The sequence below is a fragment of the Aedes albopictus genome, chromosome 2, assembly GCF_035046485.1.
Source record: "Aedes albopictus strain Foshan chromosome 2, AalbF5, whole genome shotgun sequence".
In the NCBI taxonomy this organism is placed as follows: Eukaryota; Metazoa; Arthropoda; class Insecta; order Diptera; family Culicidae; genus Aedes; species Aedes albopictus.
In genome coordinates this window covers 242,322,707-242,394,795 of record NC_085137.1, presented here as the reverse complement: position 1 = coordinate 242,394,795, position 72,089 = coordinate 242,322,707, and the positions used below count along the sequence as shown (strand labels likewise).

At 42.2% G+C, this 72,089-nt stretch overlaps 1 protein-coding gene across 1 annotated transcript; it reads right to left on the bottom strand.

Moving 5' to 3' along the window:
- Nucleotides 1–13,883: 13,883 nt before the first annotated feature.
- On the bottom strand, nt 13,884–54,830 carry LOC134286420 (uncharacterized). The gene is made up of 3 exons (XM_062848029.1): nt 54,147–54,830; nt 53,054–54,062; nt 13,884–13,908 (listed from the first exon to the last, which is right to left on the bottom strand). The coding sequence occupies exons 2-3, from the start codon at nt 54,031–54,033 to the stop codon at nt 13,884–13,886; spliced, it is 1,005 nt and encodes a 334-aa protein (XP_062704013.1). The 5' UTR covers nt 54,034–54,062; nt 54,147–54,830.
- Nucleotides 54,831–72,089: the final 17,259 nt, after the last annotated feature.

Genomic DNA, 72,089 nt, shown 5'->3' with positions numbered 1-72,089 from the left:
AATGGTCAATTTTTTTTTTATTTTCGATAAATTTTGATGAAATTTTTACAATTTTTCCGAAAAACTCTTCTAGTTTATGATGCCGGGGACATGTGTGCTTGGCCCACATGGTTCCGGAGTTATTCCGGATTGTTTTGGGGTACCAAAATTGGCCACATAGTTTGCGCAACGTATATCTCAAGATCCCGATGAGGTCGTAGAAGTACAGTATCCTCGGCGAATTTGTTCAGCAGGTTAAGAACTAACTGGCAATGGCAACTTTGGTTCGCGATTCGGCCGCTAGGCGGCGCCAATGGCAAAAATGTTCAAACCCTCATATCTCAGAAACCTGATAAGATATAATGATGCTGTCTTCGGCAAAATTCTTCAGCAAGCTCAGAAATATCTGATAGTAAGGTGTTTGGTTTGGGATTTATCCGCTAGGTGGCGCATTTAGTCTAAATAATTCAAACACGTATATCTCGATACCCTAATGAGGTACAAGCATGCCGTTTTAAGCAAAATTGTTGAGATCTATCCGGTAAAGGCGACGCTAGGTTACACCACGTCCAGCAAATTGTTCCGAAAATTCAGAGGAAATATGACGTATCTGGTGTCCTTGGTTCTGATATAATTCGATAGGTTCCATCTAGTATTAAGAAAATATTTATATGAACACCCTAATGAACAAGAAGTATTCTATTTTCAGCATAGTTGTTCAGCAAGCTAAGAGCCATTTGGAGGATAGTAGACGGTCGAGTACGGAGGTACAAGAGGCAATATTTTAACACCATCTTTGACCCCCTGCCAACAAGTTTTGCCACCATATAATTTTGCTTCTTTTGCTCCGTTTTTTCTTCCGGGAATGTCTCCAGGAATTTCTACAGGAACTCTTCTGAGATTTTCCGGGAATTCCACCGGGAATTTATCCAAGAATTACACTGGGACTTCCTCAAGAACTTCCTCCAGGAATCAGGAAATCTTCCGGGAATTCTTCTAGGACATCCTCCAGAAGTTCCTCCGGGAAATCCTCTAGGAAATCCTCCAGAAACTCCTCCGGGGATTCCTCGGAAAATTCCCCAGGATTTCATCTTGGACTCCCATCAGAAACTCCTTCAGGAATTCCTTCGGCAATTTCTGCAGGAATTCTTTTGGGAATTTTTTCAAGAATTCCTCCGGACGTTTTTTCTAAGATTTTCTCCGGAAATTTAACTGTGAATTTCCCCAGAAATTCGTCCATGAGTGCCTCCGGGAATTCCTCCATGAACTCTTCCGGGAATTTCTTCAAGAATTCCTCCGGGATGTTCTATAGGAATTCCTTCAAGAATTTCTCTAGAAATTTCTCCAGGAATGTTTCCCGGAGTTTCTTCAGGAATATATCCGAGAATTTTCTAAAGAAAACTGTCGTTTTTTTTTTCAAGAAAATCCTCTGGGAATTTCTCCAGGAATCCCTTCTATGTTTTTTTACAAAACCTTCGAGAATTTCGCCCGGAAATCCTCTGGGACTTCCTTTACGAATACCTCCGGGAATTTATCCTGTAATTCCTCCGGGGTTTTTTCCAGAAATTCCTCCGATAATATTTCCGGGAATTTCTCCAGAAAATCCTTTAGGAATTGGTTTGGGAATTTCTTTTGGAAATCCTCCAGAAAATCCTTCAGAAATTCTTTCAGGAATTCTTCCGGGGACTCTTCTGAATTTCCTCCGGGAATTTTTAGAGGAAATCTTCGGGATTTTTTCAGGAAATCCTCTGGGAATTTCACCAAGTGAGAATCCCTCTAGAATTTCCTCCGATAATTTCACCTGCAATTCATCTGGAGAATTCTTCAGGGAATCCTTCTTCCTGGGGATTCCCCAAAGGAAATTCGTGGAAGAATCGCTGGATGAACCCCTGAGGGAATTGCTGGAGGAATCCCCGGGAGAATTTTTGGAGAAATATCCGAAAGAATTCCTGGAAATAATCCCGGAAAAAGCCCTGGAGAAATTACTGAAGGAATCACTGGAGCAATCGCTGATGGGAGTCTTAGAAGAATTCCCGGAGAAACTCCTGGAGAAATTCCCAGATGAACTCTCAAATAAAGATAAATCAATCAATCAAATCACCAGATGAATTCCTGGAGAAATTCCCAGAGGCATTTCTGGAGAAATTCTCAGAGGGTTTTCTGAAAAAAAAAAGTCACGGAAGACTTCCTGAAGGAAGACTTCTTGGAGAAATTCCCAGTGGATTTTTTATGAAAAAAACCGGGAGTTTTCCTGAAGAAATTCCCGGTGGAATTGCTAGAAGAATTTCTGGAGGATTTCCCGGACAATTTCTGGAACAAATTTCCGAAGCAACTCCTGGCGGATTTCCTGAAGAAATTCTCGAAGGAATTCCCGGAGACATTCCCGGAGATTTTCCTGGAGAAACTCCTAGAAAAATTCTCGGGGAAATCAAGCCTGGAGAAATTCTTGAAAAAATCCTGTGGAAAATCCCGGAGCAATTCATGGAATAATTCCCGGAGGAACTCATGGAGGTATTCCTGGGAAAATTCTCTGAGGAAACCCGGAAGAATTCCTGAAAAACTCCTGGAGAAAATTTTCAGAAAAAATCCTCGGGAAGTTACCGAAGGAATTCCTGAAGGAATCTCCGCAGGAGTTCGTGATGTGGGTCCTAGAGGAAATCCTGAAAAAAAAATCCGTAAGAATTCCCGGAGACATTTCCAGAAGAATTCCTAGAGAAATTCGCGGAGAAAATCCTGGATAATTCCCGGAAGAGCTCCTGTACAAATTCCCGGAGACATTCTCGGAAGAAAAAACGAAGCAATATTGTGGGGTGGCAGAATTTATCTGCAGGGGGTCAAAGACGGTGTAGTGAATAACCTAGCGAATAAATCACGAATCAAAGACTCAACTATCAAACAGTTTTTAGCTTTGTTGAAGACGGCATCGTTCTATCTTATCAGGATTTTGAGATATAGAGGTTTAAAGATTTTTGGCCCTGGTGCGCTAGGTGGACAACTCTCGAACCAAAGACGCCATTGCCAGATAGTTCTTAGCCTGCTGAACAACTTTGCTGGAAACGGCATGCTTGTACTTCATTAGGGTATTAAGATATACGTGTTTGAATTTTTCAGACACAATGCGCCACCTAGCGGATAAATCCCAAACCAAAGACTTTACTATCAGATAGTTCAGAGCTTGCTGAAGAATTTTGCCGAAGACAGCATCATTCTATCTTATCAGGTTTCTGAGATATGAGGGTTTGAACATTTTTGACACTGGTGCCACCTAGCGTCCGAATCGCGAACCAAAGTCGCTGTTGCCAGTTAGTTCTTACCCTGCTGAACAAATTGACCGAAGACACTATGCTTCTACCTCATCGGGATCTTGAGATATATGTTGCGCAAAGTATGTGACCAATTTTGGTACCCCAAGACAATCCGGAATAACTCCGGAACCATGTGGATCAGGCACCCTTGTCCCCGGTATCATAAACTAGAAGAGTTTTTCGGGAAGATGTGAAAATTTTATCAAAATCCATCGAAAAACAAAAAAGTTATGACCGTTTTTGTGCTTTTTCGAAGGTGGAAAATGTACGTTGGCTTGATAAAGGTTAAAAGAGGGAATTTTGTGCATAAATTAAATCTTGGGTTTGATGAGAAAATCTATTTTGCGAAAACAGGTCGTGCTCATGGGTATTTGAAATGGGACCAAGAGGGTTTCCAGAAAGTTCCCTGTGAGCCCAAAAAGGGGGTTCCAAGTGGCTTCAGAGGATTTCATGAGCCTTTTAAGTGCGTTACAAGGGGTTTCACGAGCGTTTCAAGGTACTTCTGAGGCATTTCTGCGAGTTTCAGGGGATTATAAGAAAGTTTTAAGGGCGTTCATAGAGGTTCTGTTTAATAGCATTTCAGATGTGTTTCAATGAGATTTTGGAACCCTCTAAGGGCGTTCCAAGTAGTTCCAGGGGCATTTCAAATTGATTATTATGATTACAAGGGAACAACGAATTTCATAGCGCCACCTTCATGCTTCAAAAGCACTGTACTGTATACGTAGCTGAGCTAGCCGATGTATACTACACCTTAGAGTACATTCCCACTCTTCCACCTGAGCACTACTTCATTTTTACCGACAGTCTAAGTTCTCTGGAGGCTTTTCGGTCAATGATTGCTTTGACCAAACGCTCATACACCATCACCATAGCTTGGATTCCTTCACATTGCTCGATTCCGGGTAATGAGAAAGCGGACTCACTGGCTAAGGTGGGCGCTAGCGAATGCGATATTTATGAGCGTCAAATCTCCTTCAACGAAATTTTTGCATTGGCCCGTCAGGAGACCTTGATCAGCTGGCAACACGCATGGAGAGATGGGTAGATGGTTACACTCCATCATTCCACAGGTGTCAAAGAAGCCATGGTTCAAAGGGTTGGATTTATGCCGCAATTTCATTCGTGTAATGCGTCGGCTGATGTCCAACCACTATTTGTTGAACGCACATACCTTCCGTATTGGGCTCTCAGAAAGCAATCTCTGTGTGGCGTGGCTTACCAGGATATCGAACATGTTGTGTGGGGATGCAATGAGTATCGTGAGGTCAGATCTGAGCTGCATGATATTTTCCGGGTCCGAGGAAAACAACAGAAACCCGTTAGAGAAGTGTTGGCAGGACTTGATTTGGAATACATAAACCTGATTTACCAGTTTTTGAAACGTGTTGATGTCAGAGTTTGATGTAGTACGTTCCTTGTTTTCGTTGTCCGCCTTTTGGTTTTGTTGTTCGCCCCTGTCTGTCGTCGCCCCCCTTTCGGTTGTCCTCTTCTTCTCGTTGTCTACCGATAAAGTCCTTTCTTTTTGATTCCATTATAGATGTGGACAATTTGTCCCATCAATGTTTTTAGAATAAGTTAGCAAATAATTTGTTTTTCAACCCATAAAAAGGGCATTTCAACGGGATTATGAGAGCTTCAAACCGTTTCAAGGGTTTTTGCAAAGGAGTTGCTGAAAATCTTTTGAAACTTTCTGAAATTGCCTCCGAAATCCCCTAAAGCCCACATAGACGCCATGTAACTCTAAAACTTCCAGATATGCCTTCCAAGTCCCCCTTAAACCCCATTGGACTCCATTAAACGCTTCGGAGTTCTTCCGAATTCGCCAAAAACGCATTCATAACGCCTCTGAATTCAATCGAAAATGTTCAGAAAATTCCTGAAATGCTTCACGAATCCCTCTGCATGGATCCCAGGTAACGTACCTGAGACCCTTTGAAACCCCCGAAACACTTGCGCAACGCCTCTGAAATTCGCTGAAAAAGCTCCGAAACATCTTGAAATGCCTCTAAAATCCCCCTCGAAACCCCCGGACCCCCTGTAACACTCCTAGGAACCATCGAAATGCTCTAAAAGTTCATGAAATGCCTCCGAAATCCCCCTGAAACCCCCTCTGACCAAATATAACGCTCCTGAGAACCTCCGAAATCCCTTCCCTTTTAGATGAAAGATCTCGAGTTATTGGAAGAATTTGAGAAATCCTTGAAAAAATAAATTTTAATCCACCGTTAGTCTTACTGTTGGCCACTACCACCAGCACCACGCTTACACTGAGTACTACATGCGAGATTTTTTCAGCGTGTTGTACAAAATACAAAAGCACATTCACTAGAGGGTTAAATGAATCGTTAACGAAATCCCTGAAGAAACCCTTGGAGGAAGTCCTTAGTGGAATTTTTGAAGGAATGTTTGGAAAAGTACTTGATTGAAATTGTTGAAAGAATGTCGTGAAGAAAATTTCACGAAAATTTCAGGATCACTTTATGAAATCACTAAATAAATTTAGTGAGTATCTTAAGATTCCTTGATGAATATTTGAAAAAAAAGAGCAGAAGACATCTTTCTAGAAAATCTAAAAGGAATTCTTCACCTTCAGGTATCTATAATGTAATTCTTAAAGAATTGGAAAACAATCCTGAAAAAAGAATCTCAAAGAGGCACTGATGCAATGCAATTCTTAACCACTTTTTTGAAAGAATTTCTAATGGGGGCATTCATAAACCACGTTGACCAAAATGTATCTTTCTCAGATCCATTTCCCTCGCCTTTCATAGACTTTTGGTCATACAAAATTTTGAAAATTTGTATGCATAGACTTTGGACAAACCCCGTCCTCCCTCTAAAAGCCTCTACGTGGCCTCAAATGAATTCTCGTAAAAATTCCTCAACAAATCATTGAGGGAGTTCCAATGATATGTACTCCTCAAAATAATTGTTCACGCAGATAAAAGCATGGTAAAATCAAAAATATTTCAGGTAAACTCAAATAAATTGTCAATTTGTTCTGGCAACAATAATAAAACTGTTTGGAGCAAATCGAACGTCACATTTGAAGCAAATTAAATCCATTTTTGAAACAAACATGCATCTTCTGACAGGTTATGTTAGAAACAAATGTAAAAATTTTGTTTTTTTTTTGTGTCAGGTCGGCCCTACGGAAATATTTGTTTTCCAATTAATTTTACAAAATCATTTTCTTCTCTAGGAAAACCCACTTCCCGCGTGGCACTTTCAATGCCAGCATCATGTAGATAACATGCACTCTCAATGGGATTTCGTGGAAACTTTTGGTGAAACTTGACTTTTTTTGCAAGAGGAAATCTTGTTTGGTGCTGCAGCTGGAACTTGAGAGTTTTGTTTATGATCTCGACGGCGAAACGGGGGGCTCTTCAATGGGTATTGTAGAAATCAATATGTAATTGAGTTAGTTTTAAAAATAAATATTTTATTTTTAAAAAATTTATCAGTTTACCGAATAAACATGAATATTTTTGTTTCAAACAAACGAAATTTGTCTCCGTGTTAAAAATTCATAGGGGGAACTTCTGTTTTTTTGTTTTCTTTTAGTTCCTACAGAATTTTAAAAGTATTTTCAGGGGACCCGCATGCGGCAAGGTAGGCCTACTGCTCATCTTTTGTGAGTGTGTGAGTGTGACTGGCAACGCGACCAGAAGCCTGGTCGAATCCTGCTTGGAAATCGGTTTATTTTGCCGATGGGGATGGCCCGCGAAATCGCATTGTGTTGTTTGGGAAGGCCCGCTCGATGCATGGTAGGTAGGCGTAGTTTGTTCGAGTTTGACGTGCCTGCACCCTCCCTGAGTATTTTAGTACGTATCCTTGGGGAAATTTTAAAAATCCTGAAGGAATTATTGGAAGAAAAACTAAAAAAAAATATGAGAGAACGCCTTGAAGAATTCTTGGAGTTTTTTTTTATTTCAGAAGTTTCTGAAGAAACCCTTGAAGAAATTCCTGAAAAAAATCTTTGGAGAATTCTACAGCAATCCTTGATTGATAAATGAATTCTTGAATGATAATGCCTAAAAACGGTGGAGTAATTCCTAAAATTCCCAAAGGAATATTGTTGGAAGTATTTATGGCAATCGAAGATGCAAAAATAGTCATATGAAATGCTTATGCGTCTAATGATGCAACCCACGAGATAAAAATGCATTTTTCTGCTGCAAATTCGGGCTCCGTAAACAGCATAAGTCCCGTAGTGTAGTTTTCAACGAGAAAACTACTACAAAATGTTTAATGATGACTATGACATCAATGGCCAATTCTTCTAGCTTGAGGAGGGCATGCCATAAAGAGGCGCTGTAGCACTATAAAGTAATCCAAAATTGTACACACCAGATGCATATTTATCAAATTAGCTTTGAAAATCCATGATCGCATATAGTTTACGTCCTGGAATCCTTCTCCACTCGGGCGTATCTCGCCATAACAAAATATAAGGCGTTTCCCGAGATGTGAGACTATAAAACCGGACAATAGCAGAAGGCACCCCCAAGGCATAGTAGGTACGTGGTACTCGTATCACGTATGCAAAATAATATGTTCACACTCAGTAGCTCACATCAAACGCACTCTGCCCCTGTTCTGTATTACGATTTTCGACCCTAATAAATATGAATGCAAATAAGATTCTGCGGAAGTTTTTATTACTTTCCCAGAAGGGAGTTGTGGGATCAGTTGAACGTGAAGCAAGAACAAGGGTGACTCTTGGACTCAGTCAATCGGAATGCACATACATAAGTGGTAACGATTATGGCCCATGGCACGGGTTAATACTTGTGGCCGACCCACAAGTTGATCTCATTTCCATGAAATTAATTTTAATGCTCCTAAATCTTCGACGAGTGGTTCTCGCCTGGAGTGCGTGGTAAACTTTAAACAATGATCATTCAAAACATGGAGCGAGTGTTTGGGCCCAACACTTGTTCAGAGTTTTAGGTTGATTTGAATCGACGACACTTGTCACATATGTTATTGCTGCCCGTTCTAGAATTGATTTAGTTCGGTCGTAAACGAGTGTTTGTATTTCGACTTCCGTTCGATCGCCTATGGGAAAGTGAAAACTGTGAAGTGCGAACTGACGAGAGCAATTAATTCAACTGCCTCACGCTGGAGATTCGAGGAAGTGCTACGTAATATTAAATGTGGATGAAAAATACGCTATTCAATTTACAAATCCTCTCGTGGATTTGTGGGTATATCAATGGAAACTACAACAACGCTGAATCGAAAATTACGTGAGCAGACTAACAACAGAGGTGAACCGCATTAAGATAAGCAAAGATTTGACGGTAAATTTTTGAGGTGACGACACATACAATAACTTGATTAATAATTCGAACGACGAACATAAGGACTACGACACAGAGATTAGGTAATTATAATTAAAAGTACTGTAAACCTGGGGGGAAGTTGATCACTTTTCCTCTGTTTTAATAAAATCAGTTGGTACAATGCATATGATTCTAAACAAACATTTTTAAACCATGTACTGAGTGGACAAGTTTCAATTTCCGTAAACGAAATTTATACCAGAAACTGCTACATTTTGCAAAAAATGTTCAAATGGCCAAATTTGAAAACTTTCAATCCGGGGTGCAGTTGATCATCCAAAGCATCAAAGCATTCCAAGATCGGAAATTTATTACGACTTAAATATTAACGCGCACTGAAATGGTAAAATTTAGCAATAGCCAGAGCGTTAATGATTAATCATAAATTTAATCATGATTAATGATTAATGATTAAGATTAATCAAAATCATTAATCCTAATCACAATAAAATCTTATTTAATCATTAATCTTAATCACACTGTTTTTGCAATCTAATCATTAATCAGTAATCATAATCATAAGAAAAAATATTAATCAATCATTAATCATTCATTACCAAAAATAATTCATCATATAAAATTTATGATCCAATTTAAATTGGTTCAAATGCTGTTCTAAATAATATAATTTATGATTCTTTTTTCAAAAATCTCCCGGACATAGTTACCTTTTACTTTCGAAACTTCAAAAACATGTTAAACAATAAAAATATTTTAATCATTTCCAGTTTTTTGTGATTGATTAATCATGATTAATCATGATTTTTAATCAATGAGCCATTTGAATCATTAATCATAATCACAGATAAAACCAATTTTAATCATTAATCATAATCTTTAATCATCCTAAAAATCAAATTAATCATTAATCATAATCAATAATCACCAAAATTGGAATTTTGATCACCAATGATTAATCATGATTAAAATTATTGTTAATCATGAACGCTCTGGCAATAGCCAATATCTCACAGAAATAATATTAGAAACTATCAAAGTCTTTGATAACAGAGAGATGTTCCTTCTTTTTTCATCTGCATAAAAAACTATTGAAAAATATCCATAGGATTGCAAGTTATTCAACTAAAACCGAAATTTTTATTGCTTCACTCATACAAAGTGTTTGGCAATTTTGATGAAGTTTATTGCTAATTTCTAATTTTTAATTGAGCGATAATATAGCTGCCAATTTATTACTACTTACTTACTTTCAATCCTGGGCATCCACGGTGGTGAAGAGGGCCGAATTGAAAGATTCCCATATACTGGGCGATTGCCAGCCATCGCCTTGACCTGTGGCCAGGTCAAATTTCTGTCGACTTGCTTGATTTCGTTGTTGAGGCTGCGCCGCCATGAGCCTCTGGGTCTGCCTTTGCTGCGATTTCCTGATGCTGAGTTCCAGTCTAACGCTTGTTTGCAGATTTCGATTCCGCCCCTGCGTAGAGTGTTTTCGCTTTCGCTCCCGAATTTCTGTCGCTATCGGCTTTTGATGACATCGACGATGGAGGTCAACGTTGGAGATCCAATAGTGAGGCCACTAGCGTTGGGCAATTTTAAATCGATGTTCGATTAATCGATTTTTCGAATCGAGTTTGACGCCCAACAAAATCGACAGAAGCGATTTTTTACATTCGATTTTCTTTCGATTCATAAATATTAAATTTTAATTTATCTTCAGAATGAATTGTCTCAACGTCCGACACAGGGTCGTAAAATCATTGGCGTAGCTAGGATTTTTTCTGGAGGGAGCCCAGGGAGGGGGATGGGGTGTTCAGACTTGAGATTTTAAGCGACATGGGTGTCCGATATGTGGATATGCAAATAGGCATTGCAGTTTTGAGGAATCAAAATTATTGTTTTAGATTTGTTTCTAGTTTCGTAATCTATACATGCGTATAAACAATTCCTTCAGGAATTTTTACATAGCTTGCTGCAGTGATTTCATCTTTAATTATCCCAGAGATTTGTCCTGGAATATCTTTAAAGGTTCCTCCAGTGATTGTTTAAGAGGTTTCTTTCGGGAATTTCTCCAGAGATTCTTCAAGGTATTTCTGCAGATATTCCATCAGAGATTTCATCAAGGATTTCTACATCCAGTTCTATCGCAGCTGCCGTCGGATACAGTCGACAGCAAATGTGCGCTTTGCCGCTCGTTTTTTATTTGCCATCACATTGTGCTGTATAGGCAATCGGTACCGTGCTTTGTTTCCCGGTCGTTCACCGTTGGTACGTTCTGTGCTATCGAGATGTGCGAGCTAATTAACACTGCACAATTTCGTTTCCCGCCGGGTAGCCCTCGACCGTCATGGGCGGAGATAGCGATTTTTCTAAAATCGTTGGAGACGGATTTGCTGCTAATCGAAACAGCTTACAAGACAGGGAAGGATCGTTCGCTGTTTTTGAAGTTCTCGACTATGGATGCGATGATGGAATGTTTGAGAAACAACCCGCAACCTAGGAAGTTTGTTTACTCAAATGGAGTGACAGTGGAGGTGCGTATGTGCATCGCTGGGGCAAACATACAGTTCGTTCGAGTTTTTGATTTGCCGCCGGAGCTGAGCGATAAGTGTCTGTCGTCGGTACTAGGAAAATACGGGAAAGTGGAACAAGTGGTCCGCGAAAAATTTCCCGCGGACTCGGGGCTTGGACACATCTTCAACGGCGTACGTGGCGTACACATCGATGTGGAGGGCGAAATACCACCAGAAATTGATGTTGGAAAGTGGAAAGGGCGCATTTTTTACGATGGCCTAAAAGATGTTTGCTTTTTCTGTCGAGCGGTAGGCCACCGCAGGGATACCTGTCCCCAACGCAAGACTCGGAAACAGCAGGCGAAGAAACCAGATCAGGAACCCCTTTCATATGCTGCTGTGGTTTCAACGGAAGACGCGATTTCATCAGTTCACAAAACATCGGACGTAGAAATAATTGAAGTTCTGGAAGACAACGATCAGCCGCCGAATGAGCTAGATGAAGAAGTGGGAGAAATGGTCGTTCGTGAATGTGAAGCTGGGTCGGAAGATGAATGGCGCCCGATGACACAGAAGGAAAAGTTGGAGGAGGTGGCGAAGGCTATCAAAGAAGTGATGGGAAACCCGACGGCCGATCAACGTAGAGCTCAGTTTGCTGCATCCGGCTCGAGCTCAGGTTCCGGCCCACGTGTCAAGAAGAAATGTGCTCAAAGAACCTTTTATTAGATTTTTTCAATTGTATTTTAGAATAAAAAATATTCTTTAAGACTATCGGCTCCGTAAAGTTTTTGTAAAACATATGAGCCTTAAATAAACGAGCTAGAAAAAAAGGATTTCTACATATATTCCATCCAGAATTCCATCCAAGTATTCTTTCAATAATTCGTCCAGAAATTACTGCAGACAAGGATTTCTTCAAATTTTTATCCTGAGATTCCTATAGAAATTCGTTAAGAAAGTTCTCGTGAGATTCCCTAAGGAATTCCTCATAGGATTGCTTCCGGGATTCATCATGGGGTTTCTTTTTCAAATTTCTCAAAGATTCCTCCAGGGATTGCCCCGGGAATTCCTTCCGTGATTTTTTCAGGAACAAATTCTAGTATTATTTTGAAAATGCCTCCGAGAACTTTCAGGAATTGCCTCCGAGAACCTTTTGGAATTCCTCCTGGAACTCTTCCTGACACTCCTCCAGGAATTAATTAATCTAAGACTTCCTCCAGGAACTGTTTAGAGATTCCTCTTGGGATTGCTTTCAAGCTTCCTCCTGGGGTTTCGTCAGGAACTGCTACAGAGATTGCTCCCAAAGTGGCTCTGCGTACTTATTTTGGAATTCCTTCAGAATTTCCTTTGGAATTTCAGCGATTTCTTCAGAAATTCCTCTTAGAATTCCCTCAGAATTTGATCCTTCAATATCTTCAGGAATTCTTCCTGGGGTTCCTCCAAGAATTCCTCCAGAAATTTCTCCAGGATTCCTCTGGAAATTCCTACATGGATTCCTCTAAAAATTTTTACAGGGGTTCATCAGGGAAATCCTACAGGTATTCCTCTTGAGATACCTCAAGAAATTCCTCTAGAGATTTCTCAAGGAATTTCTCTAGAGATTCCTCCATGAATTCCTACACGCATGTATCCAGGAATTTCTCCAGGGGTTCCTCTAGGAAATCTTCTTGGGATTGCATTCCTCCAGGAACTTCTTTAGGTCTTCGAGGGGGGAAGGGGAGGGGGGTCTGAGAATAAAAGTCTACATAGTTTATGGACAGCGCCCTACGCCAATTTCTCCAAAAAATCCGACAGGGATTCCTTCAGAAATGCCCCCAAGAATTCCTCCCGAAATTTATCCAGGAATTATTATAGGTATTCTTCCAGGCATTCCTCCAGGATTTCATCCAGGCATTTCTCCAGGGACTCTTCCGGAAATTCCACCAAGAACTACTTCAGGGATTCCTCCAGGAATTCTCCCAGGAATTGATCCAGGAATTCCTTCGGAAATTCCCACAGCAATTCCTCCAGGATTTTTTTCAGGCAATCATTCATGGATTCCTTCAGAAACTCTTTCAGGAATTTATTCAGGAATTCCTCTAGAATTTTTTCCAGGGATTCCTCCAGGAATTTCTCTGGGAACTCCTCTAGGAATTTCTCTAGGAATAACTTCAGAAATTTCTCCAGGGATTCCTCTTAAGATTCTTCCAGAGATTCCTTCAGCAATTTTTCCGACGATTCCTCCTGAAATTCTCCCAAGAATTCCTCCAGAAATAGTTCTCGAAGAATTCCCTAATTTTTTTTTCATAAATTTCTCCGGGGACTCCTCCCAGAATTCCTCTAGAGATTTCTCCCTAGATTCATTCAGGGGTTTTTCCAAGAATTTCGCTACGAATTAGTCCAGAAGATCTCCAGGCATTGCCAAGAAGTCCTCCAGGAGTTCTTCCAAGATTTTTCCAGAAATTTCTAAAGATTCTTCCAGGAATTTCTCAAGATGTTTTTGCTCCAAGGAATCCTCCCAGATTTCCTCTAGGAAGTCCTCTAGGAGTTCATTCAGGGATTCCTTCAAGATTTCTTCCACAAAATGCATTCATCCAAGAATTTCTCCAGGGATTCCTCCAGCAAATTCTCCTGGAATTCCTCTAGGGGTTTCTTCAGGGTTTCCTTCGGGTATTCCTGCAAGAATTCCTCCATGAATTTCTTTAGGAATTCCTCCACGGATTCATCCAGGAATTCCTCCAGGGACGGTTCGATGTACAATCTAAATTTATGATATTAAATTTATTTAGGCAAATAAATCATCCCATGAACTTGAACTCCAAGCTGTAAACAGATCATTTTATGGTTTTGCAACATTTTATAAAATCGGATCGATGTGAAAACATCGATTCAAAGCATTCGATTAAATCGATGAATCGATTCTGCTGGTCGGATTCGAATCGATTCACAAAAATCAATGTCTCAGTCAAACTTGCCCAATGCGCCACCATGCACGTATTATATACCGCAGGCATCTATTGATGAAGACCTGCAGCCGTTGCGTGTTCTCCACTGATACACACCAGGTTTCACTGGTGTATAGCAGCACAGATTTCACGTTCGAGTTAAAAAAATCGGATTTTGGAGCGTCGACTAGGGTAAATGTACCAATAGTGGTGCTATTAGTAGCTCCTTGTAGAAAAATAATTGAATAAAATTGATAATACCACGAAATAAAAAGTCTGAAAACGTTAATCGGTAGTTTTTCACTTAAATTTGCTAGGAAAAATGTGAAAACCATTGTTTATTTACGTTTTTGCTAATAAATCACTTGCACCAACTATAGGTACACGGTTCCTATTATGGAGGTAAAATTTAACATTGGTTCCTATAGTGGCGCATCCCATTGAATTCTTATGGAACCCACCACTATAGGAACACTACCACCACTATAGGTGCAAAGGAGCAATACATTTAAGGAAAATAATTGTTTAAAATAGGTTTTTCGGCAAATCCTGAACACAAAACTGAATTAATGTTATTAATTAGTTATGATGCATCTATTAAAAATGTCATTTGCAAGCTTTTTGTTCGAAATAGTGCTAAATTGGCACTACCACCACTATTGGTACTACCTCCACTAAGGGAGCTTTTACCCTAATCTGGTTGATTTTCCATACATTTCTTAAACTCACAAAAGCAGCCCTCGGCCTCGCCTTCTTCATCCGCGCACCTTTGTCAATCTTGGTGCCGCCATCGGCCGCCATTTGGCATCTTGGTAGCTTTCAACATTCTTCACTGATTGCCCAGTTACCGTAAAGCTGGAAGGGTTGACCGTGTTTACATCGAACGATTTGGTCTTGTTGACGTTGATGGTAAGACCTGCCGCTGAGGAGCTATTAGCAAGATCATCGAGCTTGCTCTGCATATCAGAGCGCCGTTGAGCTAGGAGAGCAACGTCATCAATCAGTTCGAAGTCATTTAGGTGCTCCATGGTCATGGGTTGCCACAGAAATCCACGATTTGGTTTACGATCAATTGCACCAACCAGGATCTCGTCGAATATGATGAGGAACAGTAGCGGTGATAGGATACATGCTTGCCTCACTCTAGTAACGACCCGGATAGGATCGGACAAAACACCGTTGTACAGTACTCTGCACGAAAATGCCCTATACTGTGCTTCAATGAGGCCGATGATTTTCTCAGGAAGACCCTTGCGCCTGAGGGCTTCCCACATGTTTCCGTGATTGAGACGGTCGAAAGCTTTTTCGTAATCAATGAACACCAGGTAGAGAGACTCTTGGAATTCATCGATTTGCTCCAGAATGATACGGAGCGTGACAATATGGTCCACACAGGATAGTCCGGCACGGAATCCTGCTTGCTGTCGTCGGAGAGTTGCGCCTATCTTCTCCTGTAACCGGCTGAGGATCACTTTGCAGAGGACGATCCACAGTAACATGGTGCCCCGCCAACTATCGCAAACAGTCAGGTCATCCTTTTTGGGTACCTTTAAGACGCCTTGCATCCAGTCGGCCGGAAATGTCGCGGTTTCCCATATGTTGGGGAATAATTGATGCAGTAGTTGTGCGGATACTACGGGGTCAGCTTTGAGCATCTCAGCTGATATGCGATCGACCCCTGTTCGATTTCATGCTACGGATGACTGTTTCTATCTCCTGCACTGATAGAGCTTCAGTGTTGACACGGGTAATGCGTCGAACCCTTGGTGGATCATGCTGAGGTGTTGATGGCGTGACCGACACTTGTGCTCGAACCAGCGTTTCAACTGTCCAGACGTGTCTTTCACGGGCATCGTAGCATTCATCTTGGTCCCACTAAGGTGACGTGAGACATCGTAGAGGAGACGAATGTCACCTGTGTTAGCGGCTTTCTCGCCTTCGTCGGCAAGGGAGTCCGCTTACGCTCTTTTGTGCCGGCTACATGAGCCTTTCACTTCCTTCTCGAGAGCCAAATTGCGCTGACGGGCTACGGCTTTGGCTCCTCGTGTTTTTGCTCGCTCTATCGTAGCTTTGGTGTTCCTTCGCTCCTCTATCTTCCTCTAGGTATCATCTGTGATCTACTGCTTTCTTCAGGTGCGTAAGTCACCCAAATTTTTCTCACCGGTGGCGATGAAGGCGTTCTTGATTACGCTCCATTGATCTTCTACGCTTCCACCTTCTGGGATATTCGCAACACGGTTCTCTAGCTGCTCGACGAAGGACCTTTTCACCGCAGCGTCTTCCAGTCAGCGTGTATTGAACCGGCGCCCGATTTTGTCCTCCTGTCGATGGATTCTACAATGCGCAGTCGGATCTCGCCGATTAGGAGATGATGGTCGGAAGCAATGTCGGCTCCGAAATTTATTGAACAAACTAAATTTGATGACTCTGAAAATTTGAATAAGTTTTCAAAATTCCTACAGCTGGTGTAATTTTTTGTTAAAACTAAAATAAAATTTAAAGTTACAGAATGACCCACACTAAACGCCTAAAGGTAGGCAATTTCTTAAAAAATCATCTTACCTTCGTAAATATATGCTAAACAAAACTTATAGGTTAAAACTTGTTAAAATCAATTTTAACTCAAAGCTATGTGCAATAAGCTTAGCATAAATGAATAAAAGTGTATTGTGGGTCATCTGATAAACAATGCGTTGATTAGACGCGATTTTTTGAAATAAGTACAGTATTTTTACCGAGTTTCAATACACATCCAACAAAGTTGATATTGTCATGCAAAAAAAAAATCCTTGCAAATCGAGAATTGGGTGCAACCGTAACCACTGCACAAACTTGGCAGGATTAGACTCATTTCAATCACAGCATAAAAAGAGCACCAACGATTAATAATAATCAAATATTAACGTAGAAAGCACCAAATGCCACACAATTTATTATTTTCCGATCAAAACATTATTGGCTCAACACTAGCGTTAATGGTAATTGCTGAATGTTTTATCGTAGAAATAAGCAATTCCATACAAGTAACAGCAGACCATACGCACATCCTTCATTGTTTTCCCAGTACTGTAAGTTACCATCCTGTTGGGCCAAATAAAGATGTCATTCACTGACAGGATCTGGTGAGATAAAAAAAACTTCATTTGATGTCCGATAGCTACTTGGCCAAAAAACGAAACCCATTATCAAAGTCTATTGGGCCGAATGAGCGTAAACATTTTATCGTCCCAGACCGGCAGTAAAAGTGTGTGTCCTTCCAGCGACGCACATGTCACTTGCTATACCTAACTATAGTGCCAGTGGAAAAATCCCTCTCGCACAGTAGTGAGTCAAGATGATACCCATAATGAGCTCAGCAGGAGAGACCGTTTATCCCACACCCCATTCAGCATGAGCCGGTCAACCCTCAATCCACCCCTCGTTTTGCACCAGGAAAAAAAAGCCAGCATACTAGTGGGATTGGCCAGGACACTCAGAAGTCAAGCAGACATTCCAGACAAGAATAGATGCAACTGCGAGGAGATTTTTTTACCAACAGACTCACGCTTCTGGAGTAAAACAATAAAATGTGATTTTGCCAAATTGGATATCAGGTTTACGTTCTATTCATGCGGACGATCGATTGGAATTTGGAGACCGTCGACCCTAATTTCGAGACGAATTGAATCGATTTTTTAAGCAAAAAAAACTAGTTTTTATTTGATTTGGTTATGCTGACATAATACTAGACATACGTTTGTTACATTTGTCGTGAAAATAGAATGAGACATACTAAATTCGACAGCATTTAAAAAGATTAAACCCTCTCAAACCCACACCCTCGTAGATTTTGCTCCACATTAATTATTATAATTTTGAACATGTAAAGCATTCGGGAGAACCCGAATAACTGAAACGGTGAAGATATGTACTGTCGGAGGCAACCATGACCCGAAAGGACCTGAATCAGTTGGAATATTACTTCCCCACGGCGCCTATTAACCCACTTATCTACCCTCGGAATCAGCTTGTGGATCCACCTTTCTTTGGTGGAACTGTCTCGCGCGTGTTGCTATTTGACCATGGAGGCCAATATGGCATTCCTGTGTATGCCTCTTCTACCGCACATTTCGAAGCATTCTATGCCACACCCAATAAGGATACTGATAAGCAACATACCAGTGAGGACGCAGAGCGCATCGTTTGACACGGTACCTTCAAGTACTTTCCAGCTTACCATGATAGCTTTCGGTACTTAGCGCCGTGCCACAAGCCGGGCCGCTATACCTTAGTATGGAAGAAACGACACTAGTCAGAAGCTTGCGCTTACTCTTGCAGGCATAAACAACGTGGCTACCGATGGCAAGCTTTTTTTTCCTTCTAAACCATAGGGGGAAAATCTGCTCAACAAACACCCTAACAGGAAGGTTAGGGTAGTGTGGGGTTAAGGTTGCCTTCTACAACAGTAGTAAAAGCCAGGACTACTCTCTTCTCGGCCCACTAAAACACATTCCTATGGTCGCCAAATCCTTCTTCTCTCCGGAACCACCAAGAAGGCAGTGCTTCAGAGAGGGGCTAGTGTACATCGCACCCTCAAGGTTAGCTGCGTACCCTGCAGCACCGAACATCGATGACTCGCTTTGGAGAGTCCATCACGGTAGCATGCTGGCGCTTAACCAGTTTCCCGAGTGGTCCTCACCACTCCCTTTGTCCTCGGAAGGCGGGCAGGGTCAACCCCGCCCGCGCCCAACTGCTTGGCAGACATCAAGAACTGATGCCCACGTGCAACCCGATCTGACCTGCTGAAGGCAAGGGTATCACTACCCCCCAGGCCCTATCAGCTGCACCAGAAGGTTGCTGACAGCAGGGTCTCCACCAGCCCCGACCCTTGCCGGGGACCCCTTTCCAACCGCGGGCTCGGATCCAACCTAGTGGACCGACGCCACGACAGCACCACTACCGGGACTTCCTCTCCGCGGCCACTTAATCGCTGTAAGGGTCGGTCTCGACCGCAGGGCACCGGTATGACCTACGAAGCCGACTCCGAACCCCTGGACCACCTCTTGTAGTGCATCTGAACTAGCTATTCTGCGAGTCCACGCGCCATCTCCTCTGTAGCTCCCAGATGATATGGGTGATAGCCGTTGAAACGGCGTTCCAGCCAAACTCATCCCTACACATCCTCTGGACCAAAATGTCCGGAGTTGTGTCCTCCCCGCATGTGGCAAGCATGCGGTCATGCGTTGTGCGAAAACGCGAGCACACGAACAAAACGTGTTCCGCCGTTTTCTCTAAACCATTGGAGAATCCGCATGCCCGAAACGTATCTACACCGTGTCGGAAGCAACCATGACCTGAAAGGACCTGTGTCAGGTGGAATATAACTTCCTTATGGCGCCTGTTAATCCAACTGTCTACCCTCGGTATCAACCTATGGGTCCACCTTCCTTTGGTGGAACTGTCCCACGCGCGCTGCCATTTGACCATAGAGGCCATCCTGGCAGTCCTGCGTATGCCTCTTGTGCCGCGCATTTCGAAACACTCCATGTCCTCACTGATAAGGATGCCGATAGGCACCATACCAGTAATGACGCAGAGAGCGTCGTGTGACACGGTACGGTACGCGCTAGCAACCCTCTAGCACATTAGCCTGTAAGTACTCTCCAGCTTCCGCCAGTAGCATTTAGTACTTAGCGCAGTGACCCACGCCGGGCCGCCATACCTAAGTATGGACGTAGCAACACTAGCCAGAAGCTTACGCTTACTGGTGTACACCGCAGAGCTATTGGACATCATCCAGGACAGTGCCGCAATAGCTGTGGAGACTCTTTTACAGGCATAATCGACGTGGCTACCGAAGGTAAGCTTATCGTCGATCATCACGCCCAAGTGCTTGACAGAGCGCTTTGACAAGATAGTGCACTCTCCTACACTGATCTCCGTCTGCTGCGCCGACTGCATGTTGTTAACAACCGTCACCTCTGTCTTGTGGTGAGCCAGCTCCAATTTCCTGGACCGCATCCACGCCTCCACAACCTTGATCGAGTGGTTGGTAGTCAACTTCATCTCCTCGATCGTTTCACCGTAGACTTCGAGCGTAATATCGTCGGCAAATACGACAATCACCACTCCCACTGGGTACTCTAACCTCAACACCTCGTCGTACATGACATTCCATAACACCGGACCCAGGATGAAAGTACTTCCGACCCACCTCCGTGTCGTAAACTAGTACACGATTCTGAAAGTAGCTTTTGGCTCAAGTGCTTTCTCGGCAGTTTTTTGTAACCGACAAGATAGCGTCTACGGTGGACCTCCCCTTCCGGAAACCGTACTGGTTGCTCGAAAGACCATTTTCGCCCTCGGTGAACCTCAACATTCTATTGAGAATGATCTTTTCGAGCACCTTCCCCGCCGTGTCAATCAAGCATATTGCGGCACCAACATTTCAAAAGGGCGTAACTGCATTTGGAAGTAATACCTTCTTTCAAAGCTGTAGGTCGTACTGCCTCCCTTACACTCAAACCACCGTGGTTGTCGGAAAGAGGAGAGTTTTTCCCATCTGGTACTTGTTGTGAAAAACATGGAAATCATAACACATGATCCACAGCTTTAAAAGAAGGTGATGATTCCAAAAGCAGTTACGCCCTTTTGAAATGTTGGTGTCGATTGGTCTATATGCCGACGGGTCTCCGGGTGGTTTCCCCGCCTTTGGCAATAGTACCAGGCTCTGCCTCTTCTAAGCTTCTGGGAAAACTCTCGTCCAGGCATTTCTGCATAGCAGACCTGAACATCTCGGGAGCCTCTGCAATAGCTACTTTTAAGGCCAGGTTTGGAACTCCGTCCGGACCTGGGGCCTTACCTACGCTAAGGGACTTTGCTATCCCCGCAAGTTCCACATCGGTGACCCTCTCCTCATCGCCAGCCCCAGTCCCCGGCTGTCCTACGAAAGGAGGCCAAGGACTAGGATCATGATGCGGAAAAAGCCCCTCGATGATCTCCTCCAACATCTCTGTAGATTGCTCTGTAGGAGCCATTACATCTCTCGTCTTGGCCATAACGATCCTGTAGGCGTCACCCCACGGGTTCGTATTGGCACGCTGACAGAGACCCTCAAAGCAGGCCTTTTTGCTTGCTCTTAAGCGTGGCTTTTGCAGCGGCGAACACCACCCGCCGTTCGTTTCGCTCTTCCTCTGATCGTGCTCGCTGCATCCACCGCCAGTGAATCAAAATTCAACCATCGCGCAACAATAACGACAATGTCGCAACCTGAATTTGTTGCGACATTCTACCCAATGCGACATAGGTTTGTCCCAACTTGAACAGAATAGGACAAAGATCGTGCACCACGAGTTTAGAGATTTTTAAGCCTTGCATTGTGATTTTCGAGCGGTAACTTGGAGTAGGTAAACACTGCAATGCTGCTGAAGATGTATCATCAAAAAGTTTCGATTTTGGGTTAGTAATAATTGATTATTCACGAGTTGAAAAGTACGCAACAAATTCAGCTTCCGTTTTGTCTGCAACAAAAAAATTTCGATATCATGTCATTATCTGTCACCGGTTGGGATAAAGAGTAATCGCCGCGTCTTCTTTGTTGCTTGTTTTGTGCCTCTTTTGTCTGACAATTCTCTTCACTGTCCACGCCTAGCCCGTAGGCAGGCGCGGCGCAAGTCCGCAATTGCGTCGGTCCACCAGTAAGCTGGTGGCCTCCCATTTCTAGGGTGGACTCGCCTAGGCATGGTCGCATCACACGCACGTGAGAGCACCGCTGCCAGCTCGTCGCCGTCTATACCGATTAAGTTTCGCTCACGGCGGAGCGCCTCCCTAAATACCCCTTCGTCGAAGTATGATGTCTTCCACCTGCGAGGGCTTGGCCTTGGCCTAGCCGCCTCTTCTTCTATCCGCTGTCTGCTGTTATTGTAGTCGATACTGTAGCGAACCGCCAGGTGGTCGCTGTGAGTGTAGCCATCATCTACTCTCCAGTTCGAACTACTTGTTAAGCCAGGACTACAAAAGGTCACGTCAATAATTGACTCCGCTCCGTTTCGACTAAAGGTACTCTTGGTACCGACATTGGCCAAGTCGACATCTAAGATGGCCAGTGTTTCTAGCAGGATCTGACCCCGCTGGTTCATGAAACGGCTTCCCCATTCCACGGCCCAGGTATTAAAGTCACCCGCTATTACCACCGGCCTTCGCCCTGTTAACACGGTCGTTAAGCGGTCCAGCATTTGCGTGAACTGCTCGATCGGCCACCGCGGAGGCGCATAACAACTACAGAAGAAGACCCCGTTTACTTTGGCGACCACGAAGCCCTCATAGGTAGTAGACACCAGCTCCTGGACGGGGTATTTACCCGTCGTCCATATCGCCACAATTTTTCTGGTCCCATCCGCGACCTAGTTGCCGTTGCTGGCGGGTACTCGGTATGGGTCCGATATAATGGCGATATCCGTCTCCCACTCAGAAACCGCCTGACAAAGCAGTTGCTGAACCGCATCACAGTGGTTCAGGTTCAGCTGCGTTACCTGCACTGTGATTTATTGTTCACTGCGGCTTTCTTGAAGGCCGGGCACCTTGGACCACCCATCGGATGTCTGTTGTTCGAGGATTTCCCGGTACAGATCATGCAGATGGGCGGACTCGTGCAGCTTTGGGCCTTATGACCTTCAGCGCCGCATCGCCTGCACAGTTTGCGCCTGTCGGGGCCTTTGCAGTCCCACGACTTGTGTCCTGGTTCCAGACACCTGAAGCAAACCTCTGGTGGCTCGTGGAATGTCAGGTGACATACACACTAGTATGGGACACGCTTGTATGGAAAAAATAAATCCTCGCTCCAGTCGACTTTTTGGATCCCATTTAGGTCCCATATGAACTGTACAAAATTTCAGCGCAATCGGTGAAACTATAATTTAGCGCAAGCGGTTCAAAGTTTACATAGGATTTACTATGGGAAAAGTTACACTTTCTAACAAAAAATCCCAGAGGTCACCCCTTGTCTCGTTAATTCAAATCGATCAACGCTTCTTGTAGAAAAATCATTTATGAAACTTTCCTTCGAAGACCGCAAAACAATTGGATGCTTGTGGAAAATGTTATTGATTTATTACCGTTTAGTGATCCGACGAACGGCTTTTTGTTTTGTTTTATCAGCAGCACTGTAGCTGCTGCCTTGGCTGCTGCTGTTTCTGGGTGTGGTGATGCCACCCGCAACCCCATGCAGCAACGGCAGCAGCAGTGCTGCTGATAAAATAAAACAAAAAGCCGTTCGTTGGATCACTAATCGGTAATAAATCAATAACTTTTTCTACAAGCCACCAATTGTTTTGCGGTCTTCGAAGGAAAGTTTCATAAATGAATTTTCTACAAGAAGCGTTGATCGATTTGAATTAACGAGACAAGGGACGACCTCTGAGAATTTTTGTCTGAAAGTGTAACTTTTCCCATAGTAAATCCTATGAAAACTTTGAACCGCTTGCGCTAAATTATAGTTTCACCGATTGCGCTCAAATTTTGCACAGTTCATATGAGACCTAAATGGAATCGAAAAAGTCAACTGGAGCGAGAATTTGATGTTTGTCCCATACTAATACCCACCAACCCACCTTTATGCTCCCTACTTTAACGGACTTTTTGACGTCCGCCACAGGTAGCTGAACCAAAGCTATCTGTGTCCCTGCTGGCCCTTTCCATAGCTTAACGGCTGCGACGGCCACCTGCACATCGCACTGTTGCCGCAGTGCCGTGACGAGCTCTTCCACTTCGGTGATCTCATCAATGTCCTTGACCTTCAGAGTCGCCTCATGTGTCAGAGCCCTCACCTGCACACCCTCACCAAGGACCTCTTCTGCCAGCCTCTTATAGGCGGCGCCCTTGTGCTCCTTTTGGCGCTTCAGCTCGTACGCCGGCTCCAAGACCCTCAAGCTTGGCGTCGCTTCGCATCATCTTCAAGACGTCCGAGTACTTGGACTGTTCCGTCTTGATGACGATCGCGTCGCCTTTCTCGCGCTTGGCACCTGCCCTCCTACGCCTTGGCTTGGCGTCCAGCGCTACTACCTGCGGATTCGCCTTCTTCTTCCTCTTCCGCTCTACCTTCGTCCAAGGGGGGTCCTCCCCTTGGATTGCCTGCTCTGTGGCTGTTGAGGGCCCACCAGCGGTCGCAACCTCTTGTTCCCATCGTTCCGGGACGGGCCAGCCTTTTCAGGCCCACCCTTCCCAGCTTTCTGGGAACCCTGGCTGGGGTCCGACCTTCCGGCATTATTACCGACTTTCGGGGTAATGATTCGCCTGGCCTTGCGGGCACCGCCAGACAGCTCCTCGCTTGACGGTTGCCTTGCCCGCTTCTGCCTTTGCTTGCCCCGTTTGTCGCGAGCAGTCGCTTCCGCCTTATTCGGACTTCTTGCGAAGGAGAAGGCCTCCGTTTGGGTAAACTTCGGCACTTTCTCAATTGCAGGCTCCGCTGCTGCAGCAGTCAGCAACGCGAGTGCTGCGTGCTTCTGCTTGGCATCGTCGATCAACGCCCTAAGTCGAAGCAAGGCCGTTTTCAGGTCCTTGCTTATGTTCGACTAAAATAGTGGACGCAAAGTCGATTATTTTGCCAAGCTGCTGCTCAGCCACCTCTATTGCGGACCGTCCTTTGGAATCTCGGTTGACGGCCCTCAACAACCACGCTCCGTCCATAACCTCCACCGGCTGGCTTGCCGGGAAGGGGACTGGAGCACCCACGCTTGAGCTGCGTACGCAACTCCCAGCGCCTATCTCCTCACTTCTCCTTATCGGAGATCTCATCAACCCGCTTCTTGCGAAGGGATTGATCCCACCACTATTTCCACCTAGATATTGATTTTGTTTATTTGACTTCATGATTAAATCCCACGAGTAGCACGGGAAAGAATGTCCACCACGCCCTGCATTAACGCGGTAAGGGACAGCTTACTGTGGGGGGGTGCCCAGGTACCCCACAGGCTCCGTTAAAGATCGAGCATCTTTTTCACCCCATCGATCACTCATTCCTCAGCACGGGTCGCTTGACACCTTGAATTGGGGTTAGTAGTCCTATTCTTAGCCGGCGACTACCATCGTCGCCTTGATCAAACGTATCAGTTTATCCGGGAATCCGTATTCGTGCATAATCTGCCATAGCTGGTCTCGAGCGATTGTATCATACGCCGATTTATTGCTAACTTAGAGAAAACTTTCCGTTTTCGGTAGAACGAAAACCTACCGCAGCTGTCAGACTACTGATTTTCGCTGAAAAATCATCGATCTACTCAAGCGATGCCTTAGTCTTGGATACGACGCCGATGATGATTGTTTGTTGTGGGTTTTCAGACCAGTTCATTTTACAAGCATAAATTAGTAAAATTTCACGGTGATCATTCCCGATCAATGCTTTGATTTGGTCTTAAGAGTCAATGATAAGATGATTTTAATGGCTGCGGTGACTACCGCACAGTGGATATTTTTCTAAATATTCGCAGTAAAATCGAAAAACAAGTGATGTGTTATCAATGGTTAAGTTTAGACAAACTTCTTGATGTTCAGGATGTTCTATGATATTTAATAGTGCTTCAAACCCCATTTCTACCTTCATAATAGGGAAGTAGGTTCGCAAAAAAAAATGCCGGAGACAGAGTTCCCTTCTATCAAGCGGATGATTTTATACAACTATTTTTCATTTGGGGTCATATCAGACCCTATGCGTTAACGCGTAGCGGAGCTCGGAGACAATTGGCTGCATTGTTTACATGTCAGTAGATTTTGACTCGTGAAATTTCTAGAAGTTGTATTCCGAAAGGTGTTTTTACACAAACAGTTACTTGACTTACAATGGGAATGGGAAGTACGTGGGCAAACCGATCCGAAATTAATCAACCACACTGTATAGCCACTCCAGCACCCCTGCTATGGAAAAAATATTCATATTTACAAACTGCTCAATTATAAAACACAAATAAAATCAGCTCGCTGTATCAATCAGCAAACAAAAACAATTCCCCACCGATGAGTGAGTGAGTGAGTGAATGGCAATAACCCCTAATTAGCAAACATATTGAAACTTTGTTGCAGCCGAGCGTGGAAAAAGGTGCTAAACTGCTGATGGAGAAATATTTTCAGCTCTAATTTCTGCGTTTGACTATGGATGTAACTCCGGGAACAGGTGCTTACCGGTTAGCGAGACTTTCAGATTATGCTGAAGAGAAGAAAAATGATGATAACTTGTATGATGGAATACTGCATAACGAGACAATTGTATTTGATGAGAAAACTTTCACTTTGAATAAGTCAATCATTGCTACAAGAGCGATCGATTCCGGCTTATCAGCAAGATCATATTGATAGCTCATCACATGCACGAATGGTGATTTGATTGCCACATACATTTATTTGTGTGATTAACCGGAGTTAACCTATGGTCTAGATTTTTATATATGACATGTGTTGTAGATAGTATTAATTATACCAAACGATGTTGTGTCCTTGGATACGATGAACTGTCCTTCAAGACTTGATGTAAGGACATTAGTATGTATGTAGACCGCAGCGTTGTTCTGCGCAGCGTTGCTAGGATTTTCGAAGCTCAACTGGTCAAAAATCGGAAATCCTCAATTATCAGTTGTAAAAGAGCTCTACCTAACAATTACATCACGATAGACCTCTCATGTCCCCGGCTTGCAGTTTGCGCAGTAAAATATGTACTCGAATTGCTGGATTGGCAAAAATCGCTTGCGAACAGGTGGATCAATGAACTGTATAAGTAAGCAAATTGTATGCGCAAGGGCGTAGCCAGCTTTTCGTTCAGGGGGGGGGGGGCAAGCCCCCTTAGCAAATTTGTACCTAGTACGTTCATAACTAAACGCAATATGATGAAATTGGATATAATAATATTATATTCTAAAGACATTATTTAACCCTTCAGCAGTCACTCTGTAGTACTTTGCGCAATACGTTATAAAGAGATCTACAAAAATCAACGTGTTTCTGGTAGCGGTGACCAATTCCTGGAAGATTAGGGATTCTTATTTACTCGTACATTATTTTGCTCTGATTTTTTTGTTAATATCTACAAAACATTCAGGAGAAATTATAGCTGAACTCTTTTGAGGACTAGCTAAGAATTTCTTAGTTCCTGTATAAATCCTTTTCAAATTGTCTTCCAATACTATTCACTGAAAAAAATCTTCCAGAAAATCTCGAAAAATTAAAAAAAAAATCATCAGGTAATCCTGGAGAAGTTCTTGGGTACTTCACTGAAAAGATGATAGAAGGATTTCGGAAATTTTCGACGGAACTCCTAAATGAATTCTCAAAGCGAACCTGAGAGAAAAGCCTGAAGAAATCATCCATGATGAATTTATGGAGCAATCCCTGGAAAACTTTCTGGATAAATCCCTGAAGAAACACATGGATTAATTCCTGGAGCAATTCCTACAGAAGCCTTGTAGAATCCCTGTAAAAAATCCCAGAGGAATTCCCGGAGGAATCCCTGGAAGAATTCTAGATGTATACCTGAAGGAATTCCTGTATTAATTATAAGAGGAATACCTAGAAAAATATCTGAAGAGATCTCATGAGGAAATCCTAGAAGAAATCCTAGATTAATTCCTGGAGGATTCCTTGTACGAAATTCTGGAGAAATTCATGGAGGAATTCTGGGATGTATCCATAGAAAAATTTCAAAAGAAATCTCTTGAGGAATTCCTAGTGGAAATATTTGAGAAATTTCAGATGGAATCTTTGGAGAAATTCTTCAAGAAATGCCTGAAGGAATTCCTGGAAGAATCACTAAAGCAATTCCTGGGAAAATTTCTAGAGAGAATCTTGGAGGAATGCCTGGAGAAACTTCTGAACAAATTCTTGGCGTAATTCCTGAAAGAATTCTTGGATGAGATCCAGAAAGAATTCCTGGAGAAATTTTCTGGATGAATTCTTGGAGTAATCTCTAGAAAAAATCCAGGAGAAATCTCCAAAGCATTTCTGGGAGGAATTGCTGGAGAATTTCTGAAAAAATCCCTTGAGAAATTCCACTAGGATTTCCTGGAAGAACCCTTGGAGGAATTTCTGGAGGATTCCCTGGAGTAATCTGTGGGAATATCTCTGGAGAAATCCTTGGAGAAATCTCTGAAGCAAACCCTGGACGAATCTCTGGCAGAACTCCTGGAGGAATGTCTGGAGGAAAACCTGAAAAATTCCTGAAAGTAGTCCTGGTGAAATTTCTGGAAGAATCTCTGAATAAATCCTTAGAGGATTTCCTGAGGAATTCTTGACATAATTTCTGTAGGATGTCCAGGAGCAATTGCTGGAGGAATTCTTGATGAAATTTCTGGTGTTTTTCCTGGAGAAATTCCTGGATAAAATCCTGGATGAATGGCTGGAGGAATTCCTAGAAACAATTTTCGAAAGAATTACTGGATGAGTTTCTAGAGGAATCTCCAGAGGAATTCTGGAAGATTTATATTTATTTTTCTGTAATTTTTCTATTTCTGAACAATATCCATTGAGAAATTTCTGGAGTAATTTCTAACGGAATTTCTGATAAAATCCTCGAAGGAAAATCTGAGGGAATCCTTGAAGGAATTTGTGGAGAAATCGCTGAAGGAATACCTAAGGGAACCCATGATAAATTCACGAAGAGGAATACCTTCTTGGAAGAACTTCTTGGAAAGAGACGAACCAGCCAGGGGCTTCTATATTCTTCTGATATAGCTTAATCAATCAACTACCTGGAATAATTTCTGAAGAAATCCATAGAGAATTTCCAGGAAGAATCCTTGGAAGAACTTTTGGAGGATTTCCCAATGGTATCTTCGAGGGATTTCCTGGAGGAATCCATAAGAAAATCCCTGAAAAAACCGTGGAAAAATTTATGGAAAAATCTCAGGAGTAATTCCTGAAGCAATCCCTGATGGAATATCCAGAGAAATTTTTGGAGAAATGCCTGGAAGAATCCCTAGAGGAATTGCTGACACAGTTTCTAAAGGATGCAATTCCTGTGGTATTTCCTGGAGAAGTTCCTGGATAAAATCCTGGATGAATGCCCGTGGGAGTTCCTAGAGGAATTTCTAGAGGAATTCATGAAAGAATCACTGGATAAGTTTTTAGAGGAATCTCCAGAGGAATTCTGGGAGTTGTCTCTCTCTCTTCTTGGCGTAACGTCCTCATTGGGACAAAGCCTGCTTCTCAGCTTAGTGTTCTATGAGCACTTCCACAGTTATTAACTGAGAGCTTCCTCTGCCAATGACCATTTTGCATGCGTATATCGTGTGGCAGGCACGAAAATACTCTATATATGCCCAAGGAAGTCAAGGAAATTTCCTTTACGAAAAGATCCTGGACCGACCGGGAATCGAACCCGTCACCCTCAGCATGGTCATGCTAAATACCCGTGCGTTTACCGCCTCGGCTATATGGGCCCCCTCTGGGAGTTGTATATTATTTTTATATTTCTGAGAAAATCCTGGAGGAATTTCTAGCGAAATTTTTGGAAGAATTCCTATTGAAATTTTCGAAAGAATTCCTGAAGAAATCCCTGGAGAAATCCTTGAAGGGATTTGTGAAGAAATCCCTGGGGAAATCTCTAGAGGAATTCCTGGAGGAGTATCTGGAGGAATCCATGAAAAATTCCTGAAGGTATTCCTGGCGAATTTCCCGGAAAAGGTTCTTATGAAAACCCTAGCGGATTTGCTGGAAAAAAGGAATTTCTGGAGGATTTTCTGGAAGAATGTTCAAAGGAATCCTGGAGGAATCCCTGAGAAAATCTCTGGAGGAATTCGTGGAGAAATCCCTGAAGCAATTCATGAAGGAATCTCAGGAGAAATTCTTAGATAAATGCCTGGAGAAGTCCGTGCAAAATTCTTGAGGGCAATCTTGGAAAATTTCCTAGAGAAATTGCTGACATAATTTCTGAAGGATGTCCAGAAACAATTCCCGGATCAATCCCTAGAGAAATTGTTGGAGGAATTCCTGAAGAAATTCTAGGGGTATTTTCTGGAGAATCACCTAGAGGAGTTCCTGGATAAAGTCCTGGAGGAATGCCTGAAGGAATCCCTGGAGGAATTCCTTTGGGAATTCGTGGAGGAATCTTTGGAGGAATTCTTGCATTAATTACTGGATGGATTGCTAGGGGAATCTGTAGATGAACTCTGAGAGAAACTTCTGAAAAAATGCCCTGCAAAATTCCTGGAGGAATTCCTCGAGGAGACCCTGGAGAAATTCCTGGATGGAATTCTGGAGGAATACTGCAAGGATTTCTGAAGGAATCTTCTGGAAGAATTAGGAGGAATTTCTGGAGGAGTCCCTGAAACAATTCCTGGGGGAATAACTGGTGGAATTCCTGGAGGGATCGCTTAAGGACAAATGTCTTGAAATCCCGCTTCAACAATGCATCAGAACTTCAGACGCAAAAATCTCAAGAAGCAAGCTTCAAACAACAGTGCATTTTATTATTCTGCTCTTGCTCTTGTAATAAGCTTCAAATAAAAAGAACAGGTATGCTGGTTTTGTTTACGAAGAGTTTTGTGCTCTCGAAATCGTGAGTAGGTACCAAAGTCGGCCATTGTGGCGGCATTTTGGGATTCTAACAAGTCTGTCCTTAAATCAATCTTGGCGAAATCTCTGCAAAAATCCAAGGAAGAATCCCTGAAAAAATGCCAGGAAACCTTGCTGGAAGATGGAAGTAAAATTACTGGTGGAATTCCTGGGAGGATTCTCTGAAGTAATTTTTAGAAAATCTTTGGAGGAATTCCTGTAGGAGTATCTGAAAAAAATCCTTGGAGGTATTCCTTAAGGATTTCCTGAATAAATTACTGTAGGGATTCCTGGTTATATTTTTGGAAGAATCTCGGAAGCAATAACTGGAGGAACCACTGGAGGAATGCATGGAGGAAGTCCTGAGGGATTTTTGGTGAAATCTCTGAAAAAAATCTTGTAGGGATTCTTCAAGGGATCCTTGGAGGATATCCTAGAGAAATTTCTGTAGGAATCTCCACAGGAACTCCTAGAGAAATATCTAGAGGAATTTCTGGCGGAATTTATGGGGGAATCTCTAGATATATTCCTGGACGAGTTTTTAGAGAAATCCCTGCAGGAATTCCCAGAGGAATCCTTGAAAAAACAACCTAAAGGAATTCATAAAAAAATACGTGGATTAATCTAGTGAGGATGATGATGATGATGATGATGATTGTGTACCCACCATCAGCGCAAGGATTACCTATGGCTGCAGAGTCATACCAGAAGGGAATGATCTACCTGATGGTTTGTTGTAGCAGGGTAAGCTAAATTCACTGGAAACCTTCGGAAGACAACACGATGGTTGTTATCTCGTGACAAAGTCTGGCCACCCCACGAACATTTGTCCAGAAACCAGTTCATTTAACTTCCTTAGGCTACCCCTCCCAAAATCCCATGTATCATGTAATTTAAATATAATTAATTATATAGTTGACCAATTACCTGATTTTACCTGAAATAATAAATATTATTATGATATATAATTACAACTTTATTTACCTGAACAGCGCTGAAACAAATAGTTATTATATTAAAGTTATAGTTTAAATCAAGCGATAATATTAAAACAAATGGAGTATTAGTAGTGAAAATACAAGAATAAAACAAAACATTAAAAAAAACAAATTTTGGTCTTGTAATTTTCCTGCATTTAAATTATTCGAGCTGGAGAATTACGAAATCAAAATTTGTTATGGTAGATCTTACGCCGTAACGCACCATTAGAAGGTGATCTACCCACGTTATGGGTACACGTGGATTAATCTAGTGAGGAATACAAAAAATAATTCCTGAAGAAATCGCAGATGGAATTCTTGGAGAAATTTTGAAGGAATCCTTAGAAGAGTTCCTGAAGAAACTCCAGAAGGTATCTCGGAAGCAATTTCAAGAGGAATTCCTAAGGGAATCCCTAAACAGTTCCTGGAGCAAGTACTGATTAATTCCTGGAGGCGTTACTGAAGGAATCCTAAGAAGAGTTCCTGGGAGAATCTTTGGAGGAATTTTTAAAATAAGTTGTTCCAGAAATAATCACAGAAGTAATTCCCGAGTTAAGAACTGCAGAATTTCTTGGAGGAATCCATGGAGGATTTTTTCCTCCCCTGTTGGGGAAATTAAGCCACTGTGTCCAATAAGCTGAACTTTTGTGGCATGGAGGATTCCTAGAGGAATGTCTGTAGGGATTAACGGAGGAATCTCTAGAAATACTCCTGAAGGAATCTCTAGAAGAATTCCTGGAGGTATTTCTGGAGGATTCTCTGGAGGCATTTCTGAAGGAACCCCTGGATGAGTTTTAAGGGGAATCTCTGCAGCAATTCACAGAGGAATCCCTGGAATAATTCCTGGAGGAATCCCTTGAGAAATTCCTGGAAGAATCCTAGGAAGAATTCTTGAAGAAGTTGCAGAAGCGATTCTTAGAGGTATTCCTAAGAGAATCCATAAACAGTCCCTGTAGGATGTACTGGATTAATTCTTAATTCCTGGAGGAGTCCCTGACAGAATTCCAAGAGGAATTCCTGAAGGAATTCTAAAAAGTGTGGAGTTGTTCCTGAAAGAAACACAGAAGAAATTCCCGGATGAATCCCTGGAGGAATTCTTGAAGGAAAACCTAGAGGAATTTCTGAAAAAATCCCATGAGGAATCCTGGAAGCAATCCCATGAGAAAATCCTTAGGGAATTCCAGGAAGCTTTCTTAACTAATTCTGCAGAATTTCTGTAGGTAAAAAATTGAAATCCATGTCACAAAAATTTTTGGACAAAAGGAACTCCTGGATTAATTTTTAGCTAATCTCTGGTAAAATTCTGGTATTCCTGTTGATATACTTCGAATTATTCCAGTTTCTGCTGACGGGTATCCCTGGAGAAATTCCAGGAGGAATTATCGAAAAAAGCACTGGAGCAATTACTGAAGGAACTGCTATAGATAGCCAAAGAGAAATTTTCGGAAGAATGTCTGGTGAAACCCATAGAGGAATTCTTGAAAAACTCTCTGGAGCAATCAATGATGGAATCATTGAAGGAAGCTATGGAATGATTCCTGGAGGCGTTCGTCGATGCATCCTTGCACATGTAAAATTGTTTGAAGGAATCGTGGACTGAATTCTTGAAGCATTTCTTGGAACAAACCCTGAAACCATCACTTTCGGAACCCTGCACGAAGAAGAAACTCCTGGAGAAGCCTCTTTTGGAATTTCTGAAAAAATCCCTGAAAAGTTCCTGAATACATGCTTAAAGGAATTTCTTGAGGTTCCTTGAAAGAACTCCTAAAGAAATCCCAGGTATTTTGCTCTTAGCATGACGTTTGTTTAAATTTAGAAGTGAAAATGCGTATAGCAGTAGCACATAACTGCACTCTATAGTAGCATATGGTTCTACAAGGTCGTACCGGAATCGGTTCCGGTATATCTTGAATATTTGGCATGCTGTTTTTGTATTCCATGAATGAACATCACAAAATTTAGCCATTCAACCAAGCTTGTTTTTTGGTAAAATTTAATGATAAGATTGTAGTGGTTCTCTTGGAGAAATACTTGGCGAAATGTCCCGTGGTTCTCGACTAAAAAAGTATAATTGTGGATAAAAACCTTAATTATTTGAATAGATTATTTTTCGTGATATTTTTTCTGGAACTCTGAAATATAGATAATCTTTGAGTTGGCTCGATATTAAAAAATAAATCTAGTGGCCAGGGGGGGGGGGCACGGCCCCCCCCCTGCCCCCCTCTGGCTACGCCTATGATACACCAGTCGCGACTTGAACAACCGGTCGTCGTCGTCGCCAGTCCATTGGTAATGAAACACGATACGCGTTCAATCACCATGCAAAAATGACGAAGAAATTGCCATCATATTGTCTCAAATTGGAACAAATCGTCCTGTCTGTGCTGGCTGTTGTTGACTTGGATCGGTTGGCAAGCGGAGAAGAAGCCAACAACAAAGAAAGGAACTCCTCTCCTAATCCTTGGGCAGATTTTTATCAATCGAGATAGGAAGCTCATAAATTTCACCCAATAAATATAGTTTTTCCCTTGTCGGGTGACTCCGTAGTGTTTCCCTCCCACATATGGCCCGTATGCGTATGTCTGATGGTCGACGAACGGCCTGTGCCTTATTGTACGAGGGAAGGCCAATCGAAGGATGGCCGGAAAACATCACCCTCAATCGCAGTCTTTTAATCAGAATGTGGTGTTTTTTATTATGCTACTTTATGTTCGGACTAGGTGGATTTAAGTTGTTTGATTTTATTGTTTTGTTCGGCCACTTCGATCAGTTTGTTGAATTCTATCTGTTGAAAAACTGGGATTTGTATAAAATTTATTTCAAAATATGTGAGTACCTTTTTATAGCTTTCAACAACAGCCTACTGATATGATTTAATGCAAAATTTGTTGCCTACATCATTTAATTCTAGAAGACATTGATGACAATTCTTTTGAGAAAGTCTTGGGGTTATACCAGAAAATTCTCCAGTGAAGGCATTCCTAGCGGCACCTGGTCCGTCCATCGTGCTCTCTGCACTTCAGGCCTCCTTGTGACAACCGGATCATTGGCGAACGCTAACTTTGCAGAGTTGTTATCCGTCATTCTTCCAACATGTCCTGCTCATCCTATCCTTACGGCCTTGGCAATTTTCTTGATGCTGGGTTCGCCGTAGAATGAAGCAAGCTCGTTGTTCATCCTTCTCCGCTACACACCGATTTCCTGCACACCACCGATCTACTTGAGATCGCATCACATCCGTTGAAATCGCTGACTGCCTGCAGCAGTTCGATCATAATTCATGTCTCATGTCCGTAGAGACGTAGAGATCACCTATCCGGTCTTAAAAGCGTTTTGTACAGGGCATTATGGGAAATTTTGTATGAAGCGTAACACTGCGCTAGACCTCCATTTCCTTCTTACTTACTTGATATTTGATGAGCTACAACTCGTAGCGGTGAGTCTACGCCGAATGAAACAATCGTATCAACTGGTCTCGGTACTGGGCTAATCGCTTCCAGTTACTCGGAACGTTTAGAGTACGCAATCCTTAAGGTCTTCTCAAATGCGACGGCCCCTTCTCGATTTTTTACTGAATTTGGTTTAGTTTGTCATTTTCCGGCATGTGAACTACGTGCCCAGCCCACCGCAGTCTGCCGTGTTTTATTCGCTTCACTATATACTTGATACAATTCGTAGTCCATGCGACGCAACCAGATGCAGTCCTTTAGTCTACCGAAGAATATTGCTTGCAGCACTTTACGTTCGAAGACTCCAAAGGCTCTTCAATCAATTTTTCTTAACGTCCGATTCAGGGTCGCATAAAGCAGCCGAAAGAATGAGAGTACTGTACAACATGAGTTTAAGCTACGTAACGTTCCAGAAATACCTCTATCTATTCGTACAGTGATTTCTCTAGGCTTCCTTTATGGATTCCTCCCGATATTTCTTCAATAATCTTCCCTTAGAATACTCCAGGCAGTCCTGATGGAGTTGTACATACAAGAAATTTCTACAGAGATTGATCCAGCAACTTCTGCTTGAATTTTCTTGGAATTCTTCTAAGGATTCCTCTAAAACTGTTTATTAGGATTTCTTCAGGAATTTCTGGTGGATTTATTTTTTTTCCTGTAGGGGTACACAACCACTGCGACCATTAATTGATCTATTGTGGTAAGACCCAGTTGCTTTATGCAGTACATTAGTACACTCACTAGTATTAAGAACTAGCTATTGTTTTTTTAGGCCTGCATTTTACCCCAGTCTGGAATAGCTTCCAAAATGAAAGCCACTACCTTCTTGGGATTTATATTCCACCAGATATCTCGGGGATGCATCCACCGAAATAACGTTCTCTCCTCTTAAAAAGAAAACTACACTCACAAAGTAGATGTTCCGAGGTTTCAGAGTTGAAATCACAGAACCGACATTTTTCTGATTGAATCTTCTTGAGCTTCAATAGAAAGTGTCGAGTTGGGCAGTGCCCGGTTAACAATCCTGTGTACACACTTAATTCGCGTTTACTACGTTTCAGTAGTGTGTTCGTGTTTTTCACGCTTGGCACGATGAATCTCTTTGACTGGGATATTCCAGGTGCAGTATGCCAGTTTGCTCCTACGCTCTGTTTCTCCCAATTTTTTAGCTCCATCGATAGAGCACTTGATGATACTCCACAGAAGGGTTCCGGTCCATACAAGGCACCCAGAGATCCCTCCCTAGCTAGCTGGTCCGCAATTTCGTTGCCTGCAATTCCACAATGACCTGGTACCCAGAATAACTTTACATTATTCTTTCCAGCCAGTTCCTTTAGTAGTGTAATGCACTCCTATACCAGCTTAGAATAAAATTCAAATGTGCATACTGCCTTTAACCCTAAAAGGGATACCTGGGGTCCATTGGACCCCAAGCGCCTTTCAGAGCTCGTCTTTGATGAATCACACTCAGCGAGGTGACGAAACTGAGGCCATGAAGGTATCCCTTTTAGGGTTAAAGCTGCCGAACTGTCTGGAAAGATATAGATATTCGCATGTCTATATTTTCTTTTAAGACAGATGGCAGCGCATTCCAAAATAGCTTGAATTTCAGCTTGGAACACCGTTTGCCATTTGCCCATTGGTATGGAGAGTTTAGTCCTGGGTCCATATACTCCAGCCCCAGCTCTATCACTCATTTTCGATCCATCCGTATAGAATTCAATAGATCCTGGTCGAACCGTTGGTCCTCCTGATTCCCATTGATGATCGGAGCTTTGTATGGTATATCTAAGATGAATTTTGGCTCCATCCAGTCTTCATTTTGTATTACTAGTAGATTTACAGTAACATTGGTTAAGATTTCCATATGTTCTGTTAGATCGCCTTCTAAGATGTTCTTGTATCTTTTTAACTTCAAGGCACTTTTCTTCGCCTCTAGTTGCACAAATTGGTGCAAGGGTAGCAGATGCATTAAGGCATCTAGTGTTGACCCAGGAGTATTTCGAATAGCTCCTGTTATTGACAATGTTACTAAACGTTGAAGTTTAGCCAGCGCACGTTGGGCTGTTTTGGTTTTAGGCCACAAGACTAGAGAGGCATAAGAGACTTTGGGTCTAACAATTGCCAGGTAGATCCAATGAACTATTCTGGGTTTTAGCCCCTACTTTCCCCCAATCACTCTACGACAGGCCCAAAGAGCAACTGTTGCCTTGTTTACTACATGCTCTTGATGTTCACTCCAGTCTCATGGAATTCCTCCAGGCGCTTATATTGGTCTTCATACAGGAATTTTGGCTAGGATTTCTCAAGCAACTCCTGCTGCGATTTTTCCAGCAATTTCTTTTCTACTCTAAAAATTCTCATTATGGTACCTTCTGGAATTCTACTAGGAAAGTTCTTCCGGAAGATCTCCCTGAGATTTTTCTATAAAACCCCTTCGTTGATTCTTCCATACATTTCTTCAAGGATATATCCAGGACTTTCTACAGAGGTTCTTCCAGAAATTCCACAGGGGATTTCCCAAAGAACTTCTATTGACCTTCTTCCTTAAATCAAAGCTGGAATTCTTCAAGCAATTCCCATTAGGATTCCTCCAGAAATACTTTTATGGATTTCTCCTGGCATACTTTTTTGCTGCAATACTTTCGGGAAATCTTCCTGAGATTTCTCCAGAAATTCCTCCTGCGGTTCCATCAGGGTTTCCTCCAGCATACTTCTACCGATTCTTTCAAGGAGAATTGTAGGTATTCCTCCAGGAATTTGTTAGAGGAATTTCTCTTAAGATACTCCTGGCATTGCTGATTCTAGGGTTTCTTTTAAAATACTTCTATGATAGCTCCCGGGGTTCTAGGAAATCCTCCAGATATTCCAGTTGTGACTGCTCAAGCAATTCCAGCTATTCTTCCTCCATAAATTCTAACTGTGGTACTTCAGAAATTATGCACGGATTCTTCTAGAGCTTTCTCCTGGCTTTTTTGCTGAGACTTTTCCAGGCAATCTTCCTGGAGTTTTTGCAGAAATTCCTTTAGTTGTTCCATCAGGGATTTCTCCAAGGACTCATCCAGGAATTCTTCCAGATTTTATCCAAAGAAAATCCTCATACAATTCCTACATAAGCTCTTTTTGGCCTTTCTCAAAGAATACCTCAAACAACTCCTCCTGTGATTCTTCCAGCAATTCCTCCAGAAATTCTTACTATGATGAGTCCAGAAATTTTTCCTAGTGATTTCTATACGAATTTATCCTAGCATTATGGCTGGAAATCTTCCTGTGATTCTTTAAGAAAATCCTTCTGTATTCTTCCATAATACCTCTACTGGTTCTTGCAGGGACTTCTCTAGGTATTCCAAGCATTTTTTCTTTGGATTCCCGTTGGCATTCCTGATGGCGTTTCCCTAGAAATTCCTGTACAGTTTTCTCCATCAATTCCTTCTAGGATTTCAGCTGAGGTTTCTACAATTATACATCCCATAATCTTTCTAAGAATACCTCCTGAGATTTTTCCTGTGATTTCTTCAGAAATTCTTCGGTGATTCCTCCAGGAATTTTTATCCAAGATATTTTGCCACGGATTCTCTCATAAATTTCCCATGGGATTCCTACAGGAACTCCTCTTGATTTTCATCCAGGAATTTCAGCTGGATTTCTCAAACTATTCCTGCTGTGGTTCTTCCAGCATTTCCTCCTAAGACTCCTCCAGTTACTTTTACTGTAATACCTCCCAGAATTCTTCTAGGGATTCTTCTAAGAATTTCTCCAGAGATTCCTTCAAAAACTTGCTGGGATCTCATAGGAGCCTTTCAGAACTACCTTCGGTGTGTCCTCGTAAATCCTAAAAAAATGTGGGATTTCTTCAAATATTTCTTGTTGGACTTCTCCAGGAACTCCTCACAACTTTCATCCAGGAACTCCTCCTAGGATTCCATAAGCGATTCCTGCTGCTTCTAATGTTTCAGGAATGCCTCCTAGGTTTCCTCCTGAAATTTTTAATGTGATACCTGCTGGAATTCCTCTAGAGATTTCTCTAGGAATTCTTGCCGGGATTATTCTAAAGCCTGTATCCGCAATAATCGGGACACAGAAATACAGCTATAACTCTGCAACATATACATTAAAATTGCTCAAATTTGGCCTAATAACATCTTAAGATGTGTTCATTTCACCTACAAAATTTCATGTGAATCGGAGTAGTACTTTTTGTTGTAGCAATGAGAGAGTAGAATGTGCGCCAATGAATTTTGTACAGACCCTAGTTTTGCTTGTTAGCGCTGTAACTTTTGAAATTTGCAATGGAAATGGCTGAAATTTTGAACACAAACCTCTCAATCTACATTTCTTGCATAGGCAAAATTTCAAAAAAATCGATGCACTATCAACAATTTTATAGTCGAAACATTTATTGGGACTGAATGTGATTTTAGTCCCTCCGAAATCAGTTAGTTAGCACCCTTCATTGTTTTGATTGTACTATTAAAAGTACTATACCAATAATTTTAAAATTTTGCGAGCAAAATATACACATAATGAACTACCTTCTGTCAAAATTTCATGAATATTAGCAGAGAAATTCAAAAGTTATGAATTGGTAAACATCGCACATGAAAAACACGAAAAAATTTCCCTTTATTTTTATTCCTGTTCGGGTTTGTCACTGCGACCAGTTTTTAGATCTATTGTGACATTACCCGTATCCTTAGTGTAGTGCATGTCGCATTACTCAATTGCCATTGAGGGGCAATAAAGTATCGATTTTGATACAGTTTTTGTTTTGTTTTCTTAGAAAACAAAACAAGAGAACTGATTTTGGTCATGCATCGGAAACCTAGCATCACCCTTGTTTTACTGCTAAATTCTCCCCAGTAGGACCCGGGTTTTAACATTAGCAGCAATATCATTCCAATAATGGAACAAGTGTTCAGCAATAAGGATTCTAGTATGTTCCTTGCGTACTAGCAATTTCCAGTCTTCGAAGAGTTAGTACATACATGGATCCCTAACCCAATTTGATTTCCTTTGCATTGAGTTTAGCCTCAGATGGTGAGGTTTTTAACTATATGCAAAGTAAAGTTGGTAAACTCAGTTTTATTCAAAAACTGGAAGTCTCCAAAACACCAGTAGTAAGGACTAAATACTATAATTCCTTGAATTACCAGAACACATATTCCAAAATTGAAAAATAGGACGACACTAGATTTCGGTTTGGTAGATCTAACACCGCAACGCAACCCAAAAAGGCGATCTACCCACGCTACGGAGCCCGTAGATCGAGCATCTTTTAAACCCCCTCAACCATTCATCCCTCAGCACGGGTCGCCTGACACCTTGGATTGGGGTTACCTGTTTGGTGGACTTTTACCCCCGGAACAGGTGGTCCGTAGTGCTATTCTAAGCCGGCAGCTACACGGGCAATTTCCCTAACACTAACACCTATCAACAGCAGTAGCTTTCAAACCAATTGATCAAAGTTGATGACATTTTTCAAGAAAGTGTATCTATAAGTATCATAACTGCTGACGAAATTTCATAATTATCATCATAGAACTTTAAACGGTAGCTTAAAAGAACCATCTATTATGCGGATGAATATTGGTCATGATAGTACAAAATGCTTAAAACCACGTCTGTTTGTTTTTCATCTACAGTTAAAAGTAATGCATCGATTTTGATGAAATTTGGCACAAATAATAAACATACACCAAAGAGTTCTCAGTCAATTATTTGGCCAATTTCACTAATTCATTGCAGAGCTACAGCCATACTTTTGTGTCCCGATTATTGCGGATACAGGCTTTAGGCAGTACTCTAGGATACTTCCATAAATGCCTTTGATTCTTCTAGTGATTTTTCTAAAGACTAATCCAAGAATTCATGGATTACTCTAGAAATTAATCATGGTTTTACACCTGGAACTCCTCTTGGCCTTCTTCAAGGAGTTCTACCTGAAGGAATCCCAATAGAAATATCAAGAGGAATCCTTAACGAATTTCGGGAATATTCGGGAATTTTCAGAGAAATCCTAGGAGGTATTACTAGAGAAATCTCTAGTGAAATGCTATAGGAATGTACGGGAAAAACTTGTAATTAATTAAAAGGCACAGAATTTTGCTTATTGACAAAATGAGAGATGAAATTGTGGAAAAAATCGCGTTCTGTTGGGATTCGAGAGCACTCGGCTCCGTATTTATTGCTAAACCGCAGTATGGCCATTTCTTTGAGGGTTCTTCAGGCATGGTTGTTTGTTTTTGGAAAATTTTACGGTAGTTTCATTGGAACCCAACACACATTTTAGCTTTATAGGAGAGGAACAAACCACTCTTAAGCAAAATTTAGTTGAGGACTGATATTCAACTAGTTCCGTTTCTTGGGAAGCAAATATTAATAGAATTGCTGACATTAACAAAACATACTCCTAAAAAATCGGCGGGAATATTCCCTGAGGAATGACCAAAACAATGTTTTGCCGAAAACACAAAGTTCTTGAATTATATTATAGCATAGCATCAGAATCCCGAAGAGAAAAATCGAAGTTCTGAATCCCGAAGAAAAAAAAAAAAACGAATGCTGTGGTCAAACCAAAAATGCAAATATGTATTCTGATTTTGCAATTCAGTAAGTATTTATAACTCTTGGGGGTGGAAGCTCAGGTAAAATATTATCTCCTGGGCGCCCATTTAAAACACCACCCCCGGCGAAGACTGGCGCTCGAGCCTAGCTATTTAGCACTGTAGTTGGAGGAAATGCCAATGCAGAACCCGTAGCTTCCGGGAAGGTAAGCCCAGCTTCCTGGGTTAGTGGGTTGGTGTCAGGCCCTGCGAGCCAGCCGTAAAAAAGACTAGCACCGGAAAATCAACAAGAGAAGAATGCGAACCGATACCAATGGCGACGACCACAGCGACGAAAAGGGACTTGCGATTGGAAGCTCGGTACGTGGAACTGCAGATCTCTCAACTTCATCGGGAGCACCCGTATACTCACCGATATACTGAAGGACCGCGGGTTCGGAATCGTAGCGCTGCAGGAGGTGTGTTGGACAGGATCTATGGTGTGAACGTTTAGAGGTAATCATACCATCTACCAGAGTTGCGGCAACACACGTGAGCTGGGAACAGCTTTTATAGTGATGGGCGACATGCAGAGGCGCGTGATCGGTTGGTGGCCGATCGACGAAAGAATGTGCAGGTTGAGGATCAAGGGCCGATTCTTCAACATTAGCATAATAAACGTGCACAGCCCTCACTCCGGAAGCACTGATGATGACAAAGACGCATTTTACGCGCAGCTCGAACGCGAGTACGACCGCTGCCCAAACCACGACGTCAAGATCATCATAGGGGATCTAAACGCTCAGGTAGGCCAGGAGGAGGAATTCAGACCGACGATTGGAAAGTTCAGCGCCCACCAGCTGACGAACGAAAATGGCCTACGCCTCATCGATTTCGCCGCCTCCAAGAACATGGCCATTCGTAGCACCTTCTTCCAGCACAGCCTCCCGTATCGTTACACCTGGAGATCACCACAACAAACGGAATCGCAAATCGACCACGTTCTGATTGATGGACGGCACTTCTCCGACATTATCGACGTCAGGACCTATCGTGGCGCTAATATCGACTCCGATCACTACCTGGTGATGGTTAAACTGCGCCCAAAACTCTCCGTTATTAACAACGTACATTACCGGCGGCCGCCCCGGTACGATCTAGAGCGACTGAAGCAACCGGATGTCGCCACCGCATACGCGCAGAATCTCGAGGCAGCGTTGCCGGACGAGGGTGTGCTCGATGTGGCCCCTCTAGAGGACTGCTGGAGTACAATGAAAGCAGCCATCAACAACGCAGCCGAGAGCACTATCGGGTACGTAGAACGGAGTCGACGAAACGATTGGTTCGACGAAGAGTGCAGAGCGGTTCTGGAGGAGAAGGATGCAGCGCGGGCGGTAATGCTGCAGCATGGAACCCGACAGAATGTGGAGCGATACAGACAGAAGCGGAAGCAGCAGACCCGTCTCTTCCGGGAGAAAAAGCGCCGCCTGGAAGAAGCGGAGTGCGAGGAAATGGAACTGCTGTGCCGTTCACAGGAAACGCGCAAGTTCTACCAGAAGCTCAACGCATCCCGCAAAGGCTACGTGCCGCAAGCCGAAATATGCAGGGATAAGGAAGGGAGCCTCCTGACGGACAAACGTGAGGTGATCGAAAGGTGGAAGCAGCACTTCGACGAGCACCTGAATGGCGAAGAGAATGTAGGCACGGAGGACTAAGGCAGCGGAGGAAATGACTATGTTGGTGCAGCAGAGGACGGGAACGAACCAACTCCCACGCTGAGGGAAGTTAAGGATGCCATCCACCAGCTCAAAAACAACAAAGTGCCTGGTAAGGACGGTATCGCAGCAGAACTCATCAAGATGGGCCCGGAAAAGTTGGCCACCTGTCTGCACCAGTTAGTAGTCAAGATCAGGGAAACCGAACAGCTACCGGAGGAGTGGAAGGAAGGGATAATCTGTCCCATCCACAAGAAAGGCGACAAGTTAATGTGTGAGAACTTTCGAGCGATCACCGTTTTGAATGCCGCCTACAAAGTGCTATCCCAGATCATCTTCCGTCGTCTTTCACCTAAAGTAAATGAGTTCGTGGGAAGTTACCAAGCCGGTTTCATCGACGGCCGGTCGACAACGGACCAGATCTTCACCGTACGGCAAATCCTCCAGAAATGCCGTGAATACCAGGTCCCAACGCATCACCTGTTCATCGACTTCAAAGCGGCATACGACAGTATCGACCGCACAGAGCTATGGAAAATTATGGACGAGAACAGCTTTCCCGGGAAGCTGACTAGACTGATAAGAGCAACGATGGACGGTGTGCAGAACAGCGTAAGGATTTCGGGTGAACTATCCAGTTCATTTGAATCTCGACGGGGACTACGACAAGGTGATCGACTTTACTGCCTACTATTCAACATCGCCCTGGAAGGTGTTATGCGACGAGCCGGGCTCAACAGCCGGGGTACGATCTTCACGAAATCCAGCCAATTTGTCTGTTTTGCGGATGACATGGATATTATTGCCAGAACATTTGGAACGGTGGCAGAACAGTACACCCGCCTGAAACGTGAAGCAGCAAAGGTCGGACTGGTGGTGAATGCGGCTAAGACAAAGTACATGCTGGTAGGTGGGACTGAGCGAGACAGGACAAGCCTTGGCAGCAATGTTACGATAGACGGGGATACTTTCGAGGTGGTAGAAGAATTCGTCTACCTCGGTTCCTTGCTAACGGCTGACAATAACGTGAGCCGTGAAATACAAAGGCGCATCATCAGTGGAAGTCGTGCCTACTATGGGCTCCAGAAGAAACTGCGGTCAAAAAAGATTCACCCCCGCACCAAATGTACCATGTACAAGACGTTAATAAGACCGGTGGTTCTCTACGGACACGAGACATGGACGATGCTCGAGGAGGACCTGCAAGCACTCGGAGTTTTCGAGCGACGGGTGCTAAGGACGATCTTCGGCGGTGTGCAGGAGAATGGTGTGTGGCGGAGAAGGATGAACCACGAGCTCGCTGCACTTTACGGCGAACACAGTATCCAGAAAGTGGCCAAAGCTGGAAGGATACGGTGGGCAGGGCATGTTGCAAGAATGCCGGACAACAACCCTGCAAAGTTGGTGTTTGCTAACCATCCGGTTGGTACAAGAAGGCGTGGAGCGCAGAGAGCACGATGGGCGGACCAGGTGGAGCGTGATCTGGCGAGTGTTGGGCGTGACCGAGGGTGGAGAGCTGCAGCCAGGGGCGTACAATTTCGTTTCAATGATACACTTTCATGCAACATTTGAAAGAGTCACTTCAAGTGTTTCATACATTTTTCTAATGACTCGGTCGTTAAAAAAAACTTTTCCACTCATCGTAGCACTCGGTAGTCTCCCACCCGGTCGCATTGCTTGTGCTTCACCCGTCAGAGCATTAGTGTCTCACTGGTGCGCGCTAGTCTCTCAATGGTTACGGGCGCCGGTTAAATGGATTTAAGTGGTCGAATTTGTTATCCTCTTTCATAAAACATAATTATCATTCTATTGGCGTGCACCACTATTTAAAAATGTGGTTTAAATAGTGTTTTTAGCATGTTGAAGTATTTCAATGACTCATAAATGAAACGAAAATCCAAGTGTATTATCCCATGTTTCATACACACTTGTTTCTGTAGCAGCAACGAACGAGTGTGTTGCTGGGTGAGAGATGAAGCATCACAGCAGTCCGTTCGCATGGGAAACGATTTGCTACAGTCGTCGTACGTCATGTTTTCCTTTCGAAATTGCACGACCCTGGCTGCAGCTGCAAATCGAGTATTATGGCGGCAAATTGTTGATTCAGTATTATCATGAATTTGATGTGAACTAAATAAATGAATGAATTGTAACTCTTACAATGCCACAAAAGTTCAGCTTATTGCACGTAGTGACTTAAATTCCACAGCAGGAAAGGAAAAAACTCTTACAATTGATCTTCAAAACTATTTTATAAAAGTTATTATCATGTAATAAACAAAGAGGATGTCACGATGAATACAAGTTACTCTCAAATTTGTGGATATTTTATAGTTTCAGAAAAGGGCTGAAAGTCTCTTTAATAAAGACAAATCAATCATTTAATAGTTTAAGAAATTTACATTTCTAATAATTGCTCGGAAAATGTATTCTTAATCGATGTATTCAATCCACAAAATAAAGGGGTTATGATGATTGTAAAGTTCAAACTGAAAATACAAATTCCATGTATTATACGTAATCAAGTTATCATGTTCTCAAACCTCACATGGCGGGGAGAGTGTTAAGTCAGTACAATGGTTCGGATTAAAAAAAACTGTTCTTTAAAATATAGTGCGTTTAAATTTTTGGGCTAATGTGTCCCGCGACGCAGTTTTTTTGTCTGTATTAACGAAATTTTTAGCCTAGGCTAGTTCATCTCGGGTGTGGGTCCCGAGATACCCACGCTTTACTTCCCTTCCGAAGGAAGAACTCACATTTTGCGAGTTTGTCGGGAGTGGGATTCGATCCCAGGTCCTCGGCGTGATAGTCAAGTGTTCTAACCATCACACCAGGTCCGCTCCACAGGGACGCAGTTTATCATTGTACTAAGAAATTGAGGATGGATCGGTATTGCTTCTTACGAAAAAAAAACGCAGATTAAGGCGAAACTGGAAGCATTTCCTCACTTTTTGGTTTTTGATTTTTTATTAAATATCGAAGCAATATTTTCAAAATCGGTTTTCGTATACATGTAGAGTATGGTTCAAGGTATCTTCTGATTTTTTTTGTGGTGGAAAATGCTTTTCATTTTTGCTGAAACCATTTTTGAACAAAATTTCACAAAAAATGGTTTCCGCAAAAATGGAAAACATTTTCCACCACAAAAAAAATCACAAGATACCTACCTTGATCCATACTCTACATGTGTACGAGAACCGATTTTGAAAATATTGCTTCGTTATTTAATAAAAAATCAAAAACCAAAAAAATGAGGAAATGCTTCCAGTTTCGCCTTAATCTGCGTTTTTTTCGTAAAAAGCAATACCGATCCATCCTCAATTTCTTAGTACAATGATAAACTGCGTCGCTGTGGAGCGGACCTGGTGTGATGGTTAGAACACTTGACTATCACGCCGAGGACCTGGGATCGAATCCCACTCCCGACAAACTCGCAAAATGTGAGTTCTTCCTTCGGAAGGGAAGTAAAGCGTGGGTCCCGAGATGAACTAGCCTAGGGCTAAAAATCTCGTTAATACAGACAAAAAAAAACTTCGTCGCGGGACACATTAGCCCAAAAATTTAAACGTAGTGCCTTTCTCGCCGAATATGTACACATGATCTTTTCATCGACTGAAGTCAAAATGTTCCTGAAAGCAAGATTTGTTTTCTCAAAACCATCATCGATTTGGTAAACTTGGGCCGTTACAAATAATTATTTCACTTTTTGTCCCACCCTTCTTTGGCTGGTCGAGAGGGTCGAGAGGGGGATAAAAATAATAAAGCATTTAATCTAAAAAATAATAAAAACTCATTCGATTTGTTGAAGAATTTTTTTATAAATATTTTTTCATTTAGGTGGGGGGGGGGGGGGGGGGGTGGCAAAAAATCAAACTTAAATTTGTATCAGCCTTGTTGAAGGCACATATTCTTGGCAAATTCCGAGTTCAACGCATAGGAAGAGTTGAAAAATATCAGACCTCTTAGTTGACTGCATGCCCACTTCCACTATCACTGAAGGCAGATTCACTTTGCGGTCTTGGACAATGTTTTTTATGCTCAGCAAGTGAAATTCCCCATACTCAATCTCATTCAAATTTCAACTACATTACAACCGCATCAAAATTTTACGCAGTTATTTTAGACGCAAAAGAGGATTGAAAAAACTTTTTTTTTTAGTTTTTAATTCGTTGAACCATACAACTGTACAGTTTAACCTCAGAAATCTGAAAAGGTGTGATTTGATGATTAGTTTTGTCAAGATTTTGTTCTCTTATATTGCACCGGTTTTGTTCACTTTCGTATTTCCGGCGAACCACCCAACGCTGGTCCTACAAAGCTAGCGGTACCCGACTAGAAAAATCTATCAAGTTTATAACACATTGTGTTATGATGTTATAAAAAAAATCTATAACTTATTATGTTATAAACTAGGTGCAAGATGATGTTAAAATAAGTCAAATTGTAACAAAAAGTACACCGGTCTAATCAAAATAATAACCTATTTTGTTATGATCTGATCAATATTATAACAAAATATGATATAAGTTTTAGCTTCAAGAAAATTAGTTCCTATCATATTTTGGTTCAACTGTAAAAAATGATTTTCTGAATGTCAAGTAATTGAAACTAAAATATTTCACAATGAATTATTAAACAACATTTATAACATAATATGATATACCGATATAATATTTTTAAACCCCAAAGATATAAAAACTTGATTATATTACAATGAGATATAAATATCAGGGTTTGTTATAATAATGTTATATTTTTGTTAGAATCTTCTAGTCGGGATAGTCACTATTGTGGTCTGAGCCTATTTTCTTGCAAACCGTTCATCAGGTTATCAAAAAAGCATTGGTTTGATGTGTCGCATGGGTTTGGTTTACTTTTACACGGTTTGATCTATTTTGAAACGGGCTTTGGTCTATTTTTCAATTTGGCCACTTTCTGCAGGACTCCCGGAATCAATTCTGGAACACTGCCGTTTGTTTTAAATGTTTACAATTGGCCAATTCAGGTGGGACACCCGGATCTGGTTTCCAAACACTACAAGTTGACCAAAATGTGGCCTGAGACTATTTTCTTACTAACCGTTCATTAGCTTTTCCAAAAAGCTGCTATTTGACGTGTCGCATGCATGAGTTTGATTCATTTTTATATTTGACCAATTCCCCCGGAACCGGTTCCGGAACACTGCCGATGAAAATATGGTCTGAGACTGTTTTCCTTCTTACCGTGGTTTTATAGGGCGCATGCATAGGTTTGGTTTACTTTTATATTTGGCCACTTCCAGAGGAATACCCGGAACCGGTTCCGAACACTACCGGTTCGGATATGGTCTGCGAATGTTTTTCTGCTTACTGTTCAGCAGGTTATCGAAAATGGCCTGGTTTGGTGTGTCGCATGCATGGGTTTGTTGCATTTCCATATCTGACCCCTTCCTGAGGTACCTGTCCGGAACACCTAAATGGTCATAGCTCCGGAATGGCTGGACCGATCCCAACCATTTTCAACAGGAAACAATGGGACCAGATTCCCCGTCAAATGAACCATCGGTCATTAAAATCGGTTGAGATTTACTGCCATAAAGTGACGAGAGTTTGTTTGTACACATACACATACATACACACACACACACATACACACACAGACATCACCTCAACTCGACGAGCTGAGTTGATTGGTATATGTTGCTCGACTCTCCGGGCCTTCTATCAGAAAGTCATTATTGGAGTGAACATATAGCCTTTCCGGTACACTTAGTGTACGAGAAAGGCAAAACGTATGTAGGGTATGTGTTCCATCAGTAATCTCACGCTCCCATTTTCATCTCATTCCAAAACAAGCGATTACGGCACCAATTGATTCCGTTCTTTTTGTTTTTATGGGTGCTCACTTCCAACAAAAAATACAAAAATAAGAAACAAAACAAACAGCGCTTCAATCCTTTGTTTTTCGTAGGATGAAAATGGGAGCCACATGCTTAATAAGGGAACCAATACCCTATTCTGCATTTTATGAGTATTTCTAGAGCTCATTCTTCGACACGCATAATCCGATAACGGTTTCGCCTTATTGTAGATAGCAGTCCCAAAACATTTCTAAGAAAAAAAAACCTCGGGCTGTGGTCAGTCTGTATCTAGAGCTCTATCAGCGGCTCGGTGGTCACATCATGTGTTTTGCATATTAAAAGCATAAAAATAATATGTGACACACTTTTTATGCCAATAAATTCCATACGTTTGCTGATTTTCCTGGAAACCTGGTGCAACCACCCACCCATCACGCTATAGGAATCCGCACAGGAAAAGAAGCGTGAACAGGATTATTTTTCCGGTCCCTTTCTTTCCACCGGCGTTCTGTCGAATCCTTATTTTTCCTGTTCATACCGAAACGAAACGTCTTCCCTCCCGCACGAGTAAGAACCTTATCGTACGTTTTTTGCGTCCTTCGGTCAGTCGTCAGGATATTAAAATTGACATAAATAATAAAAATTTGATTCGGACACATAAGAACAACCGCAGAACGACTTTTGTCTTTGGCGTCTGCTGTAGTATAGCATGGAGATGACAAGCAGTTCGATTAGATTAAAATTTATCGATTCATGCCGTAATTTTATGGTTGACCATCCGGTCCATCATGCGTGCAAGGAACAGCGGACGGAGCACACTTGCCGTTTGTCTACGAAAAACGAGATACGTCGCCACCCCCATGCATCGCTTGGATGGATGGTGATGATAGCACGAAAGTAACGGCCAAAGGACAAAACTTAACTCAAACATTATGATAATGGAATAAAATAAAGATAACGAGGACTAATAGAATGCTCAAATAAAATGCGACGTATCCCCAGTTCATTTATATACTTTAAGCCAGCTCTTGGGGACAGTCTTTTGTACGAACTTATACTTATTACTTATATTAGGCAACAGTTTGTTTCGTTGAATTTACGTCGAAAAAGAATCCCTTTCCACTTAACGCTAAGTGTTCTAAGACTCCCCAACAGCAAACAGTCGTCATTGTGCGCAAACTGTCTCGAAGTCTACGGCATCTTTCTTGTTCTCTATTGAATGGCGAGGCTAACCCCTTCGCAGGAAGCGGGTTTGCTAGGTCTCCGTTAAGGAGAGCGGAAGGAGTTGGAAGCTGCGCACGTAGTGCCCAGCTAGTTAGTCGGGTGAGGTAGTGGACGGAGCGTGGTTGACGAGGACCATTAACAAGAACCGAGATAGGTTATCTGCGGAGGAGGTGGCTGCGCATCAGCATGTCCCTTTTTTTTTTTTTTTTTTTTTAATCCGTGTCGGGTATTTCCATCACTGCGACCAGTTTTTTGATCTATTGTGACATATGCCCCTGATAAGTTTTATTATAGCTATGTATATCAAGATGACGTACCACTATTGTGAGTGATCGCCATCGTTTGATTAATAGCATTAACCCAGCACGGTTCGACATTTCGAATGAACTGCACTACCGTACTGGGTGTTGTTCTCCAAATGTCAGAGGGTTCTAACAGCCCTTTGACGAAGAACTTACGTCTTGTTGTAAAGAGTGCCGGACAGTGGCACAGTAGATGTTCCGAGTCTTCTTTATCTGTGCCGCAAAAGCGACACATATCATCTTGAAGTTTTCCCATAAGCTTCAAGTGATATCGGCTCGGACAATGACCTGTTATAAGCCCAGTATATACGCTTAGATCTTTTTTGGAAAGATCCAGTATTTTACAAGTCTTAGAAACATTTGGAATAATAAATCGCCTTGCTTGTCTTGCTATACAAGTGTTTTTTCCAATTGTTCGTCACTTTCGAATGTTCTCTTATTTTGAGCTCCATTCGCAAAGCACAGGCAGATAGCCCACAAAAAGGTTCGGGCCCTATGAACTGAAGAGATGATCCAAGCCTTGCTAATTCATCGGCTCTTTCATTTCCATCAATTCCACAATGGCCAGGAACCCAATATAAGTTGACCTGATTACGACAGGACAGATCTTGAAGTGATTTAATGCACTCCCAAACATGTTTTGATGTACATACCGCTGACTTCAAAGCATTTAGTGCTGCTTGACTGTCAGACAATATGCATATATTTGAATGCCTATAGTTTCTTTGCAAACATATATTAGAGCATTCTAAAATTGCTTGAATTTCTGCCTGGAATACAGTTGGATACTTTCCCATGGGTATCGACAGGTTTATCCCTGGGCCAGTTACTCCTGCTCCCACTTTGTTGTTCAATTTTGAACCGTCTGTATAAAAAATAATCGATCCTGGTCGAAATTCTGGACCACCGACTCGCCACGAACTTCGATCAGGGTCATAAACTTTAAACATACGGTCAAAATTGTACTTTTTCTCCATCCAGTCTTCGTTGTTCATAACTATGGATTTTATGCCAAAAGTTTTTAGAATACTAAGATGCCCATTAAGGTCACCTTCCAAGAGGTTCGTAGATCTTTTGATTCTTAGAGCGCTCTTTTCAGCTTCAAATTGTATAAATTGATGTAATGGAAGCATGTGTAATAAAGCATCCAATGCCAATGAAGGAGTGCTTCTCAATGCTCCAGTTATTGAGAGAGTCGCTAGTCTTTGTAATCTTCCTAGTTTTCTCTGAGCGACGGATTCTGTGGTTTTCTGCCACCAGACCAGTGAGGCATACGTGATCCTGGGTCTCACGATTGCCGAAAAGATCCAATAAATCATTTTCGGTTTCAATCCCCACTGCTTACCAAATGTTTTTTTGCTTATCCAAAGAGCATTTGTCGCTTTTGTGATTATCTGCTCTAGGTGTGAATTCCAATTCAGTTTGCTGTCAAGGACTACTCCGAGGTACTTGACTGTATTTGAAAGATCTATAGATATGCCTTTCAGGTATAAATTATTTATAGAAAATTTTCTCCTCTTTGTAAATGGTACAATAGTAGTTTTTGAAGGATTTACATTCAATCCTTCCCTATCACACCACGATGAGATACAATTTAGAGCAGTTTGCATTCTGTTTGCGATGATTTGGTCATATTTCCCACGAACTATTATGACTATATCGTCTGCGAAACCAATTATTTCAAATCCCTGTGATTCTAAGTTTTTCAGAAGATCATCAACTATCAAAGACCACAGAAGAGGTGATAAGACGCCTCCTTGTGGGCACCCTTTCACTGCTCTAACAGATATAGAGGAGCTTCCAAGGTTTGCTGATATCTCCCTTTTGGCTAACATTTCATTAATCCAATCAACAACACATTTATTGAAACCTCGTTTCATCATGGCCGTTGCTATTGCATTGTGAGATGAATTATCAAAAGCTCCCTCAATGTCAAGAAAAGCAGAAAGAGCAATTTCTTTGGCATTGAGAGATTTTTCAAGTTTTGTAACAAGCTTATGTAATGCTGTTACTGATGATTTACCCTCTTGGTAGGCAAACTGGTGTTTGCTGAGAGGATTTTCAATAAGATATGATGATTTTATGTGCTCATCAATTATTTTTTCCATAGCTTTTAGTAGTACAGACGATAAGCTTATTGGCCTAAAGGATTTTGGCAGTGTTTTATCCTTTTTATTGGCCTTGGGGATAAAAATCACCCGTACTTGTCGCCACCCTACTGGAATGTAACTTAAAGATAAGCTGGCTTGGAAAAGTTTAGTTAAAATAGGTGTTAAAATCGCCTTTCCCTTCTGCAGTAGTACAGGAAGAATTCCATCCCTACCAGGTGATTTGAAGGGTGCAAAGGAGTCAATCGCCCATTCAACTTTCTTTTCAGTAAATATTTGTTTGGCCAAAGTGCAACTATCGATCCTGTCTCTATTTGATCCAGTCGTTCCGCTCATTATTTCATGATCATACGTCCTGGTTTCAATAACGCCAGTTTCTGTTACAGCTGAACTCTGGTCTTCAGTTGAATTGATTACTGAACAGGGAAAATGTGTTTTCATCATCAACTCTAACGTTTCATTTGCAGAATTTGTAAAAGTCCCATTTTCTTTTTTCAGTGTTCCCAACCCGTTAGAATGATCCTTTGCAAGGATTTTTTGCAACCTGGCGGTTTCTGGAGTAGTTTCAATGCTTTCACATGTATGCCTCCAGTTAATCCTTTTTGATCTTCTTATTTCTTTATTATAATTTGTAAGGGATTCCTTATATGGGCCCCACTGTTGAGTTCGTTTAGCCCAGTTAAACATTTTCCGGGTTTTCTTTCGAAGTTTGGCTAATCGGTTATTCCACCAGCGTTCTTTAGCAGTGCAACTTTTATTAAATGCATTCAAAATCAAATTTGATATTTGTTTTGAACTTTCTTCAAGTTCTGTGCATGATTTTGAGGATGTTTGTAATGTGTTTACTCCAGCTCTCAGCTCTGAATTGTAAAGCTCCCAGTTTGTTTTTCTGGGATCTCTTATAGTTTGTGTGAGTTGTTGACCAGCCTCATACTCGAATAAGATTTGCATATGATCCGATAATGATGCTTCATCAGATACATGCCAATTTTTTATTTTTTCCGAGATTTTCGGACTACACAATGTTAAATCAAGTACTTCCTGCCTTATTGCATTTATAAATGTTGGTGCTTCTCCCCTATTACATATGTCTATTTCATTGTTATAGATATAATCTAAAAGGTACTCACCTCTGCTATTGATGCCCGTGCTTGCCCATACCGTGTGATGGGCATTTGCATCGCAGCCAATTATAAACGCTTTATTTTGTGTGTTGCAGTATGCAACAAACTCTACCACTTCCGGTGGAGGAACTTCTCCTATGTCTCCCGGAAAGTATGCTGATGCAACGTAGATTTCCGTTTTGCCATTGGTTGTTGGCACCTCCACCATTACTGCGACGATGTCTCTTTTTATAAATTCTGTAATTGGGACAATATTTACATTTCCATTTATTAAAATTGCAGCTCTGGGAGCAAGCTGCCCAGAGTTGTAAATTAACTTACAAGATGTAGGAATTCCTGCTATCCTACTGTTAGTTGTCCATGGCTCCTGGATTAATGCGATATCCAGTTTGCTCTTCGTAAATCTTCTGCAAAGTACAGCAGTTGCTCCCTTCGCATGGTGAAGATTCACTTGAATGAACTTAATTTTTTTGCTGTTGAAGATGTCGTTGTTCGCCGCTTGAGCGGGGATTTACTTCATCCCCTTACTTGGTTGTGCGACACCCCTTATTTAGATTTTTCCCATCTGGAATCTTCAGTTCTCGGTATTCTGGGTTAAATCCTTTGTTTGTCGGTTTCTTTTCACTTTTTTTAGCGCCGACAGTATTTGCAGTGTGACCAGTAGCTTTACGGTTTGTTTTTGCTTCCCCGACTCCACTTGGTCCTGGGATTTCCTCAATCTGGTCTACGACCATCTTGTTATCGCCAGTGCCTACGTGGGTCTGTCGAGAATCATTGTCATCCCTACTCCCTGGTCTTTCACTGCCATCATTTTGGTACTTCTTTTGGAATTTCTTCCTAAGATAAGCAATCCCAAATTTGAAGTCGAGATTGTATTCACTTTTTTTTGATAGAGCTCAGCGAAGCTCCGTCGACAGTGAAAACGAGCTCGACGTGTCTTTGACTTACGACATTGCGCTGCAGTATTCTCCACAAATCAACAGTAAGCCCATCATTTTTGGTTTCCAAGAGCGCCAGAAGCATGTCCCTTCATTGACTTTGCATTCTCGAAGTCTAATATCATCAAATACCTCATACAGGCCCCCCAAAAGTGTGGCGGATGCTATTGCTTACGACAAGTAATCGCAGAAGCGTGTGAAGCAGCCGTCCGGTGAGGAGCCAACAGGCGGCGCCCACAAAGATAGGCGGCTGTTAACCTCGAAGGTCGGTGGTAAAGCCGGAGAGTCGGGAAGGGTGAGCCTGAAAAAGGTCGGCTCGTCCCGGATTAAAGAGAATAGGGGGTTGCGACCACTGATTGCTACTCAGCAAGCACAAGTTAGGGCGGGTCAGAGGGAGGACGTCTCTTGGGCCAAATTAGAGCGAAAGAAGAAGAAGAAGAAGAAAAAGAAGAAAGAAGAAGAAGAAGAAGAAGAAGAAGAAGAAGAAGAAGAAGAAGAAGAAGAAGAAGAAGAAGAAGAAGAAGAAGAAGAAGAAGAAGAAGAAGAAGCAAAAACTTAAGGAGTGGGGAAATTAAGCCTCGTAAATGTAGGAGGCAGGGCAGATACCAAGCGCGAGAAGGGTGACGCGCTCGTCATCAAGACCGAACAGTCTAAGTACCTGGACGTCTTGAAGGCGATCCTCGAGCTCAAGCGCGACAAGGAGCGCAAGGGCGCCACCTACATGAGTCTGGCGCAAGAGGTCCTTGGCGAGGGTGTCGAGGTGACGGCGGCGAAGGTACATACATACATTTATTTGTTCAACATCATTAACCCACGAGCGATCGCGCTGTTGTATTTTGTACAACACGTTGAAAAAATCTCGCTTTTTGTACTCAGCATTAGCGTGTTGCTGACGCAGGTAGTCAACCGCGCGAGTTACGGAAGGTTAAGATAAGACATAGTCAACAATAGTACGCCACAATACTCGGTTTGTGGCTGCCGCTCTCCATCCTCGGTCGCGCCCAATACTCGCCAAGTCACGCTCCACCTGGTCCACCCCATCGTGCTCTCTGCGCTCCACGCCTTCTTGTGCCAATCGGATCAGTTGCAAACACCAGCTTTGCAGGGTTGTTGTCCGGCATTCTTGCAACATGCCCTGCCCACCGTATCCTTCCGGCTTTGACCACCTTCTGGATGCTGGGTTAGCCGTGAAGGGCAGCGAGCTCGTGGTTCATCCTTCTTCGCCACACACCGTTCTCCTGCACACCGACGAAGATCGTCCTTAGCACACGTCGCTCGAAAACTCCAAGTGCTTGCAGGTTCTCCTCGAGCATGGTCCATGTCTCGTGTCCGTAGAGGATCACCGGTCTTATTAGCGTTTTGTACATGGTGCATTTGATGCGTGGGTGAATCTTTTTAGACCACAGTTTCTTCTGGATCCCGTTGTAGGCCCGACTTCCGCTGTTGATGCGCCTTCGAATTTCATGGCTCACGTTGTTGTCAGTCGTCAGGATCCGAGGTAGACGAATTCCTCCACCACCTCGAAAGTATCCCTGTCTATCGTAACATTACAACCCAGACGGATCCGGTCGTGTTCGGTTCCGCCTACCAGCATGTACTGTTTTTGAGGCATTCACCACCAGTCCGACCTTTGCTGCTGCGCGTTTCAGGCGGGTGTACAGCTCTGCCACCGTTCCAAATGTTCTGGCAATAATGTCCATGACATCCACAAAGCACACAAATTCACCGGATTTTGTGAAAATCGTTCCCCGGCTGTTGAGCCCGGCTCGTCGCATCACACCTTCCAGAGCGATGTTGAAGAGTAGGCATGAGAGTCCATCACCTTGTCGCAGTTCCCGGCGAGATTAAAATGAACTGGATAGTTCCCCCGAAACCCTTACGCAGTTTTGCACACCGTCCATCGTTGCTTTAATCAGTCAAGTCAGCTTCCCAGGAAAGCCGTTTTCGTCCATGATTCTCCATAGCTCTGCGCGGTCGATACTGTCGTATGCCGCTTTGAAGTCGATGAACAGGTAATGCCGTTGGGTATTCACGGCATGTCTGGAGGGTTTGCCGTACGGCAAAGATCTGGTCCGTTGTCGACCGGCCGTCGATAAAGCCGGCTTGATAACGCCCCACGAACTCATTCATTTTAAATGACAGACGACGGAAGATGATCTGGGATAGCGCTTTGTAGGCGGCATTCAAAATGGTGATCGCTCTGAAGTTCTCACATTCCAAATGGTCGCCTTTCTTGTGAATGGGGCAGATTACCCCTTCCTTCCACTCCTCCGGTAATTGTTCGGTTTCCCAGATCCTGACTATCAGCCGATGCAGACAGGTGGCCAACTGTTCTAGGCCCATCTTGATGAGTTCAGCTGCGATACCATCCTTACCAGCTGCTTTGTTGGTTTTGAGCTGATGAATGGCATCCTTAACATCCCTCAGCGTGGGAGTTGGTTCATTTCCGTCCTCCGCTGCTATGACGTCGTCGTTTCCTCCGTTGCCGTGGGCTCCCGTGCCTACGTTCTCCACGCCGTTCAGATGCTGATCGAAGTGTTGCTTCCACCTTTCGATCACCTCACGTCCGTCCGTCAAGAGGCCTCCGTCTTTATCCCTGCATATTTCGGCTCGCGGCACGAAGCCGTTGCGGGATGCGTTGAGGTTCTGATAGAACTTCCGTGTTTCTTGGGAACGGCACAGCAGTTCCATTTCTTCACACTCCGCTTCTTCCAGGCGGCGCTTTTTCTCCCGAAAGAGACGGGTCTGCTGTTTCCGCTTCTGTTTATAACGTTCCACGTTCTGTAGAGTACCTTGCTGCAGCATTACCGCCCTCGCTGCGTTCTTCTTCTCCAAAACCGTTCTGCACTCTTCGTCAAACCATTCGTTCCGTCGATTCCGTTCCACGTACCCGATGGTGCTCTCGGCTGCGTTGTTGATGGCTGCTTTCACTGTACTCCAGCAGTCCTCTAGAGGGGCCTCATCGAGCTCGCCCACGTCTGGCAACGCGGCATCGAGATTCTGCGCGTATGCTGAGGCGACATCCGGTTGCTTCAGTCGCTCTAGGTTGTACCGTAGCGGTCGCCGGCACCGTACATTGTTGATGACGGAGAGTTTTGGGGCGCAGTTTGACTATCACCAGATAGTGATCGGAGTCAATGTTGGTGCCATGATAGGTCCTGACGTCGATAATGTCGGAGAAGTTCCGTCCGTCAACCAGAACATGGTCGACTTGAGATTTTGTCTGCTGTGGTAATCTCCATGTGTAACGATAAGGGAGGCTGTGTTGGAAAAAGGTGCTACGTATGGCCCTTTTTTGGAGGCGGCGAAATCAATGAGTCGTAGCCCGTTTTCGTTCGCCTGCTGGTGGGCGCTGAACTTACCAATCGTCGGTCAGAATTCCTCCTCCTGGGCTACCTGAGCGTTCACATCTCCTATGATGATCTTGACGTCGTGGCTTGGGCAGTAATCGTACTCACGTTCGAGCTGCGCGTAAAATGCGTCCTTGTCATCATCAGTACTTCCGGAATGTGGGCTGTGCACGTTTATTATGCTGAAGTTGAAGAATCGGCCCTTAATCCTCAACCTGCACATTCTTTCGTCGATCGGCCACCAACCGATGACGCGCCTCTGCATATCACCCATCACGATGAAAGCTGTTCCCAGTTCGCGTGTGCTGCCGCAGCTCTGGTAGATGGTATGATTACCTCTAAACGTTCGCACCATGGATCCTGTCCAGTACACCTCCTGCAGCGCCACGATGCCGAATCCGCGGTCCTTCAGAAGATCGGCGAGTATGCGGGTGCTCCCAATGAAGTTGAGAGATCGGCAGTTCCACGTACCGAGTTTCCAATCGCAAGTCCTTTTTGTTCGCTGGGGTCGTTGCCGTTGGTCTCGGTTCGTATTATTCTGTTGCTGATTTTCCGTTACATTGTTTTTTTACGGTTGGCTCGTAGGGCTTGACACCAACCCCCTACTTTCCGAAGGACCATAGTGCACAGTAGAGCTTAGAGTCCTTCCCTGGCACTCGGACGTAGATCAGCCGCCCCTAACATGGGGATCAGACGCTGTTGTGAGTCGCTCCTCCTGGAGAACAGACGCTCAGGTTTGCCGAAGCAAACCCTCCCCTCTTCCCTGTCAGCCTATGACCAAAGTTCCCACCGGGGTTGGTTACCCGATCTTCCCTAAGGTTGCTCATAGTTTCCGGCCGGTACCACGAGGAGGTAGGGATAGGAGTTGCTGGGCAGAGGCTACCCCAGTAACCACGAAGCTGTATATAAGTGCATCAATTTGGCCATATATTTATATTTAAAATTGTGTAAATAATGCTGCACTACTTTAAACACCTCATTGAAGCAATATTAAAGTCGAAAAGGGCCCCACTAAAATAAAATTAGTGCCACATATTGCAGCACGTTGACAGCCATTGCTAAAGTGACATAAATGCATGTGCTGTACATTTGCATTTACACATGCTTAATACGTGCAACACGAAAAACCAAAACAAAAATCTATTTTTAACACCGTTTCGTTATCGACGGTACTAATGCCCCCCCACATGAATGTTTTAACCATTTTTTTTTTGTTGCCGGGTCGGGAGTCGAACCAGAAGTGTTGAAGACCGCTAGATGAGTTCCATACGCGCTGGTGCCGTAGACCGGTTCTGCTACAGTGGTAACAAGAGATATTTCATTAACTAAAAGGAAACCGTTCTTCTGCCTCAACCATTTCAGTAGAGGGCAAAACGACTATGGCATATGTAATAGAATCCCTGTAATCACATTCTGATAAATCACTGATAAATACATAATGCATTCTAGAAGATATTTAACCAATATAAGAAAATTAAAACACCCTTCGTACACTGCTAATAACATTATGCTAATTGCGGTTTCCATCATTATTGGCATGTGATCATCAGAAAAGAGAAAAGGTCATCTTTAAAATGATGTTGCTGAAGAAAGTCGTCGATCGGTGGTTCAAACGAGGATTAAGTTGGTCGGGAGTCGAACCAGAAGTGTTGAAGGCCGCTATAGTTGACCGTGAAGTTGTTCAATCTTCTTGATTTCATTTGTTTACCATTAGAGTCAAGCTTTTATAATTGTATTGTTAGAGCAAACTTTGCTAGTTTGTGAATTGCATTTGTTCAGTTTTTGCAGTGTTGAATTATTGAAGTATCTTATATCACCATTTAATGAACCCTAATGTAAAGAAAAATGCAATGCATCATTACATTGATAATGCCAATCTAAAGGATTATTGCATAATAAGTGTAGAATTACTGCATTTCGCATTGCAAAGGTTGATATGCAGTCCAATTCGTGCAATGATATAATGCTTGTGGTTACTTGGGTAGTGGATCACAATGAGATCTGAATTGCGCAGCATACCCAGCCTTTACCGTGCCCGACGGCGAAGGTGATAAACCTAGATGAAATCACTGACGCGGAAGGGCTCGTCGCGGCACTGCGGCAACAGTGCGAGTTGTAGGTGGTCACCGCAGCCATTCGGCTACGGAAGGGACCGGCAGGGACACAGGTGGCCTTGGTAGAGCTACCTGTGCCGGACGCTAACACGTTCATTTAAGTATGGAAGCTCAAGGTGGGCTGGTCAGTATGCCAGCTAAACTTGCATGAGCCACTGGAGATTTGCTTCAGGCGTCTGGAATCAGGACACAAGTCATGGACAGTAAGAGCTCTGACAGGAGCAAGTTGTGCAGGCGATGCGGCCGCGAAGGTTGATTGATTGATTTGTCTTTATTAGAGAGACTTTCAGCCCTTGGCTGGTTCGTCTCTTTCCTGAGAAAGGTGAGCCAGAGGGGCTCACCTGGTAAAAAGCTACAAAGTCTGGCAGTTTACATATCATTCGGGTATGTGAGGGCCCAGAGGGGGCCCCCGGGGAGAAAAAATACATTTCATTTTTGTCAAAGACGGCCGCGAAGGCCACAAGGCACAAGACTACACGAGTCCACCCACGTTCTTGATTTGTTCGGGGAAATCCGCGAACAACAAGTACCCAACGAGAGGTCCAGGGTGCCCGGCCTTCAGAAGAGCAGCATCAGACGCTTTGTCAGGCAGTTTCTGAGTGGGGGCGGATATCGTCATCATAGCGGACCCATACCGAGTACCCATTGGCAACGGAAATTAGGTCGTGGATGGGCCTGGATAATATGGGTGATATGGACAACGAATAAATACTCCGTCCGATGGTGTCTATTACCTATGAGGGCTTCGTGGTCGCTACCAAAGTAAACGGGGTCTTCCTCTGTAGATGGTATGATACTCCACGGTGGTCGATCGAGCAATTTACGCAGATGCTGGATTGTATGACGACCGTGCCAACAAGACGAAGGCCGGTGGTAATAGCGGGTGACTTCAGTGCCTGGGCCGTGGAAAATGGAAGCCGTTTCACGAACCAGCGATGCTAGATTCTGCTAGAAGCATTGGCTATGCTAGATGTCGATCTGACTAATGTCGGTACCAAGAGTACCATGAGGCGGAACGCAGTGGAGTTGATTATCGATTTTACTGTTTGTGGTCCTGGCCTAACAAGTAGCTCGAAATTGAGGGTAGACGATGGTTACACTCACAGCGATCACCTGGCGGTTCGCTAAAATATCGCCTACAACAACAGCAGGCAGCGGGTAGAGGAAGAGCCGGTTAGGCCAAGGTCAAGTCCTCCGCAGGTGGAAAACATCATACTTTGACGACGAGGTATTTAGGGAGGCGCTCCGCCGTGAGCGAAACTCACTCGGTGATGAACTTATAGCGGTACTCTAGCGTACTTGCGATGCGGCCATGCTTAGACAAGTCCACCCTAGAAATGAGAGGCCACCGGCTTACTGGTAGGCTCAAGTGATTGCGGACCTCCGAGCCAGCTTACGGACCAGGAGGCGTTTTAGTGAGCACATACTGAATGAGGAAATTATGGGACGGGTGATGTTCGCCGCTGCCAAAGTGGCACTGAAGACCCAGGTAAGAGTAAGTAAAACGGCCTGCTTTGAGGGTCTCTGTCAGAGTGCCAATGCAAATCCGTGAGATGATGCCTACAGCATCATGAGGGCGTGAAGACAAGAGGTTTAATGGCTCGTATAAAGCAGTCTCTAGGGATGTTGAAGGGGATCACCCAGAAGCTCTTTCAGCGTCTTGACCCTAGTCCTTGGCCTCCTTTCATAGGACCGCTGAGGACTGGAGCTGGCGATGAGGGAAGGGTCACCGATGAAGAACTTGTGGGAATTGCAAAATAACTTAGCGTAAGTAGGGTCCCATTTGCGGACGGAGTTTCGAGTGCCATTGTCAGCTTTGCCAACGATATTCCGCTAAAGGTCTACGATGAATCGATCGATATTTGAATTATTTGTAACACATATTCTAATTAAACTTATTTAATGGTACTGCTTTGAAAAAGTTGTATGAATTTTACATTTTTTTAAAATATGACCCACTTTCTATAAAAAAAACCCTCAAGGCGCATTAAGATGGGCAAGTTAGGATCCAGTGTTTGCTTCAATTTGCAACATTATGTCAATAGCTTCCCATCATCAGCATCATCGTCGTAGGTACACGTCGTCTTCCCGTCGCGATATAAAGATAATTCAATGAAACATTGAGTGCCAGTAGAACCTTTATTCCCGTCACGTCGTTTTCGTACAAAATACATCTCCTGCCAGCAACGGTCATTTAATTTTACCCCCCAACTGTGAATCGTGACAATCTATCGTTCTTCGGTGCGGCTGCCGGTATTTGTGCCGTCATCGATGAGGATACGACATATATTTTTTTTACTTTCCACGTTTTCATTCACGCTAAAACTGCTCAGCACTAAAATGTGTAAGACCTACTCATAAGTGCATAATTTCCAGACCACACAAAAATGTGTGACAGTTACACATTCTCAAAAAACAGCTCGTACACTCGTCTAGATGCGAAATGTTGATTTTTTTTTTGTTTTCCAAGGTCACTACTAAACCTAGCTAGATTGGCGTACACAATTTTTTTGCGAATATAACGATTTTGCGGACACTAGAGCTGATTTTGTAAATGTGCAAGGGTTACACATTTTTGGTGTAGTCTGGAAATTATGCACTTTAGTGCTGAGCGGCGTTAGCGTGTTTGGTCCGGACGTCTCAATTGCACTCTTTCCACGATGCGAGGTATTTTTTTCTTCCTTCGTTCTCATGTGCCAATTCCCTCCCAATCATGTAGAGCACATTATTGGCACCCTTATTATTTGTACAACGTCCAACTACTACACACTATCACTTCCAATCTACGAAGGACCAACGCGACGGAATAGGTACTGATCGATCCGGGAGGACATCTCACGCTCCAATCTAATGATGAGTTGAGATTGCATCCGTTGTGTTTGGTATTCTGGAGACGACCGGACCTCGAATCGGTGCAGGGTGGCAGGGGACAATGTCCACCAGAGCAGAGACGACTAGAATCAGCCTGACCAAACACCGTAGATTTGGTACATTCCTGAGCTCCAGAGAACGGTGTTGTTTTTATTCCAGCCATCAAGTTCGGTTTTATTCGATTTACTCAATTTTCCTCAGCTTACAGGTAATGCCAATCGAAGGAAGGCGACAACGACGACGGCATGTCAACACACATCTCACCTTCGGGAGAGGGAACGTTTCGGACATTGAAATCGTGGTAACTAACTGACCAGATCGATAGTGGCAATTACTGTAACGTGTTTCTATTGCTTGACAAATTGATGTTGCGGGCTTGTGGTGAGGACAGTTTACTTACTCTTTCTGCTTCTTTCTTGCGATTCGGTCCGATTATGTGGGGTGCTGTATAATTTTATAAATATGATTGATTAAGTTTAAGGCTTTGTCCCACTGAGGACGTTACGCCAAGAAGAAGAAGATTAAGTTTATTTTAAATTCTTGGCGTATATTATTTATAAATATTCGAGTCAAGCTGATTTCTTGTTTCAATAGGCATGCTAAAAAACCGTACGTATTGCTCCAAAATCATAAGCTCTACGCATCCCGCAAAAGCTACATGCTTAAAGTCAAAATGTATAAAAATAAGGACGGTAACGTCCTGACGGACGAACGTGGAAAGGTGGAAGCAGTACTTTGACGAGCACCTGTATCGTAAACACGAGACTGTAACCGCTTCTATCTGTAACGCTCCACGTTCTGCCTGGTTTCTTGCTGCAGCATTACCGCCCGCGCTGCGTTCTTCTCCTTTAAAATCGTCCTGCACTCCTATTTGAACCATTCGTTTCGTCAAAATCCGCGATAATCGGGATACAGAAATAAGGCTGTAACTCTGCAAAAGATACATTAAAATTGCTCAAATTTGGTCTGATGGCATCTTAAGATGTCTTCATTTTACTTGGAAAATTTCATGTGAATCGACGCAGTACTTTTTATTGTAGCTATGAAACAGTAGGATATGCGCCATTGAATTTTGAACAGCTCTAGTTTTGCTTGTCAGCGCTGTAACTTTTGAATTCGGCAAAGTAAATGGCTTAAATTTTGAACACAAACCTCTCAATCTGCATTTCTTGCTTAGGCAAAATTTCAAACAAATCGATGCACTATCAATAATTTTATAGTCGAAACATGTACTGGGATTGAACGTGATTTTAGCCCCTCAGACAGCAATTAGTCAGCACCCTTTATTGTTTTGATTGTATTTTTTATTTTTTATTCCTTGTTGTGTATTTAAGTCACTGCGACCTGTTGACAGATCTATTGTGACATATGCCCCATTTTCATTTAGCTTTGTCAAGTTGACGTATTACCATTGGTATCAGAAATCGTCAGTCCTTGACTGGAAGCGTTATCTCAACACGGTGCAACACTTCGAATGAATTGTACCACCGTATTAGGGTTTGTTCTCCAGACATCTAAGGGTTTTATCAGCCCTTTGTTGAAGAACCTAATTCTTTTTGTCACAATTGCCGGACAATGGCATAACAAATGTTCCGAGTCTTCTGTATCTATGCCGCAAAAGCTACATAGATCATCTTGAAGTTTTCCAATCAGCTTCAGATGATACCGGCTCGGACAATGACCTGTTAGCAGGCCAGTTAGAAAACTTAGATCTTTTTTAGAAAACTCTAGGATTTTGTGAGTTTTTGAAACGTCCGGTTTTATGAAACGTTTTGACTGCCTCGGTTGGTGTTTTTCCCAGTTGGATATCATTTTTACATGTTCCCAAGCTTTAAACTCCATTCTGAGAATACATCCCGCTATCCCACAAAATGGTTCTGGCCCTGTGAATTAATGAGACGACCCAAGTCTTGCTAGCGTATCGGCTTGCTCGTTCCCTTCAATACCACAGTGCCCTGGAACCCACAACAGCTTTACCTACGGCAAGCTAATTGTTGGAGTGATTGTATACATTCCCAAACATGTTTAGAGGTGCATGATGCTGATTTCAGAGCATTCAGAGCTGCTTTTGGCTATCAGACATAATGCAAATTTTTGAATGTCTGTAATTTCTGCATAAGCAAATATTACAACATTCTAAAATAGCTTGGATTTCACCCTTAAAAACAGTTGGCCACTTACCCTTAGGAATTGATACATTTATTCCTGGGCCAGTCACACCTGCACCAACCTGATTGTTCAATTTCGAACCATCAGTGTAAAATATGACCGATCCTGGTTGTAGCTCTGGACCACCATTTGTCCACAGGTTGCGCCCAGGATCAATCACTGGAAAAGAACGTTCAAAGTTGTATCGTCTACACATGGTGAAACCATGTCGCTATACAGTCAAACCTCCATGAGTCGATATTGAAGGGACCATCGACTCAAGGAAATATCGAGTAGTGGAACAAAAATCCCTTGAGAAGCTTTTTGGGGGGACCATCATAGTAACCCAGAAATAATTTTTCAGTATTGAAAAATTTACCTCCATGAGTCGATATCGAGTCAAGGAACATCGACTCATGGAGGTTCGACTGTATTTGGGATGCTGGTGGGCCAAGTTTACGTCCAGGTTCTATTGTATTTTATACTGATGGGTCCAAGATGTGTGAAAACACAGGAGCTGGTGTTTTCGGCCCTGGTATAAGTAAGGCTATACCAATGGGATGCAGTCCTACTGTATTTCAAGCAGAAATTCAAGCCATTCTAGAGTGTGCCAACATTTACCTGAAAAGAAATTATAGGTTTGCCAAGATCTGTATTTTTTCGGACAGTCAGGCGGCTCTAAATGCGCTAAAGGCTTTCACTTGCCAATCAAAGCTAGTGTGGGAATGCATTATTTCTCTGAGGCAATTGGCCCGTAGGAGCGAGGTAACTTTATACTGGGTGCCCGGTTATTGTGGAATTCTGGGAAATGAAAACGCCGACAATTTAGCCAGACAGGGTGCGGCATCAAGCTTTGTAGGCCCTGAACCTTTCTGTGGAGTTCCTGAGTGTGCTCTACGGATGAAACTAAAAACTTGGGAAATGTCCACGGTAGAATCTAATTGGAATGCCACGGATACATCCAAGCAAGCGAAAAGGTTCATAAAACCCAGTGCAGAAAAAGCCAGGTCCATATTGAATCTAAACAAAAGAAATCTCAGGGTTATTACTGGTCTGATGACTGGTCACTGCCCGAGTAATTATCATCTAAATAAGATTGGAAAAATCCAATCCTCCGAGTGTCGTTTCTGTCAAGCGGAAAACGAAACTGCTGAACATTTACTCTGCACTGTTGAAAATGCTTTGACATCCATGTGCACAACAGAACATGTGCTCGATGAACAAATTGAGATTTGAAATTATGAAAAGAAATCCACGTACTCCGGTGAGACTCGAACTCACGACTCCCAATTCGCTAGACGGGCGCTTCTATTCCTTCAAGCTACGGAGTCACTCGACTATCTCCGTCGCCAGCAGGCCTAGAACTGAACTCGATTCCACAATTTTCAATTTTCAACAGTGTAATTTCCCACATGGCTTGGTCAGCCAAAGCAAAATCAAGAAATTGACATTTACTCTGCAACTGTGGAGTACTATCCAATCAGAGATTGGTGGTATTTGGTAAAGGGTTTCTAGAGCCCTTGGAAATTTTGCGAAGTAATCCCAACAGGGTAATAAACTTCATAAAACGAGTTGTGCCTAGTTGGGATCATCAACCATTGTCCATCACAGCTCAATTGTGACAGGATATTTGACTAGCACCAAATTAAATATGGGTTAAAAAGGCTCTACAGATGAGGAAAAAAAATCGTCTACACATCCAATCACCATTGCTTGGAATAAGCGAGTTGATACTGATTGTTTTCAAGATACCGTAATCCGGGGTCAAATTGATCACTTTAAAACAACTTTTGCGGATAACATCAGTACCAATCCAAATATTGCCAAAAGAATTTCTGTAAAACCAGTACCCAGTGGATCTCCATGGAACCATGCGACAGAATTTTGTTCAACAAATTTAAACTTTAAGTTAAATAACTCCAAATATAAAAAAAATGGAAAGGTTACTTTGGGGCGAAATTGATCAGTTAATAATTAAGCATCGGTTGGAAAGGAAATTTCCTTCTCCGCTGAATTTTGCTCTTCTTAAACCGAATAACGCGTATAAAATCTTACAACGAGTGACTTTTATACTTTTAAGGACAGACTTGTTAGAATCCCAAAATGGCCGCCACAATGGCCGACTTTGAGACCTACCCTAGATTTCGAGGGCACAAATCTCTTCATAAACAAAACCAGCGCTCTTCTTCTTATTTTAAGCTTATTACAAGTGAGCAAGAAAAGAATAATGAAATTCACTGTTGTTTGAAGCTTGCTTCTTGAGATTTGTGCGTCTGAAGTTTTGATGCACTGTTAAACGGGTTTTCAAGACGTTTGTCATTAATGCAAAATTAAATTTTGAATTTTCCCCCTTAAACGCCTTAAGGTAGGCAATTTCATTTGAAATAAGTGATTTCTTTCACAATAAATGACAATTTCATCATAAAATGAACTATTTTTTAATTATTTCATGTTCCGATTAGCTACATAACTTCCCAGCCAAGGCTCCACAAAAATATTAAAATAGACAATTTACGGGAAGTCCTATTAGCAATCGATTGTTTAGTAGCAATGATTTCAGCTAAATGCCCAAGCAACACACATGTTATAATAGAGTTACGACAGCGCAAGTTTTGGTTGTATATAAGTTTATTTTACGTAATTCCAATTGTGTTAAAATAACGTAATATAAACTTCTATACAACCAAAACTTGCGCTGTCGTAACTTTTATATAACATGTGTGTTACTTGGGTGGGAAATACATTGCAAATTCCTAAAATAATAACGCAAAACTATACTTTTTCTAAAAAAAAAGTCTATACTCAGCTCTAGACATCTACGAACCAGATGACGTAAAAAGTTTAAGATCATTACGAAGCTTGAAAGTTCCTAGTATGGAATTACAATGTAGCACCCGAATGATCAATTTCACCCCGCTGATCAATTTGACCCCGGTTTACGGTACTAAGATGCCCTTTCAGGTCACCTTCAAAAAGGTTCGTGAATCTTTCCACTTTCAAAACACTCTTTGCGGCTTCTTCTTGAACAAATTGATGCAATGGAAGTAAGTGAAGTAAAGTGTCTAGCGCTTTAGATGGTGTACTTCGCATTGCACCAGTAATTGAAAGAGTGGCCAACCTTTGAAGTTTTTCTAACTTCTTTTGAGCCAATCCTTCATTAGTTTTTGGCCACCAGACCAGTGACGTATAGGTAACACTGGGTCTTACAATTGCCTTATAAATCCAAAGGAACATTCTCGGCTTCAGTCCCTACTTTTTACCAAAAGTTTTTTTTCTTTTCCATAGAGCATTCATAGCTTTACAAACTACCTGCTCAAGCTGCAAATTCCAAGTAAGTTTACTGTTAACCCTTATGTGGCCGAAAGGGTACCCGGGTATCCAGCACCCATTTGAAAAGCACGGTGTAGAAAAAAGTAAAAATTTTGTCGGACACATAACAGTTAAGATATATTCCTAGATACTTGACTGTATTTGAAAGTTCCAAATGAATTCCTTTCAATGTTAAACTATTGATCGAAACTTTTCTCCTTCGTGTGAATGGTACGATCGTGGTTTTAGAAGGATTTACGTTCAAACCTTCTTTTTCGCACCACGAGGAGACCAAATTTAAGGCAGTTTGCATTCTGTTTACAACATAGTCATATTTACCACGGACTAATATAACTATGTCATCAGCTAAGCCAATCATTTCGTAGCCCTCTGCTTCCAATTTTTTGAGAAGATCATCGACTATTAAAGACCAGAGTAGAGGTGAAAGCACGCCTCCTTGAGGACACCCTTTCTCTCAACGTTTATGAACGAGCTGCTAAGGTTTGATGATATCTGTCTTTTTGATAACGTTTTCCCAATCCAATTAACAATACATCTATCAAAACCACGTTGAAATGTAGGATGTGTTACACTAGTTTACAGCATTTTTGAACTCCGTAAGCTGATGATCATTTTTGGTGTAGAATCATGCCCTGAGTTCGAAAACGCGAAAGAAAAAAAATACAGTAGAGCGGATATTTTTTCGACTTTCCATACAAGGTTGATGATCTGAAATCGAATTTTGTTCTATTTTGAAGCAAAGTCGCTCACTTCAAACATTTCATTCTCCGTAATCAATACTCCGATTGAGCTGAAATTTTTACTGTAACTCGTCTACATATGATATGTCAAATAAACGTCGAGAAATAATTTTTAAGTTGTTTTTTTCTTATTGAAAAAAATACATTTCTTCAAAAAAATTAGGGAACTTTGCTAAAATTTAAGAAGATCGTCCCTAAAACTCGCCAATATCTCTAATTTTATCAGTCTGACGTAAAACCTGTATTCAGATGATCAAATGGTATTGTATTTAGCTTTTAATTTATGGAAAAAGATTTAAAATTGGTTGAACAAAACGCAATGTATTTGAATTTTAGTAAATTACACTTTTTGAAAAGTTGCAAAACTCGATATTGAGCTAAAACTCAAAAACTGTTCTACTTAAAAATTTTTAAAGGTCGGTTCCGAAATCAGCACTAAATTGTGCTTCAAAAATTTTGGTCGTTGACCGAAGTTCACGACTTTCGTTTTTTTTTGTAAACTTGTGTTATCAAACGCTACTTCAATGTCGAGAAACGCAGAAACGACTTTTTGTTCTGTAAAAATTTTATCGGTCAAAATACATTCAACACTCCTGATGCTTTCTATCCCAGTTGTTTTTGTTGTTGTTGTTGTTTATTAAACTTATAATTTTGAAAGAGGGATAAGCCCCTTTGAGGGATTTCCTTGCATTTCGAAATCGTCCTCAAAGAGGCATAAAACCTCTTTATCTTTTCAAAAAAAAAAAACAATAATTGCAAAAACAAAACTTGATAGGGTATGTGTGCCATAAGTAATCTTATGCCCCCATTTTCATCCTATTCGAAAACAAGCGATTACGGCACCGATTGACTCCGTTCTTTTTGTTTTCATGGGTGCTCACTTCTAACAAAAAAATACAAAAACAAGAAAGAAAATAAACAGCGCTTCAATCTTTTGTTTTTCGTGGGATGAAAATGGGAGCCACATGCTTAATAAGGGAACCAATACCCTACTAAAGGCTCATCCGGAATCGATCCATCTCAGAGCCGACAGCATCCATAGGACCACCATATGTATGAAAAACAGGAGTCAAATGTTTGAATGGCACCAGCGTAGCCTAGGCAAGAGGTTTCTGAAAATAAAAATAAAAAAGAGAAGAAAAACAACGCGTATCAAATTTGACAAGAGATTTTATTCAAATATTTTAAAAGTATTTTTAGAATGTTAAGAAATTTTATGCCCAGAATACCTCGAACAGAGACTGGAATATAGTTACTCAGATAAACCATTCTATCCATGAATTTTTGTCTCGGTAAGATATAATTAGGACATTTAAAAACAATATGATCTATATCTTCATAAGATTTATTATATTCACAGAGATTAGAATCTTTAATTTCCATACGATACAAATAATCATTAATCATTACAAATATAATGATTTGACATTAATCTTGAAATAGTACAAATGAAATCAAGTCCAACATCTAAGTTTTTAAACCAAGGATGACCTTTAATTCTCGGACAAATGGAATAACAATATCGTCCCTGTTGACTTTCATTCCAAGATATTTGCCAATTGTTCAATGATTTTTTCTTCAATTCGGAGAAATATTCGTAGGAAAAAATATTACGATTATAAACTATTCCGCGAAAAACACCCAATTTTGCCAAATAATCAGCTTGTTCATTGCCAAAAATATTACAATGAGCTGGAACCTAAACTAATTTTATTGAATATCCTTGAGAATGTAATTCAAGTAATAGCCCTTTTATTGTCAAAATAATATGATTTGTTTTTGAATGAAGGCTACCTAATTGAATTTAAGGCCTGGAGACAGCTTAAGCAATCAGAACATACCATGTATATGTTAGGAACTCATTTTTTTTTATTAAATTGCATGCAATATATATGGCCAATAATTCAGCTGTGTAAATAGAACAAGGTGCGTCTAAATCTATCCCAGTTGAATCATCATTATTTTGATTATATCTCCTGGTTTCATTACCAACAGTATGTGATGCAAATGTATTTTCTTCAGTTGAAACAAGAATAGAACACGGGAAATGTGTTTTCATCATGGTTTCTAAAATTTTGTCTGCACTCTTAGTTAAAGAACCATCTTCTTTCCTAAGAGTTCCTAAACCTTTTGAATGATCTTCGGCGAGGACTTTTTGCAGTCTTGCAGCAATTGGAGTACTATCAATGTTTTTACACGTGTGCCTCCAATTTATCCTCTTTGACCTTCTAATTTCTTTGTTATAAAAAGTGAGGGATTCTATTGAAAGTACTATACCAATAATCATCAAATTTTGCAGGCATAATGTACACATAATCAACTACCTTCTGTGAAAATTTCATGAAAATTTAAAGAGAAATTCAAAAGATATGAATAGGCAAAGCAAAATGTGAAATCAAATTAAGTAAAGATAAAATGATATCAAAATGTGATATCAATTTGTTGCTGAATACGAATCATGTTTTCGATTTGCTGTGATTTTGTTGTTGGACTTTGCTCGGGTATCGAGATTACCATCTTCGAAATCACGAGGCAAATTGTTAGAAAGAGAGGGAAGATAGGGAAAACAACATGGCGCCCCGCATCACCTGAAATAAGCATATCCAAACCTCGATCCTGGAATGTCTTTTTAACTCATCATTTTACAGCCCAAAAACACTGATGTGATTATAAATAACTTGAATACGAAAAATACAGCAATAAGCGTAAGACAACTTCGGTTCACTATAGGTGAATTAAATCCGGTTTATAAAGAAACCGAAACATTGATACA

What these genes read in the sequence shown, in the direction of transcription:
- LOC134286420 (XM_062848029.1), bottom strand. Translation starts at nt 54,033, where the DNA reads ATGGTGGAGGTGCCAACAACCAATGGCAAAACGGAAATCTACGTTGCA. An exon ending in GGCGTTATTGAAACCAGGAC is followed by an intron (nt 13,909 to 53,053) that starts GTATGATCATGA and finishes ATCTGTTTACAG; the next exon opens with CTTGGAGTTCAAGTTCATGG.